This window comes from Rhinoderma darwinii, chromosome 9, assembly GCF_050947455.1.
Source record: "Rhinoderma darwinii isolate aRhiDar2 chromosome 9, aRhiDar2.hap1, whole genome shotgun sequence".
NCBI classification, from domain to species: domain Eukaryota; kingdom Metazoa; phylum Chordata; class Amphibia; order Anura; family Rhinodermatidae; genus Rhinoderma; species Rhinoderma darwinii.
This window is the reverse complement of record NC_134695.1, coordinates 34,561,394-34,633,482: the sequence shown is the minus strand read 5'-3', so window position 1 is coordinate 34,633,482 and position 72,089 is coordinate 34,561,394.

The following is a 72,089-nucleotide window of genomic DNA, read 5'->3' as shown; positions in this document are numbered from 1 at the left end:
GAATGCAATACCGAGCGCCACATCCAAGTGGTTTTGGAGGGAGGGCGCTCCCTCTCACACCCCATCGGCACCCTGCAATTGCAATTGTGTGTGCCAATGGCTTCTATGGCAGCAGGGGGCCTAACAAAGTCCCCATGGTCTGCCTGTGGTGGATGCCTGCTAAGCCACGCCTGAGGCATGACCTAGCAGGTGCCTGTCAGTTTTACACTGACAGGGAATAATATCCTGCAATACAGAAGTATTACCCCTTGAAAAAGCTGACGGCGAAACGCGCGTCGGGGCTCTGTGGTGGTAGTCTGGTGTTATTAGGGGCACATTATGCAGCACAGTGGTTGGTATTTAGCCTTAGTACTATCTATGTTGTAATATCTCTCTACTTTTGAGACAGCACTGATATGCAGTAATTTACTGAAGTGTATATTTCCTTTGTCTCTTGATGCAGTATTTACAGTTATTGCATGTGATATTCTGTGTTCTCTGATCAATACTGATTGTGATATGCTGTTCTGCACATTGTGGTCCCCTCACCACCACCATGTTGTTTTAACCTTTTTGTCATTTTAGGTCTTGATGGCCATTGTCTTTTACTTTTTGATGAAATATAATTAAAAAAAATCTTTTGTATGGTACCAATGGTGTGCTATTATGTTATTTTAGTATTTACATGGTAGTATCTACATATATGTCTATAGGTATTGTGTTTATGAATTGATATACGTAGATCATAATATGGATTGTTTGGCCTGGGTTAGTATAGGTATTGATATCATATTATAATATGTTATATCCCATAGATTTGGAAATAAAGAAAAATGCCTACAAGCCCAACATACTTTTGCAGAATTCTGGGGAAACGCTTGACTTTCTTTCTTAAATGTGCCTCCTGTCCAAAATATAGAACAGTATAATTAGGGCGCAACAATACATAAATAAATATACACTTTTCAAATTAGACAATGAAGCAAGGAATACCAAAAGGATAGTCCAAAATCTTGCTAAGTAAATAAAAAATAAAAAGACCACTGCTACCCCGTTGTCTTTCAAAAAAAAAGTCAGACCCAAACTAGTTGAGTATCTTAAAAGAGGACATATAACAAGAAATACTTTGATAATCCTATTGCATTACACTCACGGACCGGAGATAGGTTTCTGTCTTTTTGCACCAGGATTCCTCAAAGCCTATATCGCAGGGGCGTCGCTAGCACCGGGCTTCCGGTGCCCAAGCCCCGGATCTCTGGCCCGGTGTCCCGAACCCCCGGGCAACTGCCGCTACAGGGGTCACAGCGGTCGCAATTGCGATCGGTCCTCGGCCTCCTCACCATGTGTCATGATCCAGGGGCATGTGGACCCACTAGGCCACTGCGCTGTAGCAAAGAGGCAGCTGGCCAACTCATAGTCTATGTAAAGTCTTATGGTAGAGGTTTGTAGCACAAGGGTACCTGAGATAGTCCAGACGGCGGCAGCACTCTGGCACAGATGGGGCTAGATGTGGCAGGTTGGCGCCAGACATGGCGGATGGCACCAGGAGTAGCAGATGACACCAGACGTGGTGTATTCCAGCAGGCATGGCGGGTTGCGCCAGACGTGGCGGATGGTACCAGGGGTGGCAGATTGCACCAGACATGGTGTATACAGCAGGCGGCACAACATGACTCCGATACTAGGCAGGCTCAGGAACGAAACACAGCACGGGATACAGGAGATAGGAAGCAGGGTACGGGAACACTGGGAGCAGGAAAACACTAAGGGACTATTTTGCAATACAGACATGGGAAAACTACAATAATGCTCAGGCAAGGAGTGAAAAAGCGGAGCCCTTTTTATAGTCCAGGGTGCACTGTGGATAGGATGAAGACATTTTAGGGAGTGCGCGCGCTGGCCCTTTAAGGCCGGGGACGAGAGCGTGCTCGCACCCTATCACACAGTCCAGAAAGGGGAGGCCGCGCTAGCCGGTGTCTCCGGGGAGGAGGACGCTGGCATACGGCCAGGAAGTTGCGGTCGCGGACGTTCGGAGAGGGTGAGCGGCAGCTGTCCGTGACCACAGCCATAACACCGGGTCTAAAAATTTTTACTATAGTAACTGGTGCCTATGTCATAAAACACCACTATACTTATACCACTATACTTACCCTCCTTCCCGAGCCCAGTGAAGTCCTGACGTCTGCTCGCGTCATAACGTCACGATGCTGTGCGCCGCGCATGATTTCACACAACGTTGTTGGGACATCCGCTGCATCCGCAGCAGAAGAGGTGGGTAAGTGTAACAACATTACTGCCTGCTGAGGTCCTGTATCTAAGCCTTGTGGTAGGTTTAGATACAGGGTATAACAGAAAGTATCACACATGGACACTGTATTTAAGCCTACCACATGGTGGGCTTAGATACATGACCATGTATGATACTGTCTGATGGGCCTTGTATCTAAGCCTACCATATTGTAGGGTCCTGTATCTATGCCTAACATGTGGTAGGCTTAGATACAGGGCCCAACAGACAGTATCACACATGGGCCCTGTATCTAAGCCTACCACATAGTAGGTTTTGATACATGGCCATATAGGATATGTAGCGTCCATGGCTGCGGGCTCTCGGGTTTACTCACCTCCCGACGCCCGCAGCCATGGATCTGTGAGCGCTGGTCCCCGTCTCCTTCCTAGGAGACACCAGCGCTCACTTACGCTCTGGTCTGCTGTGTCCCGTAGGGTGCACGCGCACGCTCGTGCCCGCTCTTAAACGGCCAGCGCGCGCACATGAAAACAATCATCATTATCAACTAACATGGTTTCCTGGACTATAAGAAGGCCCCAGTCCTTCTGATCCTTGCCTGAGCGTTGTTAGTATATCCCAAGTCTGTCTTGCAAATGGTCCCTTAGTGTTTCCTGCTCCAGTTGTTACTCGGGCCCTGTTACCTGTTCCTGTATCCGGTGCTGTGTTCTTGTTCCTGTGCCTACTGGTATTGGAGTCGTGTCCTACTGCACCTGTTGTCATTTGCCACGTCCAGTGGCTTCTGACACGTCCTGTGTCTTTGGCCACGTCCAGTGTTTTCTGCCACGTCCAGTATCTTCTGCCACATCTTGTACTGTCCGATATATTAATTTGTAGAATATTGTTTTTAATTTCTGTCTTTTACTTTCCTCTATGTCCTTCAGAAGTGACAACCATCCTGCCGGCCAACCACATTTACACACAAGATCTGCCTGTAAGAGGTCGCAGGCAGGGGGAGGGGGACACTAGTCCTTTCTGACTGATTTCACTAAATCACAACTGTTCTAGTGACGGTGATCAAAGAAATGGTCGTGGTTTTTGGTCAATCATATCTTGGATCGGGGATATAGAACTGAATCTCCTAATGAACAAGGATGGCTTGACTCTAAAGCTTCTCTTTTGTAATCTACTGGTAGATTATATATATTTATGTACATAGTCAGTAATTGATTAAAGTTGTAAATCACTAACTTTTCATTGGTACCACTTTAGTTGTATAATAATAGTCACACAAATTATTAATTTATACCTATGTAAGGAAAAAAAATTATGTTTATTATTGTATATCTTAGTTATTGTCACAATCCCGGGGTATGTGGACCCACTAGGCCGCTCCACTGTAGCGGAGTGGCAGCTGGCCAAACAACAGTCTATGCAAAAGTCTTATCACAAGGGTACCTGTAAGAGTCCAGACAGACACGAGGTGTAGCAGACACTTTGGCAGGGATGATTTGTGGCACAGATGATGTTTGGAGTAGCAGATGATGCTTGACATGGCAGATGACAATTGGTGTGGCAGATGACACTGGATGTGGCAGATGACACCGGACGTGGCAGATGACACTGGATGTGGCGGATAGAACAAAACGACTCCAACGCGAGACTTCAGCTCAGGAACAAACACAGTTACAGGATACGGGAAGCAGGATACGGGAACACTGGGAACAGTATGCAATTAAGGGACCATTTGCAATATGACCATGGGTAGACAACAACAATTCTCAAGCAAGGAGGGGAAGGGCAGAGTCCTTTTAGTCCAGGGTGATCTGGGGAAGGGGTAGGGAACACAATATTGGTGCGTGTGCTGGCCCTTTAAGGCTAGGGACGAACGCGCATGCACCCTAGCAGAAACAGAAGCAGAGAGCGACTGCGAGTGATAGAATCTCCTGGGAGGGAGGCGCCGGAAAGTTCCTTGTGTCCTACGGTCACGGCTGCTGGTAAGTACAATGTGCTGGTGATCAACGACCACGGGCACGACAGTGATGTATTTGCTGATAAATGCTTAATTTATACTAACGCCCAGAAAGAACATTACAAAACTATCAGCTTCCTTTTTAATACATGGGGTTCAAAAATGGGAGAATGTCAAATCCCAACTATGGAGATATGGTCTTGGATATATTGTCAACAAATTGGTGTATTTAAGGTTAAAACTTTGTACACTCTTGCAATTAAAGGACTATTTATTAGAACTCTGTTCCTTCTATAAATGTAAATTGCAATTTAGAAATTGATATCAAGGAATACCTCTATAGGCACAGGTGTTTGGGCAGAAGCCTGCATCTTTGGATAAACCTCTTAGGGGGAGTTCACACTGAGTTTTTTTTTTACACATTTTTTGACGTGGAAACCGTGCCGCAAAACGCGCCAAAAAACGGCCGAAAATTCCTCCCATTGGTTTCAATGGGAGGCGGAGACGTTTTTTCCCGCGAGCCGAAAATCCGGCTCGCCGGAAAAAGAAGGGACATGCCCTATCTTCGGGCGTTTACGCCTCTGACCTCCCATTGACACCAATGGGAGGCAGAGAAAGTGTATTTCGTTGTGTTTTATGGCCGTGGGTGAAAAAGGCCGTGAAAATCGGCGTGTAGGCAGAGGAAAATCTGCCTCAATATTCCAAATGGAATTTTGAGGCAGATTTTCCTCCTGCAAAAAGCTCAGTGTGAACCCAGTCTTAGAATGATGGGATAGATATGTAAGAGCAGTGAGCATTCTAATGGTTGAACAAAGGGATCAGTGGTAGTAGCTGCAGATTGCACTTTAGACACACACCTGCAAACAGGAGCCTCAATCCGCTCCTCTCGTATACGCAGTTCAGCAATCAATTATAGCAGGACATGCACAAAGAAACAACTTATTCTGGACTTTAGGAATTGAAATAACGTACTCACAATGCAAGTCGTTTCCCTTTGACGAGTTTTGTTCCTTTTATTTTCTTTCTTTTTCCTCTTTGTTTTAGAGTCAAAAACACTGAGTTCTCCTCATGACTTCTCTCCTCGCCACAATGTTTTGGGAAACGTCGCCCCTTTAGACATGTGTGCAAGTGCAAAAACAGATTATAAAATGACATAATATATGCATGAGTCAACTCACAACAACATTTAGCTACAAATACAAATCTGATATTGTATAAATTATGTAAAAAAAATAAAAAAAGTTATACTCTTTTAGTCACAGGAGCACTTTTGCAGCCTTCCTTTAACTTTTGGGTGGCAATGTTTTAAGCTTAGTAAATCAAAACACCTCTTTTTGTAATAATAATCTCCTATTTTCTTCATCATTGTCTTTTTCCTCCACTGATGATTTATTTATTTTTTTAAATGCCTAGCTACTGATGTTTCATGAAACTTACGTCTTGTTTCTTTTTTCTCCATTTCTTTTTTTATTATTTCCTTTTCCTTTTTTTGCTCCACTTTCTCTTGTTTCAATTCTTTATATTTTTTTTATATTTTATTTCTGCTCATTCACTAGTAATTTTACCTGTTGTGCTGTTTGTCCAACATAGGCTTTTCCACATGGGCATTTTAGTAAATAAATACATTTTTTAGTCTCGCAGGTAAAAAAAAAAATTCACCCCAATCTAATGCCTTTTTGTAGGGTGATAAATATACTCTCCTTTAATTATAGTATGACAGTGCTGAAAATTCAACAGCAAATGTTCCCTTAATCTGAGTAGCAGAAATTGTCTGTTTTTTTTTCTTTTTTGACCCAATGTCAGTCCAAATTAATGTTTTATTAAAGGGGTAGTCTGGGCATGGAGCAGTTTTTCATACTAATGACCTATCCACAGAATAGGTCATTAGTATATGATCGGTGGGGGGCTGACACCTGGAACCCACACCGATTAGCTATTCTGACTGCCTCCGGCACCAGAAGTTGTGCAGCGGTCAGTGCCAGAACAGGTGGCTCCGACCACTGTATAGTGGCCATGCTGCAGTACTGCATCTCTGCTCCTATTCAAGTGATGGAGAAATCAAGAAAGTGGTACAAGTGGTATTGCATGTTTTAAGTGGTATATACAAAAGTAAATATGTATTATACCATCCAAATTGGCATGGTTCAGAGATTAGGATATGTCTTCAGTATAGTCAATTTGGAAATCTTATTGTAGTCAATGCATATGGGCAAAACTCAGGAATACTTTTGCAAGCCACACAACTGGAGGTCATGAGCCACATGTGGCTCCCATGCACTGGTTTGGGACCACTGTTCTATAGTATACAGCAGCTGGTCATCTCACTACCTGCCTACAGTAGAGTTGTACTTGCATTTCAACAACTCATCTAGGTAAGCATACCTCTAATAAGGTTTTGATCCTATATTATTTTTCTCTTAGTTTGTGCAGTAATACCATGGGGAGCACTCCCTTTTCCCTCTCATTTGAGTTTACATCCAAAATCGACCATCGGTACTCCGAAGTATGGCTGATGATGCATGGCCTTTCAGCTGAAAGTTGTGTGACTAGCTCACAATATTTTTCAAGCAGGACTTCAAGGACTATATATGAGGGTACAGTCAGGTAACATGGCTACAGAATTTTAATTTCACAAACAATGGTAACCAAAAGAAGAAGTAGATCTGGTGTTAAGAAAAAGAGCATACTCACCTCGCAACTCGTTCACACTTTTTTTTTTTTTTTTTTTACCAATTTTTAAGTAAATTTGTATTTTACATTGTCACGGACTGTGTCACATGTAAATAGGAATATAGTTAGAGGTATATTTGTGTTGTTTAAAATTTTATTCGTTTTACTTTACTATTGTTGTGAGTGCAGGATGGTGGCTCAGTGGTTAGAGAACAGGGGTCCTCGGAGTTTGTATGTTCTCCTTGAGTTTGTGTGAGTTTCCTCAGAGAATTCTGTTTTTTACCAACACCCTAAAAACACATATTAATGGGTTAATTGGCTTTCTATTAATTTGGTGATAGTGTGAGAATCTTTGGGAACAGGGACTGATTTTAGTGCAGACAATGTCAGCATTGCCGGCCTTAGGTACGTGTGACCAGTGCGGTCGCACAGGGCGCCGCCCGACGCACTGTAAGGGGTGTGCCACCGGGAATCCATGCCCCGCGCCAGGGCCACTACTCTGGACGCCAGCGGGTCAGGTGCCACTCACTGCACCGACCTCATACTGGCTGCCCAGTGCCCCGGCCACCACTCGTCCGCTCACCCTGTCCTGCGTCCTGAATGACGAGACAGGCATGATGACATCATTCAGGATGCAAGACAGGGAGGAGACACTGCGCTTCCTGTGCGTTTCCAGGGCTGGTGGGGACACCGAGGGACCGTTTTTTCCAGGGCGGCTCCAGCTCCAGCAGGAATCATTTGCCGGAAGCCCAGCAGGTAAGTCTCTGACTGGACTTTGTTTAAATGTGGGAACTGATGGGGTTCTAAAAAGGACAATAATGGCAAATGGACAGAGGATTCAGTGCCACCTTGGTGCCCATTTGCCACTTATTGCCCCTTTAGTGTCCTTCTATTCAGTGCCCCCTTGATGCCCATTTGACATATTGTTGCCCCTTTATTGTTCTTCTGTGACAAAAGATGCTAAAGGCTACAGGGGCAGTAAATGGCCATCAAGGGGCCATCAAACAGAAGGACGCCAAAGGAGCAATATGTGGCAAATGGGCACCATGGTGGCACTGAAAGGCACCAAAATGTGTTAATAAATGTCAAATGGGCACAGAATTCAGTGCCTTAATAGTGCACATTTACCATTTGTTGCCCTTTTAAACCCTGTTCAGATTACGTGAAAAGCTATGTATACCTTTGAATTTTTATATATTTTTTCTATAAAAATCAGTGTGTTTGGTGCAACTTTGTAATTACATTTAAGGCTTCATTCCCATCTGCGTCAGGGCTCCATTCAGGCGTTCCATCTGAGCTTTCCGTCAAAACAGAGCCCTGACTACGGTTTCCGTTTGCATCACCATTGATTTCAATGGTGACGGATCCGGTGCAAATGGATTGCTTGAACGGAGCCCTGACGCACATGTGAACGGAGCCTTACTAAACAATTTTTACTTTTTGAGATACAGCTGTTTTCTATTCTGTATACAGTGCAGCCCTATCTAGCGCTGAGACCTGAGTCTTTCAGGTCAGAGGGACTGACGGGTTCAGTGTCAGCGGGTCCTGCATGTCAGAGATACAGGACCTGCTGACACTGAACCCGTCAGTCCCACTGGTCTGACGGATTCAGGTCTCAGTGCTAGATACGGCTGCTCTGTATACAGAATACAAAGCAGCTGTATCTCAAAAAGTAAAAATTGTTTTTAATAAAAAGTATTTATTTAGAAAATTGCAGAAAACACACTGATTATTTAAAAAAGAAAAAAAAGAAGCTATTTCAAAGGTGGGCATAGCCTTTAAAATGGTTCTCCGGAATACAAATTAAATATTTTGTTGAAGCAGCAGGAGGAGTTAAAATAAAAAAAATAACTAATACTTACTGCTCTCCTCCCAGACCTTCCTGCTCTGGGGCTTCTGTCATCTCTTTTCTGTGTGTACACAGAGTGACTGCGGCGGTGACATCATGTTGACTGTACACCATCGCTGCAGCCTATTAATAGCCTCAGCAGCATTTGGCTGAGACCAGTAATTAGCTGCGGTGGTGATGTACTGTCGACGTGATGTCACCGCTGCAGTCACTCTGTGTAAACACAGAACAGAGATGACAGAAGCCCCCAGCACAGGAAAGTCTGGGAGGAGAGCAGTAAGTAACAGGGCCGGCTCCAGGTTTATGTGGACCCTTGGGCGACACAAGAATTAGTAGGCCCCTTTGTGGGGGAACTCACGGCTGCAGTAAAATGGCAGAAAATGTCACTTTGTGCCCCCATATAGACGTTAGGCCCTGTTTATGCCCCCATATAGAAGATAGGCCCCCAGTTTGTACCCCCATAAGTTTAGCACCCTCCGTAGATAGTGCCACACAGCCCCCCTCCCAGGTAGTGCCACGCAGTGCCCCTCCCAGGTAGTGCCACACAGCCCCCTCTCCCTGGTAGTGCCACACAGCCCCCTCTCCCAGGTAGTGCCACACAGCTCCCTCTCCCAGGTAGTGCCACACACAGCCCCCTCTTTCTAGTAGTGCCACACAGCCCCCTCCTCCCTGGTAGTGCCACACAGTCCCCTCCTCCCTGGTAGTGTCACAGCCTCCCTCCCTGGTAGTGTCACACAGCCCTCCTCCCTGGTAGTTCCACCCAGCCCCCCTCCCTCATAGTTGCACCTTTGGGGGTTACCTCTAGGAGTGGAATCCCCAGCCAGAGCATTACCGACACTCTGGGTGGGGATTTCACTTCAGGAGCAGCCCCTCACGTCACTGTCCATATATGGACAGTGTTTTCCGAGGAAGCCCCAGAGCCATAGTCCCGGGCAGAGCACTACTAGCACTCTGTCCCGGTTCTCCTGCTCTGCTCCTGACATCACTGTCCATATATGGACAGTGACGCCATGACGACGGCAGCATCCGCACCCGACAGCCGAGTGGGCCCCCCAAGGATAGTGGGCCCCGGCACTCGCCTGGGTTCGCCGGGTGCTGACGCCGGCCCTGGTAAGTATGGGCTGCTTTTTTATTTGAAGCGCTCCTCTCCTGCTGTCACATAAAAAGTTTAAACCCGGACTATCCCATTAACCTCTTAACACTATCCGTGTATGTATGGTGGATGTGCATTCCAACAATATTGCATGTGCCACTGTGTGTTATCTGTGGTGTTACGTAGGACTGCAGGTAACACTAATACATTATCTGTAATAAGAAAGTTATCACTGTGTATTCTGTGATGTTACATAGGACTGCAGGTAACATCTACTACATTATCTGTACTCAGAGAATTATCACTGTGTTATCTGTGGTGTTACGTAGGACTGCAGGTAACTATCTGTTCTGTATATATATGTGCCTACGTGGGTATATTTGGGCCTGTATGTCCATATATTTACCTATATGTATTTGCATAAGACCCATTATGTGTGTATACATGCCTCGTGTGTGTGTGTGTGTATATATATATATATATATATATATATATATATATATATATATATATATAACAAAGACAGAGCACAAGTAACAGCACCAGGACTTCAGCATTAGGGAGATGTTGGTTTATTCCCCACCAGGTGGAAGAATGAGCAACGTTTCGGTTCACACCAACTTGAGAAAGGTTCTGGTGTGAACCGAAACGTTGCTCATTCTTCCACCTGGTGGTGAATAAACCAACATCTCCCTAATGCTGAAGTCCTGGTGCTGTTACTTGTTCTCTGTCTTTGGTATTCCATTCTAAGGAGTTGATTCGTCCTTCTACTGGTGCACATGGCCTGATGTTCAGTTTGCATTGAGTGCTGTGTTTTCCTCTACTTTATATATATATATATATATATATATATATATATATATATATATATATATATATATAAAATGTATGTATATTTGCCTGTATGTCTAAATACGTGCCTCTATGTACAGTATGCATGTATAGTATATATGTTCCAGTATGTGCGTGTCCTTTTATATATATATATATATATATATATATATATATATATATATATAGTTAATTTTTTTGTTTTGTGGGTGGCAGCAATAGAGAATCCCGCACAGGGCGCCATCCAACCTAGGGCCGGCCCTGAATGTCAGTACAGCGCTGTAGAATAAGTTGGTGTTAAATGAGCTTTCAGTAATGTCATTCAGAATTTTCCAATATACTTCAAAGCCAATATTACATTTCCATGATTAGAATAAAATAGGCAATTACTTGCAGTGTTATGTGTCATTTCCCCGGGGAAGCATTAATAAATTTCCACACAATATTTGTCACAATTTCTACAATTTTTACTATTGTGTATTATTCCAAAAAGTATATAATATCATATCATATTATAATTCCATCACTGCTAATATAAAAGAATGAAAAGGAAATCTAACAATAATCAATTAGTAAAAGTAATCAGACTTTTCACGGTTTTAAAAACACGGTCCATGATGGTGCGGAGTTAACACGGAGTGACAGTTTTCAGCATGCATCTTAAACATGTTTATTGATTACTTGCAAAAATCTGAGAAAAGCCCTGCACTTGGGAATTAGAGAACACAGAGAGAGGAAGCAGCAAGTATCAAGGAAAGAAACTCCTAAGGACAAAGTGTGACAGACGCTGTCCAACTTAGAAAGCAACCAGAGCAGTCAGCCTGAGAGCTTTGCCTCCTCCTTAATCAATACTGTCAAACATAAAATGCCTGCTCCTGCTCTTAAGCGAAATGTGTCTAACGTCTTTAAAAGCATTGATTTGAGATGGATCAATGCATATCCAGGCACATTTTGGCATGTAGAAAAAAGACTAATAACGTTTTGTAGTTAAGAGTGGAACAGGAAGGTTTTTAGTGGCAGGTTAAAATGAACACTTCTGTATAACAGTAATGGTACAGTAAAGGTAATACATAGTGGGTCAAGGAGTTTTCTTTTGTATGTGCTAACAAATTAAGAATATTGGATATCTGATCTATAGGATGCAATGTTTTACCAACTTGGCATAAAAGATAATAACATGGATTCTATATACAGTTCGGTCCAAAATTATTTGGACAGTGACACAATCTTCATGATTTGGGGTCTGCATGCCACTACATTGGATTTTAAATGAAACAACTGAGATGTAATTGAAGTGTAGACTTTCAGGTTTAATTCAAGGGGTTGAACAAATACATCCTGTGAAACGTTTAGGAATTGCAACCATTTTTCTACACAGCCTCCTCATTCCAGGGGCTCAAAAGTGATTGGACAAATTAACATTACCATAAATAAAATGTTTTGTTTTTTTAATACTTTGTAGAGAATCCTTTGCAGGCAATGACTGCCTGAAGTCTGGAACCCATGGACATCACCAGATGCTGGGTTCCCTCCTTTGTGATGCTTTCCCAGGCCTTTACTGCAGCTCGATCGGGTTGAGATCTGGTGATTGACTCGGCCATTGCAGAATATTCCACTTCTTTGCCATAAAAAACTCGTGGGTTGCTTTCGCAGTATGTTTTGGGTCATTGTCCATCTGTACTGTGAAGCGACGTCCGATCAACCTTGCTGCATTTGCTTGAATCTGAGCAGAAAGTAAATCCCTGAACACTTCACAATTCATCCGACTGCTTCTGTCTTTAGTCACATCATCAATAAGCACTAGTGACCCAGTGCCTTTGGCGCCATGCATGCCCATGCCATCACACTGCCTGTTTTACAGAGGATGTGGTGTGCTTTGGATCATGAGCCGTTCCAAGCCTTCTCCATACTTTCTTCCTCCCATCATTCTGGTACAGGTTGATCTTAGTTTCATGCTGTTCCAGAACTGGGCAGCTTCTTTAGATGTTGTTTGGCAAAGTCTTATCTGGCCTTTCTATTTTTGAGGCTGATTAATGGTTTGCACCTTGTGGTGAACCCTCTGTATTTGCTCTCATGAAGTCTTCTCTTTATAGTAGGCTTCGATACTGATATATCTACTTCCAAGAGAGTATTCTCCACTTAGTTAGATGTTGTTGTGAAGGGGTCTTTCTTCACCATGGAAAGGATTCTGCGATCATCCACCACTGTTGTCTACCGTGGACGTCCAGGCCTTTTGGAGTTCACGAGATCACCAGTGCACTTTTTTCAAAAATTTACCAAACTGTTGATTTGGCCGCTCCTAACATTTGTGCTATCTATCTGATGGATTTCTTACTTTTTTTCAGCCTGTTTCACTTGCATTGAGAGCTCCTTTGACCTCATGTTGTGGGTTCACAGCAACAGCTTCCAAATGAAAATGCCACACCTGGAATCAACTCCAGACCTTTTACCTGCTTAATTGATGATGGATTAACGAGGGAATAGCCCATGCAGCCCATTAAATAACTTTTGAGATAATTGTCCAATTACCTTTGGTCCCTTGAAAAAGAGGCAGCTACATATTAAAGAGGCTCTGTCACCACATTATAAGTGCCGTGTCTTCTACATAAGGAGATCGGCGCTATAATGTAGGTGACAGCAGAGCTTTTTATTTAGAAAAACTATCTATTTTCACCACGTTAGGAGCGATTTTAGCTTTATGCTAATTAGTTTCTTACCAAACAAACATTAACGAAGTGCTGGGATTGTGAATAGACATCCCGTCCTGTCTGGAAGGAATGTCTAGTCACTGTCTAAACACTTCAGTAACGTTAATATGTCAGTATAAGACAGCACATAGTGAATAACGTATTTTTAACATAACATTTTTTTAAAATGAAAATATACCTGCACGTACTAGTCTTTTAACGTCTTTCTGACAGCCAAACACGTCTGTGGTATGATGTGTCCTAACAACTGGACAGAGATATCGGTGGTGAACCGTAGATCCTCAAGTGATCGACCAGTTACCAGTATACGAAGGGTAGCAATTAAACATTGCTCTGCTGTTATTGATTTTCTCATCCATGTATCTTGTTTGACAATGTATGGAGAAATTTTAGATGTAATTGAAAAGTTCCCTCAGACATCCGTAAATAATTCATATAGTCATGAGGTGATGAAACGCAGAGCTCCTTCAGCAGTGCATAATGAGACAAAAGATCTCTCTTCAGAAGCCTATCTTTTTCTGTATCCTTCTTTTCTTTTGCCTCCATTCTTTTCTGTCTTTCACAAATAAAACACAATTGCCGCAAAAGCTACTGCTCTATTTTCTTATTGGAAAAATGAGGCATGCTTGTAGTTGCACTCTGTGCGAATGTTTTTTGTTAAATGGCACTGGCCACGATAGTTTGCTAACCAACCCATAGGTGGGCGTGGAAGTTCAACTCATTTTTATAACGTAATTTCTGCCAATATATCGGCCATGTTTGGCCTGGTGTAATTCAACATGTATGGAACTTTGAATAACTGTAACGGACAATATCATGTAAAATGTGTATGTCGGCGTTGTCTTAATGATCATTTTCTAGGTGAACGTTCCCTCACCCACCAACCAACTCTATATAATATGTGTGGCCACCTTAAGGCTATCTTCACAATCTCTGAACTCACTAAAAAACCACGATAACAATGAGGCATGTCACCTGAGCTTCTCACTGAAAGATCCTTTTACACAGAGTAGAGTGACAGTGTGAGGGATGGTGGAGGAGGACAAAAGAGAGAAGAAGGCTGTCTGTATACATACATGAATACTGGGGTTTTCCTGCTGCACAAATCATTCTCTAGTAAGTATTAGGCTAGGTTGTCATGTTCCGAATGCACCGCGGTTATGCAGCGAAACGGCAGTTTACCGCACGGTCATCCACAATGAAAGAGCTTTTACCTGCAGTCAGTTTGAAAACTGCACACATCTACATGTCAGCGCAGTTTGGGCCGCAGTGCGTCTCTAATGTGAAAACCCTATGCAGACTATCACACACGAGAGCTTGCTTGAGAGCAACATTGCTTAGACTTTTCAGGATATAATCTTAGTTACAATTTCATAAACACTCTGCTTTTGCTGTGTCTGTGAGGCAAGGGGGAGTCTGCAAGATTTCGTGTCTCATGCAGGAACAGATGATTGATCATAGTATTATGGCTGGTAAAACATTGGAAGTTCATCCAGGATACTGAACTGAACCCTCTGCTATTTCATTAGACACAGGCACAGAACTAAGTGGTGGGAGACAGGGTGCACTGTTCTTAAATTGACTTTAAGTTTTAAACAAACTTCACATAAATCACTTGTACAAGCAAAGTACAGGGTGGGCCATTTATATGGATACACCTAAATAAAATGGGAATGGTTGGTGATATTAACTTCCTGTTTGTGGCACATTAGTATATGGGAGGGGGGAAACTTTTCAAGCTGGGTGTTGACCATGGTGGCCATTTTGAAGTCGGCCATTTTGTATCCAACTTTAGTTTTTTCAATAGGAAGAGGGTCATGTGACACATCAAACTTATCGAGAATTTCACAAGAAAAACAATGGTGTGCTTGGTTTTAACGTTACTTTACTCTTTCATGAGTTATTTACAAGTTTCTCACCACTTATAAAATGTGTTCAAAGTGCTGCCCATTGTGTTGGATTGTCAATGCAACCCTCTTCTCCCACTCTTCACACACTGATAGCAACACCGCAGAAGAAATGCTAGCACAGGCTTCCAGTATCCGTAGTTTCAGTTGCTGCACATCTCGTATCTTCACAGCATAGACAATTGCCTTCAGATGACCCCAAAGATAAAAGTCTAAGGAGGTCAGACCGGGAGGCATTTCTTCTGCGGTGTTGCTATCAGTGTGAAATTCTCGATAAGTTTGTTGTGTCACATGACCCTCTTCCCATTGAAAAAACTAAAGTTGGATACAAAATGGCCAACTTCAAAATGGCCACCATGGTCAATACCCAGCTTGAAAAGTTTCCCCCCTCCCATATACTAATGTGCCACAAACAGGAAGTTAATATCACCAACCATACCCATTTTATTTAGGTGTATCCATATAAATGGCCCACCCTGTACAAACGAATAAAAGAAACTTTGTAATATCTTGCCTCTTTCTCCACTTTTCAGACTCCTTCACCCCTTCCTAACTATATATATATTCTCCCCTTCCCTGCATGTAGTGTATAGAACACATGAGAGCACTTAGGCTACACCCACTAGTTCAGAGAAAACTGAGAATGAGAGATAGAGCCCGCAAAGGCAAAAACTGATGAAAAATGCCACATGCAAGCATATAATGGCCAAAAATATTGTTATTCCTCATGTCCGAACATATGACAGCTTATTCTGAAAAGTCCCCCGAAAGGTTAGGTAGTGGCATTCTATAAGTTTGCGAGAACATTGAAGCAGATAGTGGCCACCCTTGGGGAGCTGAGTTCAAGAAAAACTGACAATTAGATATAAAGATTGCAGAGGGTAATGTTTTATTGGCCAAGATTTGGATCTTGAATTAAGTACAGTAGCATCTTGTTGTGTCTGCAAACAGGTAAAGCTTTACAATACCGCAGCAATTTACCCATCCAAGCTTTTTTAGCAAGGTAAGACACTACAAAAAGCCTGGAAAGTGCTGGCATGGCTCCAGAGAAGTTACAATGACTTTAACTTGATGTAGCTGTTTTCCCAGCCATTAAGTTTTGATCTAATAGAGTATCAGCAAAATTCATTGAACAAGATATTCTATGTCAAGAATTCTCAACAACTGATTTGCGCCCAATTATAGACAAATTGGAGTCTACGTCAGCCAGCATGAAAGTCTTTGGATTTCAGCACCTTATCAAGTATAACCATGAGCAATGCTCTGCTGGGGAAATATGGGGGTTTCCAAAAAAAATTTATTTTAGGGTAAAATAAATGTTACTAAAAATATTATACTAAAATATTTGATGTGTAGATAGATGGATAGATAGATAGATAGATAGATAGACTATAACCTTATTAAAATGTTGTATTAGAAGTTCAATGAGCCTTGAAGTTTATATGTTGCATCATTAAAACACATCTATACTATAAGCAGTGTTTATGTTGGAAGAACATAGACTCAGAGGAAGAAAATATTGTATGAGATGGTCCCCTCTCCAAGACATTTAAAAAAAATCACTTGGCTTCTATATAGTCAGCGCTGTCTACAAATTTCACTTTTCATTAAATGAATTGTAACAGATGCAAAACCCACAGATTATCCTGAGAATTAAAGTATGAAAAGCATGTTGGATCAGTAAACTCCAATTAAGAAAATTAAATTGTGTACCATTATCTACCTGTAGCTGAACTGAAAGCTGGAATTAGCACTCTGCTCATAGCTTAATAGAATTTGAGAAATACAGTAACACTTTAATTAAATTGCTCTTAAAAGGATGTGGCAGCCAAATGGGATTGTATTGGAGCAGTAATGCATACTTTTTCTTTTCTTTCTTTTGAGCAATCATTAAATCCAATGAAATAAGAGGTCAACAGATCTAGACAGGTTTCTTGTAGAAAAAAGGATGATCAATTTACAGAACATTCGTTATCAGCAATTGAAGAGCAAAATCCTTAAAACAGATGATAAACCTCAATCAACTAAATTATGAGGACACCGAGATATTTTATTCCAGGAGCTTGTGATATTAAAGTTTATGTTATCACAGTCAGCAGAAGGAAGTTTGAATGCTGATTGACAGTGTATGTGTATTGCAACAATGGCTGAATACCGTCTATGATCTAGTGCAGGGGTTGGCAATATATGGCATGTGTGCCACAGCTGGTACATGGCGCATAAAAGCCTGGCTCGCTGATTGGTCAGAATAAAATAAAAAAACGGACCCCTCCATACAGTGTATGAATAGTTTACTGCTGTAAGTAATTTGGCTCTCCTGCCTAAACCTGGCCCAATGCCGCACCCGCTTGTCTTGGATGACGGCTCTAGTTTCTTCCGAGCCTGAGTTTGCACTAGCTCCTATAAAGTAAGTTAGCTAGCCTAGGAGTGTCTGGAGGAAACAGCCTCATGCTGATAGGTCAAGGTCAGAGGCTCTCTGCTAGCTCCGCCCATTGAGGATCGCTGGCGGCCAAACCCACTTGGCTAGCCAGCGATTCATTTATATATTGTTTAATAAATAAAGAGGGGGGAATATCTCAGCAGAGGGGGGACACAGAAGTAAGGAACAAACACCGCTGGACTCACAGACAGAGCGGAAATTACGTGAGTATAACTCACTTTGTAGGAGATATCGTCAGGTCTGCTTTAAGTGAAGAAACCAATGGCGTCAGTCTTTAGTTCGAAATATCTGTGTGACCAGATCTTCCCACACATGAATTCCATCTTCGTTCCCTCACAATGCAGGCTTACAGTAGACCCCAATGTGTTTAGCTCAAAGTCACCCCTTATGCACCACAGATGGATCATCTTTGCAGAAAAACTCACTGACAAGGGTCACACTGAAATGTAAGTTTTAATAACTGAGTAATTGGTATATGTCACATACATGGTAACAGTTTGTCTTATATGACTTTCATGTATTGCATGGCACACTGAGTACTTCATCTTTGATATTTTTTTAAAAATCGTCACTCCGTATAAAATGTCTGCCTTCCCCTTAGCTAGTTGGAGCCATATATTACTTATTTTTGCCACTTTATTGTCAACTTCAGTATGTATTAAGGGATCACCAACATTTCTTATACCATGTACTGACTAAAGTAACAGCCTATTATAGTGCATATAAGGTCTGCAAGACTTCTCTTATCCTGCACCAATTCTGTAGTACTCACTGCCCCGAAACATTAGATTGCTACCAGTTATAAACATGCCTTGTAACAGTATTTCTTCAATGAGGCTTATGTCACATAACCAGTCCATGGCCCATATATATGATATGGCCCATGACTCCTTCTACGGAGTGCTGCCTGAATTTGTGTTCATAGATATACGGGACATTGGTCTGTTCCCCAGGGCTGCTGGACTTTGGATTTGCTATATATATATATATATATATATATATATATATATATATATATAGATAGATATATATTTACCCTGATCAGGTCCCAAATATCTCAACTATGTAATTTGACAGTGGTCAGTTTGGGTACTCTGACTGGGCTGCGATGCAATGTGTGTTCTGACACCTTTCTGTATCAGTTATTTGTGCTATAGTAGCTGTTCTGTGGGATCAGATTAGACAGGCTAGCCATGAACCTGTTGATGGTCCATCAGTAGTCCTTCATTGGGCCACGTTTATTATGCACCAACGACTGCTTACCGTGAGCACCCCACAAAACATGCAGTTTTAGAGATGCTCTGACCCAGTCGTCTATGTGGCCCTTGTTAAAGTCCCTCAAATTCTTACGCTTGACCATTTTCCCTGGTTCCATAGATGACACTTACTCCGTAATGGATCCTTTGATGTGCCTGTCTTTAGTAGTGGCAAATATTTATACTTGATTGATGTGTAATGCTATATGATCTGTCAACAAAGATCCTCCATAATAGTTTTATATGCAGATTCTCGCGGAAATATTTATGTACAGACATTCTTAGGTTCGGCATAAGAGGATATAGGGTTGAGATAGGCTAGAAAGAATATGTGGGCATAGAATGAACATTAAATGTTTGGGATGACATTCTTTTTTTTTATCATCGATGCATTTTTATAAGGGAAATGTTTAAAGATGGATGGGCTATAGCTATTTATTTGTTTCCTCCACTCGACTTATGGTAGCAGGAGCCATATGGACTGTGTTCCAAATTTCTCCCCATATACAGATCACAGGTAACAGCGATGTCATGGAACTGCCTATTAGAATATTACCAGTCATGTGTATCCAGGGAAATGCTGAGAAGACGCAGATCTTCCAAACTTCCATTCTGTGATCCTTTGCCACAGGAAATCCCTTGTCTGCGGGCTAAATACCCAAATGTTAAAGCAACTGTTTCTGTACTCCAATTCTTTGCCAATGAATGGGTTCAATGAGTTATCATGAAAGGGGCCCTGTCTTTGTTCATTACAATAAAAGTACACAAAATGGCAACGTAAGACAATGACACAGTAATATTATAGCTATGAATGTAGAACATGTACAACTAGTATATTGGGAAAGTAACAGTTTCATGTTCTACTACACTTTTCTGGGAAAGCAAAAAATATTGCACATATTATCGTTTTGTACAGTGTGTTGTCCTAATTGAAAATTGTCTTTAAAAGTTTGAATTATTTGTTAATTTTAATACAGTTCTTGATTAGAGTTCCCACCTATTTCAAACAATATTTAGTAAACCTGGTTCGGTTTCTCTTGGAAGCGAGCCGCAGTGTCATGGTTAGCTTGTACTACAAAGTAAAACCAAAATATCAGCCCAACCAGAATAGACCTGAGACAGCAGGGAGCCTCAATGTCTACTTTTGGATCAGTGGTAGTAAGTAGCAGGTAACTCACAGTTTTTTCTCAGGGACATGAAACAGTGTTAATAATTGCTTTCTTTCTATAACCAGAATAAAATGGTTCTCAGCCAAACATATTATTATCTCCTTGTCCTTTTTTTGACCAAAGCCGGAAGCCATCACTGTGTTTATAGGAATAGTGTGGCAATATTTAGCACAGAAAAAACACAGCGGTTATATGTGGATAAACTAAGGTTAAACTGTGGATGCTGTGTGTCATACCTCATTTTAACTCTTAAATTCTATTACTTTTAAAGCGTACTTAACTTTTCAGGTGCCTTTTCAGAATAAGCTGTCATATGTGTGTACAAGAGAAATAAGACTATTTCTTACCATTATATGACTTTTATCCTGCATTTTTTTTTAGCAGTTTTCACCTCTACAGGCTCTATCTCTAATTCTCAGTTTTCTCTGAGCTAGTGGGCGGAGTCTAACGCTATCTGCTATCAAGTCTGCTATTAAGTCTGCTATCATGTCTTCTATAAACAGCACACAAAAAAGAGGAGAATCCTGCCCTCCTATCTCTATCTATCATATATATATAGAAGCTCTTGCAGCATCCATTAGGGGACATAATACAGCAGTAATGAGCATTGTAGCTGTGAATCCAGCACTGGGGTGAGATAAAACACTTACTAAAAGCTGCATCAGTGTCCCTGTGTCTCTGTCACGCTCATCTGATTTATAAGTGGAGAAAGAGGATTTTTTAGGTATTGGAATATATGAGAAAGTTTCTTATTTTTAACTTGTACCCTATTAATTTATGCAAAGTTTGTCAAAAGTTTAGTGACCATTTAAAAAAAACATCATCACAAGGAGGCCCATAAACGATATGCCACAATAAATAAATGAAAATCTATAGGTGCATATCTAATTGAATTAGTTTTAAGACTCTTAGACCAATCCATAGCTATAGATTGTCAGGCATCACAGAGGACATGAGACATTCTAAAAATGTCCATTTTAAATATGGGTAGATACGGTCACTAATTCCAAAGAGGGTGGTAGGTGTAAACCAGTGACACTAGTAATCATAATAAACATGGAAGGAGCCAGACAGTAGCATCAAATATCAATTTGGAAATCAGAGATGCCACTATCTTTAAAGTAGTCTTCAACAAAGTAGTAAATTCAAAGAGGAGGTGAAAACCATCTCAGTTTAACTTTCTGCGGACCTGTTGCACTGTTTGACAATGACAGTCAAAGGCATAGCAGATCTCTCTCTGACAATATTGTTGACAAAAATATTTTTCCCCTTGTTCTCATATATCCTAATCTGTATTTAGCAGATCTGTTAGTATAGAGGCAATAAAAAAAAAACTCATAGATCCTTCATAGCCCCTGATCAAAAATTTATTACCAACTTCTAATGCTGAGCAGTGACAAATACATTATGATAACTGGCCACAAATACACTTAATGTCCCAAAGCAGCAAGTACTGATTACTAAAAATCCTACTCAAGTGTAAATGACAGCTTACAGCGTGATCACACTTGCTGTCATTAAGTCCCACACAAACGTTACCGAAGTGTCGGGATTGTGAATAGACATCATGTCCTGGCTGGAAGCAATGTCTATTCACTCTCTAGACACTTCAGTAACGTTAATGAGTGAGTAAGTGACAGCACATAGTGAACAACACAGAATCACTATGTGCTGAGTACATGAATGGAGAGAAATGTATGACACTGATTGGTCAGCGTAATACACTTCTTTACAACGTCCACTTGGTCAAAAGCTTAAAAACGCCCAATTGGGCATTAAGAAAGTCATTAGCATAAATCTAAAATAGGTCATAACTCCGTCAAAAATTATCGTTTTTCTAAATAAAAAGCACTGCTGTAATCTACAGTAGAGTGCCAATCACATTATGTAGAAGATAGGGTACTTATAATGTGGTGACAGAGCCTCTTTAATATGCGATTATTTGTTTCTTGGTTTGTGAGTTTAATTAAACTTGGATTTTTACACTTTATGATGTCTGGGATGTGATACACTATGTTCTTCTGGTTCTATTCAATAGCTCATCGTTCGAATGCCGGAGCTAATGATTATTTGATCAGATTGGAAGGAGAATAGGCTGATATCACTTCTACGCTTTAGTATACACGTAGGGTGCACCAAATCTTAACATTTATTCATTTTGGAGTAGTGACCGTTTCTTTTTTGGTTGCTGCACCCGTTAAATATTTGTGTGTGTATATTTGTGTGCTCTTTTATTGCCTTAGTAATAATACCTAAGAGGTAGCTGATCCTTACCTTTTGGGTACTAGTGAAGCATAAAGTCATCTAAGATAAAACAGTGTAATTTAACTCTGTTTTAATAGATAGGAAACGAGTTTTAGCCAAAAAAGTGACTAAGAGTAAAAAAAAGTTTGGAAGAAAGTAGGTAAGTAGGAGGAATATATACGGCCTGTCTGCCACATGGTGCAGACCGAAATCTAATCTTGTGTAATCACAAATTGTGTCAGGGACAATAAGTATGTAGTGGTTCAGATCGCACTAGACTTGTCTGGTGCACGAATAGGGTTTCCAACCCAATCGTGATGAACAAAAGTATTCGGCACACAAAGTTGTAGTTAGAAGAAAATCTTGTTTTATTAGAAATATGCCATTAACTTAGTGCAACATTTTGGTCATTATGACCTTCATCAGGCACTGAGTCGTTCTGGCAGAGGGTTTATCCTGTAGTTGGTTCTTGAGGTTCTAGTTGCGGCTAGTAATGGCGCTGGAGCTAGCCGCTAGTAATGGCGCCATCACTACTTTCTGTTGAGTGATTTGGACCCACACAAGTTCTGAGACCTTTCAGAAAAATATACATTTTTATTTGTGAGATTATTTTGTATGAACTTTCTAGGCTTTGTACTTTCGGTTTATTTTAAGCAGCCAGTGAAGTCAAACTACACACCATTGTGTTTTCATTCATTAATGATTTATGGTTCAAATCTCCTGAGAAAAATGTTTACACTGTTATGTGATATACGAATTTATGAAGTCAAAAGAATTGGATGCATTGATCCATTCAAAGTTGAAAAGCATCCAAATTTCTTCATGTCCACTAAATGTTAAAACTTTACCTTTCTTTAGATGACATTCAGAAAATAAGAGCACATCACTTCCTATTACATGTAGGGATGTGTATTCGCTACACTGCCAGTGTTGGAAATGTCCTTTAAAGTAAATGTCCACCCTGAAAACCTCATTTTTTTCCCTAAATAGCTCCACAATTTAGTGCTGATTATTTTTATTAAATATCTATATAGTGGTCAAAGCTTTCTGCAGCCACCACTAGATGGAGATAAAAGCATCCTGCACACTATGTTGTAAGGGTATAAACATTATGCAATAAACTCCTTAGCTCCCCCTAGTGGCAACTGTAGGCAGACAGAATTTTATTATGTAATACTATTTCAATGAAGGGTATTTTTAGCTGTATAGCACTTTGCCATTAAGGACATCGGGCTGACACGGTGGTCATACGGACTCTACTGTGATGGCAGTGAGCTGAAATGATCAGCTTTCTGTTTCAAAAAGTACTAAACCCAGCTCACAAAGTGGGAACTGTGTTTAGTACTGGAACCTGAATGCAGGTGGTCTCCTTTCTGTGTTTAGGCCATTTCTATGGAAACTTGTGATGTCACAATGAAATAATGGGATTCCAACTGTTACATATGTAGAGGAGGATACTGGGACATTCCTCTGTGTGTGCAGATGACTGCAGATGGACAGCAGCCATCATATCACTATTAGGGTATGTTCACACGCACTATTTATGGACGTAATTCAGGCGTTTTATGCCTGGAATTACGGCCGAAAATTCAGCTTGAAAGTGTCGGAAAACATCTGCCCATTCATTTGAATGGGTTTTACGATGTACTATGCAGACGGTCATTTTTTTTACGCTTTGCTGTCAAAAGACGGCACATAAAAAAGATTCCCGCATCAAAGAAGTGCCTGTCACTTCTTGGGACGTAATTGGAGCCGTTTTCTATTGAATCCATAGAAAAACAGCTCCAATTACATCCGTAATGGACGCTGCGAAAAACGCTTGCACATGCCATTACGTCTGAAATTCAGGAGCTGTTTTCGCCTGAAAACAGCTCCGTAATTTCAGCCGTAATGGACGTGCACGTGTGAACATACCCTTATATGTGATCTGGATACAGAGCAATGCTTACTCCAGCCACAGGGCAATAAGTGCATTAAAAAGTTAAATAAACAAATAAATTAGTTTAAAAAGTATAAAAAAAAATATATAAATTAAAAATATATTCAAATAAATTAAAATAATAACTATTTCAAGATTAAAAATATTTAAAAAAATGTAAAATCCCTTTCCCCTAACCACCCTGTATTGTCAGGAGCACCCTCTATGACATGCACCTGCACCCATGTAATTATGTATTCATATCAAGCTAAATATTTTACCCCAAATGCACATAAATATTTTACCCCAAATCCACACAAATATTTAATCGGCACTATTTTCTGTCCCTTCAGTCCCACAATATCTGTTCTTAACCATCTAAAATAAAAACGCTTGTACACAGGTACTTTGCACTCATTTCCAGATTCCCATATACTAGCTAGCGGTTGGGGAAAAGCTACAATTATTTTTGGAGACCTCTGTTCTTGATTGTTCTAGGAACAATGTATATTTGGCAAAGTACAATACACATATTTGGTACCGCTACACACGGGTGACAGAGAACATTATATTATGCAATAATGTTTTTTGGTTAAAGTAAGAGTATGTGCACACACACTAATTACGTCCGTAATTGACGGACGTATTTCGGCTGCAAGTCCCGGACCGAACACACTGCAGGGAGCCGGGCTCCTAGCATCATACTTATGTACGATGCTAGAAGTCACTGCCTCTCTGCAGGACAAATGTCCCATACTGAAAACATGATTACAGTACGGGACAGTTGTCCTGCAGAGAGGCAGGGACTCCTAGCATCGTACATAACTATGATGCTAGGAGCCCGGCTCCCTCCACTGTGTTCGGCCCGGGACTTGCGGCCGAAATACGTCCGTCAATTACGGACGTAATTAGTGTGTGTGCACATACCCTAATATTATTAAATATTAAAAGGAAAACAAGAAGGAAATCAAGTATTTTTGCCTTATTTTTGCCTATTTTCCCCTATAAAAACATATAAAATTTACATGTTCTGTTTTGGTACCATATTAAAGTCCCACATGTGCAGCACAAATTTTTTTTTACCTAAAGTATAAAACATAAAAAAAATGATTCACACGTAACTGTGAATTGCTGTGGCTTGCCCACACGTAACGGAATTGCTGCATCTGGAATTGCGGACAGAAAATACGCAGCAGAATACAGTGGCAGCAAAGTGAGATTTACCAAATCCCATCCACAACGCTGCGTTTAATTTCCGTCCAGAAATTGACCTGCGGTGCGTATTTTTCGTACTGCAGCATGTCATTTCCTGCTGCGGAAAGTGGACTGAATTGCAAAGATCCGCACCATTTTCTGCAGTAAAAGGGCTTGTCCACATGTAACGGAATTGATGCAGCATTTCCATTGAAACTAGCAGACAATCCGCTGCGAAAAAACGGCACCATTTCCTGCGTTTTTTACTGCAGAAAATGGTGCAGATTTTTCTGCGTTTTTCTCAGTGCTAGGAGATGGTAACATCTCCTCTGAAAAACGCAGCAATTCAGAACACTTTCTGCTACTGTATTCTGCTGCGTATTTTGCATCCGCATTTCCGGACGAAAAATACGCAGCAATTCCGCTATGTCAGGACAAGCCCAAAAACGCAGGAAATGGTGCGGTTTTTCCGCAGCGGATTGTCTGCTAGTTTCAACGGAAATACTGCAAAAATTTTCTGCAGCAATTCCGTTATGTGTGGACAAGCCCTAAAATGTGACATTTTGGTGTGGGCATCCAGGCACCTAAAGGCCTTAGTCCTGAAAGGGTTAATGAGTGCAATTCTCTCTCTGTGGCTGTACTAAAGTATGTTATGGGATCAGCACAGCTAGTAAAACACTGAGGGGTACCTTAATACCTTAGTACAAGTCAACTGTATGACTGTGAGTCCCAGAAAGCTCCTCTATAAGCAGACTCCTCTCTGTATAACGTCAGCTCGCAATCTTTGTTATTAAAAATGACAAACTAATTCAATTAAAAAAAAATCACACCTACTTTGTCCAGCCTCTAATGGGAAGATTATTCCTAATATAAGCGATTTATGAACTAATTTTATAAACGTATTGAGCTAAAAGTTTGACGTTCTATGTATGTTTTCAGTGAATTCATCTGGAAATAAAGAAATGATTTGCCTCTATATTCTGTGTGTGTTCTCTCAAGACTCCCGATACTCTTTTCACTTTGTGGACGACCATGTTATTCGGGCCTATTACAAACGTATTTCCCTTTTCATATATATAACGGCAGGGTGGCAGCACAAATTATGTAGTGGCGTTGCAGCAGAGACTCTGTACTAATTTTGGGATCCTAGGACTTATAGTAAAAGTGAATCTGCCCGGTCTCCTATGTTACCCTATCTGAGTGAGGGGAGTATAGCACAGAAGGGGAGATGCTGAGCTTGGCCATGTACAGTTTTCTATGATTTCATTCATGCATGTCCTCTTGAAAGAATCACTAGAAGGACATGCATGGACCCACATGAAGAAACAGCAGGGGGCACCAATCAAAGATTGTAAGTTCAATAACTCGGAATACATACATATTTTTTAAATGCTTCCAATGGAGAAAAGTATTAGCTTCAAATAAGCAGTATTTTTAGCTGCCCTTTTATTTCTGTGACAACCCCTTTAGCCCCTTGACGCATTATCACGTACATGTACGTAATAAGTGTCATAGGGAAGTATGGAGGGCGCTGACAAGCTGCGAGTGTCAGCTGTGTTTTACAGCTGACCCCGGGGACTAATGGGTGGGAACTGCGATCGTGCTGTTCCTGGCCATCTAACCCTTCAAATGGGGGGCGGCCACGTCCGAAAGCTCATCGGCGCCCCGACACCATGGTTGTCATGGCAGCCCAGGGGCCTAATGAAGGCACCAGCGCTGCCTTTTGTTTGCATCTGTTAAGCCGTATCTCTGGCACAGCTTAACAGAAGCCTGTGAAAATGACGATATACTGCAATACATTAAAAAATATATATATATTAAAAGTACAAAAAAAAAAACTTTTCCCAATTTTACTCTAAAGTAATGTAAAAAAATAAAAATAAACAAAATTGGAATCGCTGCATCCGTAAAATAACTATTACAATATACCATTATTTAACTCGCACGGTGAACGCCGTAAAAAAATAAAAATTTAAAACGCCAAAATCGCTGTTTTTTTGGTCACCCTACTTCGCAAAATTTTTTTTATAAAAGGTGATCAAAAAGTTGTACGTCCCAAAATATAGTACCAATAAAAACTACAACTCATCCCGCAAAAAAATAAGCCCTCACACCACTCAATCCACGGAAAAATAAAAAAGTTATGGCTCTCAGAATGTGGTGAAACAAAATAGTTTTATTTTAACAAAAAGGTTTTTTTTTTTAAAAGTAATAAAATATTTTAAAAAACTATAAAAATTTGGTATCACCGTATTGAGCCACAGAATAAAGTTAAGTTGTCTTTTTTACCGCACGGTGAAAGCCGTAAAAACGAAAACCAAAAGACAATGGAGGAATTCAATTTTTTTCCAATTTCAGCCCACAAATAATTTTTTTCAGTTTCCCAGTACATTATATGGTACTTTAAATGATGCCATTCGAAACTACAACTCCTCCCGCAAACAATCAGCCCTCACACCGCTCTATTGACGAAAAAATTAGATTCTAAATTATAACATTTCCATGTGCTGGTCACTGGAGGAAGCAATTCCCGAAATTGCAGCATTGGCAATGTGGTAAAGCAACCTCATTGCTTTATGCTGCAAATTTGGGGTAGACACACTCGCTCTAGTATCCTCACACAATCCCCCCTCCCTTATCATGGCTAGTGCCAGGAGAAGGAGGGGGTTGAATCTTCAAGCCTCCTACACTGTGTGCTGCCATTTTCTGAGCGACTGCACAGTGTAGGAGGATTAGATACAGTTGTAATCAGGCAGTATAACACAAACATACACGAACATAATACACACATCACATACACAAACATAATGTAAAGGATCTGCCAGGCACAGCTTCGGGGTTAACGCCCATAGATAATCAGTCTGCACCTGCTTCTATGTCTGTGAGACTAACTCCATCTTCCACCACTCAGGGTGGCAGGCTTAGGAGTGGGAGAACCTATCACAGCTTGGCCAGACGGAGCTAGCTCCCGCCCTCTGTCTATTTATACCTGCCTTTCCTGTTCCTCCTTTGCTTGTGATTCTTCTCGTTTGGTTTCCTGGCCCTGCTGCAGCTTCTTGTACCATTGTCCTTGCTTCATATTGACCCCAGCTTGCTGACTACTCTCCTGCTCTGCGTTTGGTACCTCGGACACTCCTGGTTTGACTCGGCTTGTTTACTACTCTTCTGCTCTGCGTTTGGCACCTCGTACTTTCCTGGTTTGACTCGGCTTGTTCACTTCTCTTGTTGCTCACGGTGTTGCCGTGGGCAACTGCCCCTTTCTCCCCCTAACTCTGTGTACCCTTGTCTGTTTGTCTGTCGTGCACTTATTGAGCGTAGGGACCGTCGCCCAGTTGTACCCCGTCGCCTAGGGCGGGTCGTTGCAAGTAGGCAGGGACTGAGTGGTGGGTAGATTAGGGCTCACTTGTCAGTCTCCCCACCCCCGTCATTACATAATCACAAGCCCATACCTAGTCTACCCTGGTCCCTGACACCACTATGGACCCCCTTGAGACCCTGGCTCAGCAAATGCAGGGTCTCTCCCTACAGGTCCAGGCCCTGGCTCAGAGGGTCAACCAGCCTGATGCTACCATGGTAGTCCCCCTCACCTCACCTCTTGAACCCCACCTCAAGTTGCCCGACCGGTTCTCAGGGGCCCGGAAGACTTTTCTCTCCTTTCGGGAGAGTTGTAGGCTCTATTTTCGTTTAAAGCCCCACACCTCAGGTTCTGAGAGCCAGCGGGTGGGTATAATTATGTCCCGGCTCCAGGAAGGGCCCCAAGAATGGGCCTTCTCCTTGGCTCCTGACGCCCCTGAACTTTCCTCCGTTGATCTTTTCTTTTTTGCTATCGGACTCATCTATGACGAGACTGACAAGACTGCTTTTGCCGAGAGTCAACTGGTGACCTTACGTCAGGGTAAGAGACCTGTTGAGGAGTATTGCTCTGACTTTAGGAAGTGGTGCGTAGCTTCTCGGTGGAATGACCCTGCCTTAAGGTGCCAGTTTAGGTTGGGTCTGTCGAACGCCCTGAAAGATCTGCTAGTTAGTTATCCCTCTTCTGACTCCCTAGACCAGGTTATGGCTTTAGCGGTATGACTTGACCGACGTCTCAGGGAACGACAACTTGAACGTCTTGATGTTTTCTCCTCTGACTCTCCCATGATGCCTCCCGAGGTTCCGTTGCTTCGTTCCTCCCCGGAACACTCGGAGGTACCTATGCAACTCGGGGCCTCCGTGTCCCCCCAGCAACGTAGAGATTTCCGCAGGAAGAATGGTCTCTGCTTCTACTGTGGGGTTGACAAGCATCAAGTGAACAACTGTCCTAAGCGTAAGAATGCAGCCGGAGAACTTCCGCGTCTAAGTGATCATCGGGGAGGTCACTTGGGCGCACAGGTATTTCCCGTAAATATGAAACTTAATAAAATCTTGCTTCCCTTTCAGGTCTCTTTTGGTGGTAGGTCTGCTACCGGCAGTGCCTTCGTGGATTCAGGGTCTTCTGCTAATATCATGTCTGTGGAATTTGCTATGTCTCTAGCTATGCATTTGATTGATTTGCCTAAACTTGTCCCGGTAGTGTGTATCGACTCCACTCCTCTTGCTAATGGTTATTTTACACAGCATACCCCTGTTTTTGAACTCCTTGTTGGCTCCATGCATTTGGAGCAGTGCTCTGTACTGTTAATGCAGGGATTATCGTCCGATTTGGTTTTAGGCCTTCCATGGTTGCAGTTGCATAATCCCACGTTTGACTGGAATTCTGGGGACCTTACCAAGTGGGGTAATGAATGCTTGACGTCATGTTTTTCTGTTAATTCTATTTTTCCCCTTGAGGTGGTGAACACGCTACCTGAGTTTGTTCAGGACTTCGCCGATGTTTTCTCTAAGGAGGCCTCCGAAGTGTTACCTCCTCATAGAGAATATGATTGCGCAATCAATTTGGTACCAGGAGCTAAGCTCCCTAAGGGTAGGATATTTAATCTCTCTTGTCCCGAACGTGAAGCCATGAGAGAGTATATCCAGGAATGCCTGGCCAAGGGTTACATTCGCCCCTCTACTTCTCCGGTAGGTGCTGGCTTCTTCTTCGTAGGGAAGAAGGATGGTGGTCTTAGGCCATGCATTGACTACCGAAGCTTGAATAAGGTCACTGTAAGGAACCAGTATCCCCTTCCTCTGATTCCTGATCTCTTTAATCAGGTTCAGGGGGCCCAATGGTTCTCTAAGTTTGATCTACGGGGGGCGTATAACCTTATCCGCATCAAAGAGGGGGATGAGTGGAAGACTGCGTTTAACACGCCCGAAGGTCATTTCGAATACCTCGTCATGCCCTTTGGGTTGTGTAATGCTCCCGCGGTCTTCCAGAATTTCATAAATGAGATTTTAAGAGACTACCTGGGGTTATTTCTTGTAGTGTACCTTGATGACATACTTGTGTTTTCCAAGGACTGGTCCTCCCACATTGAGCATGTCAGGAAGGTGCTCCAGGTCCTTCGAGAAAATAAACTGTTTGCAAAGACCGAAAAATGTGTGTTTGAGGTGCAGGAGATACAATTTTTGGGCCAAATCCTCACTCCTCATGAATTCCGCATGGACCCCGCCAAGGTCCAGGCTGAGGCGGAATGGGTCCAACCTGCCTCCCTGAAGGCGTTACAGTGCTTCCTGGGGTTCGCTAATTATTACAGGAGGTTTATTGCTAACTTCTCGGTCATCGCTAAGCCTCTTACGGATCTCACTCGCAAAGGTGCTGATCTCCTCCACTGGCCTCCTGAGGCTGTCCAGGCTTTTGAGGTCCTTAAGAAGTGCTTTATCTCGGCCCCGGTGCTGGTTCAGCCCAACCAAATGGAGCCATTTATCGTGGAGGTTGACGCGTCCGAGGTGGGAGTGGGGGCTGTCTTGTCCCAGGGTACCAGGTCCCTCACCCATCTCCGCCCCTGTGCCTACTTCTACAGGAAGTTTTCACCCACTGAGAGTAACTATGATATTGGCAACCGCGAACTCTTAGCCATTAAATGGGCATTTGAAGAGTGGCACCACTTCCTGGAGGGGGCTAGGCACCAGGTAACGGTCCTTACCGACCACAAGAATCTGGTTTTCCTAGAATCTGCCTGGAGGCTAAACCCGAGACAAGCTCGTTGGGCGTTATTTTTTACCAGATTCAACTTTGTGGTTACCTATAGGGCTGGGTCTAAAAATGTTAAGGCTTATGCACTGTCACGTAGCTTCATGGCCAGCCCTCCTTCGGAGGAAGATCCTGCTTGTATTTTGCCTCTAGGTATAATCATTTCCGCTATTGATTCTGATTTAGTCTCTGAAATTGCGGCTGATCAAGGTTCAGCTCCCGGGAGCCTTCCAGAGAACAAGCTGTTTGTTCCCCTGCAATTCCGGCTAAGGGTACTTAGGGAAAATCATGACTCTGCACTATCTGGCCATCCAGGCATCCTGGGTACCAAGCACCTCATTGCCAGAAACTATTGGTGGCCTGCGTTGCCTAAAGACGTTAAGGCCTACGTCGCCGCTTGTGAAGTTTGTGCTAGGTCCAAGACTCCCAGGTCCCGACCAGCGGGCTTACTATGTTCTTTGCCCATTCCCCAGAGACCTTGGACCCATATCTCCATGGATTTTATCACCGATTTGCCTCCATCTCAAGGCAAGTCGGTGGTGTGGGTTGTAGTAGACCGCTTCAGTAAGATGTGCCACTTTGTGCCCCTCAAAAAACTACCCAATGCTAAGACGTTAGCTACCTTGTTTGTCAAACACATCCTGCGTCTCCATGGGGTCCCTGTCAATATTGTTTCTGATAGAGGGGTACAATTTGTTTCATTGTTTTGGAGAGCCTTCTGTAAAAAGTTGGAGATTGATCTGTCCTTCTCCTCTGCCTTCCATCCTGAAACTAATGGCCAAACTGAGAGGACTAATCAGTCTCTAGAACAATATTTAAGGTGTTTTATCTCTGACTGTCAATATGATTGGGTCTCATTCATTCCCCTCGCCGAATTTTCCCTTAATAACCGGGTCAGTAACTCGTCAGGGGTCTCCCCCTTTTTCTGTAATTTTGGGTTTAATCCACGGTTCTCTTCCGTTTCACCTGGTAGTTCCAAAATTTGCGCCTGAAGGTCCCGTCCAAGAAGTTTGCTCCCCGGTTTATAGGGCCGTACAAGGTCATTGAAGTCCTCAATCCTGTCTCCTTCCGACTGGAGTTGCCCCCATCTTTTCGAGTACACGACGTGTTCCATGCCTCCCTCCTTAAACGCTGCTCCCCGTCCTTGGCTCCCTGGAGGAAACCTCCGGTCCCTGTTCTCACCCCTGAGGGGGCAGAATTCGAGGTGGCCAAGATTGTGGACAGCAGGATGGTCCAAGGCTCCCTCCAGTACCTGGTCCATTGGAGAGGATACGGGCCTGAGGAGAGGACTTGGGTACCCGCTTGGGATGTTCACGCTGGGATATTGGTCAGGAGGTTTCACCTTCGTTTCCCCAGTAAAACAGGTCCACTTAGAAAGGGTCCGGTGGCCCCTCATAAAAGGGGGGGTACTGTAAAGGATCTGCCAGGCACAGCTTCGGGGTTAACGGCCATAGATAATCAGTCTGCACCTGCTTCTATGTCTGTGAGACTGACATCATCTTCCACCACTCAGGGTGGCAGGCTTAGGAGTGGGAGAACCTATCACAGCCTGGCCAGACGGAGCTAGCTCCCGCCCTCTGTCTATTTATACCTGCCTTTCCTGTTCCTCCTTTGCTTGTGATTCTTCTAGTTTGGTTTCCTGGCCCTGCTGTAGCTTCTTGTACCATTGTCCTTGCTTCATATTGACCCCGGCTTGCTGACTACTCTCCTGCTCTGCGTTTGGTACCTCGTACACTCCTGGTTTGACTCGGCTTGTTTACTACTCTTCTGCTCTGCGTTTGGCACCTCATACTCTCCTGGTTTGACTCGGCTTGTTCACTTCTCTTGTTGCTCACGGTGTTGCCGTGGGCAACTGCCCCTTTCTCCCCCTAGCTCTGTGTACCCTTGTCTGTTTGTCTGTGGTGCACTTATTGAGCGTAGGGACCGTCGCCCAGTTGTACCCCGTCGCCTAGGGCGGGTCGTTGCAAGTAGGCAGGGACTGAGTGGTGGGTAGATTAGGGCTCACTTGTCTGTCACCCCACCCCCGTCATTACACATAACTTACCTGCTCCTGCCGCCTCCGCTCCTATACCTTGCGTCATCGCTGCCTTGAACATATGGCCGGAAGCCGCGACCAGAAGTCGTCATCTTACTGTCCGGCGGCAGCTTCCGGTCCACATGAAAATGGCGCCGGATTTCGCTCTACCAAAGACCTTCCTTTTGGTCTGCGTGGGAGCGGCGCATGCGCCGTTCCCACACAGACGGCGTACGCTATAGTGAATGGAACGGCTCCCGTTCGCATTCTCTATGGGGATGTATGTGCCGTATTCCATCTCTGTATGTGTCGTTAATCTACACATACAGAGATGAAAAAAAATGGCATCCCCCATAGAGAAGTAAAAATAAGAAAAAAGTAAAAAGTACAACACAAGAACACACTTAAATACAATTTATTTTAACCCCTTCCCGCTCCTTGACGTACTATTACGTCATGGCAGCTGTATCGTTCGCGCTCCATGCCGTAATAGTACGTCTCGGGAGTAACGGCCGTTTCGGCCGTCCTCCCGACACATACAGGAGCTGTGACGCTGCTGTCTTGTTCAGCAGCTGTCACAGCTCCTACAGCGGGGACCGATCGCTGTGTCCCCGCTGATTAACCCCTTAAAAGCCGCGTTCTATAGAGATCGCGGCTTTTTAGGGGTTAAGCTGCCATCGCCGGCCTGCTACGCGATAGCGGCCGGCGATGGTGACTATGGCAACCGGACACCAAACAATGGCGTCCGGCTATGCCATAGACGGAAGCCTAGTGGGTCCTGACAACGTCAGGACCCACTATGCTTGCTGTCAGTGAGTAGCTGACAGTTCTAATACACTGCACTACGCATGTAGTGCAGTGTATTAGAATAGCGATCAGAGCCTCCTGCCCTCATGTCCCCTAGTGGGACAAAGTAATAAAGTGAAAAAAAAGTTAAAAAAAGATGTGTAAAAATTAGAAAATAAAAGATTTAAAAGTAATAAAAGTAAAAATCCCCCCTTTCCCTTATCAGTCATTTATTATTAATAAAAATATATAAACAAACAAATAAACTATACATAATTGGTATCGCCGCGTCCGTAACGGCCTGAACTACAAAATTATTTCATTATTTATCCCGCACGGTGAACGCCGTAAAATAAAATAATAATAAACCGAACCACAATGACAATTCTTTTGTCACTTCACCTCCCAAAAAATGGAATAAAAAGAGATCAAAAAGTCGCATGTACCTAAAAATGGTACTGATCAAAACTACAGTTCGTTACGCAAAAAATAAGTCCTCGCACGGCTTTATTGATTGAAAAATAAAAACGTTATGGCTCTTAGAATAAGGTAACACAAAAAGTGAATGATTGTTTACAAAACGTATTTTATTGTGCAAACGCCATAAGACATAAAAAAAAAACTATAAACCTCTGGTATCGACGTAATCGTATCGCCCCGCAGAATAAAGTGAATATGTCATTTATAGCGCACGGTGAACGCTGTAAAAAAAAACGAAAAAAAAAACAATAGTAGAATTGCTGTTTTTTAGTCACCACGCCACCTAAAAATAGAATAAAAACTGATCAAAAAGCCGCATGCACCCCAAGAAAACTAAAATGGATTCCTCAAGGGGTCTAGTTTCCAAATTGGGGTCACTTTTGGGGGGTTCCCAATGTTTTGGCACCACAAGACCTCTTCAAACCGGACATGGTGCCTAATAAAAAAGAGGCCTCAAAATCCACTGGGTGCTCCTTTGCTTCGGAGGCCGGTGCTTCAGTCCATTACCGCCCAAGGGCCACATGTGGGATATTTCTCTAAACTGCAGAATCTGGGCAATACGTATTAAGTTGCGTTTCTGTGATAAATCCTTTTGTGTTATAAAAAAAATGGTATAAAGAGGATTTTCTGACAAAAAACAAATTTAAATTTCACCTCTACTTTGCTCTAAATTTTTGTGAAACACCTAAAGGGTTCATAAACTTTCTAAATGCTGTTGTGAATACTTTGAGGGGTCTAGTTTCTAAAATGGGGTATTTGATAGGGGTTTCTAATATATGGGCCCCTCAAAGCAACTTCAGAACTGAACTGGAACCTAAAAAAATAAATAAATGAGGCAATACTTCGCTTCTTACATTATACTGATAATGAGCCGTGCCCACCCCGAGATGACCCCAGTTTTGACCGTTTGTCTAAACGGAGACCCCTATTAGACCGTTCCAGTGCCCGGTTTTCCCAAGCATACACCCCCGAGAAGTGTATTTCTATTGATGAGTCCCTGGTACATTTTAAAGGGAGGGTTCAATTCCGCGAGTACCTGCCGGGTAAGAGGGCAAGGTATGGCGTGAAGATGTATAAGCTGTGAGAGTGCATCAGGGTATACCTACAGGTTTAGGATATATGAAGGAAAGGCCACCCCCAAACCAGACTGCATCCTGGACTACAATAGGTACATGGGAGTGATGGACTTGTAAGATCAAGCCCTGAAGCCCTACAGCGCCATGCGGTGTGGTATAAGAAGCTGGCCGGGAACATCATATAGATGGCTTTGTACAATGCGTACGTGCTACGTCGATGTGCAGGCCAGACGGGAACTTTCCTGGAATTTCAAGAGGTGATTATCAAGAACCTAATCTTTAGGGACCAAGAAGGGGGGGCACCCAGTACTTCTGGAAGCGAGCCCACACGCATCGTACCAGGGCAACACTTTCCAGGGGAAGTTCCCCAAACTGGCAAGAAGGGAAAAAGTCAAAAGAGGTGCAAAGTCTGCTATAAGAGGGGGATAAGGGAGGACACAATATATCAATGTGACACGTGTCCCGAATAACCAGAGCTCTGTATGAAAGTGTTTTAAAATTTATCATACATCCCTTGGTTTATAATTTACCCCAATTTTACTTACCCTGATGCACTCCACACAGCTTATCCCCCCTCGTCTTTCCCCTCTGGGCCCTGCTGTGTGTCCAGGCAGCTGATAACAGCCACATGTAGGGTATTGCCATACCCGGGAGAACCCACATTACAGTTTATGGGGTGTAGGTCTCCGGTCAAAATGGTCACTACACCTCTAGATGAATGCCTTAAGGGTGTAGTTTTTAAAACGGGGTCACTTCTTGCGGGTTTCAACTGTACTGGTACCTCAGGGGCTTCTGCATACATGACTTCACACCAGAAAATCCCCAGTAGGCCAAATGGTGGTCCTTTCCTTCTGAGCCCTCCCATGGGCCCAAACGGCAGTTTATCACAACAAATGGGGTATTGCGGCACTCAGAACAAATTGCGCAACAGAATGGGGTATTTTGTTTCTTGTGAAAATAAGAAATTTTCAGCCAAAACTACATATTATTTGACAAAAATAATTTTGTTTTCATTCCCAGCCCAATTCAAATAAGTTCTGTGAAGAAACTATGGGGTCTAAATGGTCACATTACCCATAAATGAATTCCTTGAGGGGTGTAGTTTCCAAAATGGGGTCACTTCTGGTGGGTTTCCATTGCTTTGATACCTCTGGGGCTCTGCAAATGCGACATGGCACACGAAAACCAAACCAGCAAAATCTGTACTCCAAAGAACACACAGCGCTCTTTCCCTTCTGAGGCCTCCCATGGGCCCAAACGGCAGTTTATTGCCACAAATGGGGTATTGATGCACTCAGGAGAAATTGGGCAACAAAATTGAGTATTTTGTTCCCTGTGAAAATAAGAAATTTTGGTAAAAAATTACATCTTATTGGAAAAAATGACATTTTTTTAATGTCACAGCCCAATTGAAATAGGTGCTGTGAAAAAACTGTGCGGTCAAAATGCTAACAACAACAATAAATGAATTCCTTGAGGGGTGTAGTTTCCAAAATGGGGTCACTTTTGGTGGGTTTCCATTGCTTTGATACCTCTGAGGCTCTGCAAATGCGACATGGCACCCGAAAACCAATCCAACAAAATCTGGACTCCAACAAACATATAGCGCTCCTTTCCTTCTGAGCCCTCCCATGGGCCCAAACGGCAGTTTATCACCACAAATGGGGTACTGCCACACTAAGGACAAATTGGGCAACAAAATGGGGTATTTTGTTCCCTGTGAAAATAAGAAATTTTGATCACAAATGACATTTTATTGGAAAAAATGACATTTTTTTCATTTCAGAGCCCAATTCAAATACGTGCTGTGAAAAAAATGTGCGGTCAAAATGGTAACAACAACCCTAAATGAATTCCTTGAGGGGTGTAGTTTACAAAATGGGGTCACTATTGGGGGATTCCTACTGTTTTGACACCTCAACACCTCTTCAAACCTGGCATGCTGCCTAAAATATATTCTAATAAAAAAGAGGACTCAAAATGCACTAGGTGCTTCTTTGCTTCTAGGGCTTGTCTTTTAGTCCACGAGCGCAGTAGGGCCACATGTGGGACATTTCTAAAAACTGCAGAATCTGGAAAATACATATTTAGTAGTGTTTCTCTGGTAAAACCTTCTGTGTTACAGAAAAAAAAATGAATAAAATTGAAATTCAGCAAGAAAAATGAAATTTGCAAATTTCACCTCCACTTTGCTTTAATTCCTGTGAAATGCCTGAAGGGTTAAAAAACTTTATAACTGCTGTTTTGAATACTTTGAGGGGTCTAGTTTTTAAAATGGGGTGTTTTATCAGGGTTTCTAATACATAGGCCCCACAAAGCCACTTCAGAACTCAAGAGGTACCTTAAAAAAAAGGCTTTTGAAATTTTCTTAAAAATATGAGAAATTGCTGTTTATGTTCTAAGCCTTGTAACGTCCAAGAAAAATAAAAGAATGTTCAAAAAACGATGCCAATCTAAAGTAGACATATGGGAAATGTGAACTAGTAACTATTTTGGGTGGTATAACCGTCTGTTTTACAAGCAGATGCATTTAAATTCTGAAAAATGCAATTTTTTCAAAATTTTCTCTAAATTTTGCAATTTTTCACCAATAAACACTGAATATATCGACCAAATTTTACCACGAACATGAAGCCCAATGTGTCACGAGAAAACAATCTCAGAATCGCTTGGGTAGGTTTAAGCATTCCGACGTTATTACCACATAAAGTGAAATATGTCAGATTTGAAAAATGGGCTCTGAGCCTTAAGGCCAAAACTAGGCTGCGTCCTTAAGGGGTTAATATCATATTAAAAGCAATATTATATTAAAAAATAAATTTGTGACACCTTCCCTTTAAGGGGTTAAATATCTACTGTAAAGTATTTCTAACCAGTTTTGGGCTATTTTCTTTGTTTTTGTAAGTTTAAGCAAGTATGGATATCATGAATTAATTTTATATCAGTTCTGACAAATTTTCTCTCAAATTTTCCTGAACAGGTAGTTTGATGTTGAGTATTGTCTTGCTTATTATTTTTACTATAACCAAGATTCTGGATACTGTATATAAACCATATTGGGTTCTATTTATTAGGCTTGTCTTCATTTTCCAATATAATGATTTTAATGGAGTGAATAGTTTCATCTGCTATACGTAAAAATATATTAGTTCTATATCCAACCTGCCAGCTATTGTGAAGAAATAATATCTTTCATTTCATTATACTGGTCTGCTGGCCCTTCTTTTCAATCACTTAACCCTCAAACCATTTTGCTTCTTTGAAAACGATTGTAGATGACAGCTTTATCTTTAATATTTAATATAGTGCTTAAATGAAGCTGAAGCATTTATTGCCATTTGCTAACAATGGAACATTTTAGGACTACATATTTTAGAGACAGACAGTATACTGAAGAAAAAAGTCCTTGGGGAAGGGACAAATCGTTTTATGTTAAGGTGCAATGTTGGGTGAGGTCAGTTAGGTTTAGGCAACCTGACTATACAGTTATCAGTAAACTACAATGCTAACCAATCAATATCTCTAGCTTTTTATAAGGATATTGGATTTTTAAAACATTATAGTTCAGTACAGCAAAATGTAAGTAGATCATTTTCTCCAAAGTGTAGTGCAAAATTTAGTAGATAGAACTTGGAGAAGGATGGGTATATTTCTGATAAGATTAAGACCCTCCTGATTTTCCTCTTTTATAGATTCAGTGTAACTGGTTTATATGGTAAACTCTGGTTGTTATAATAAGTGATGTATATTACAATGTCGTGGCAGGTGGGCTCATACAATTTGATCAAAATGTGCGTTAAGAACCTCCCTATTGTAAGTAGATTTAGCAGTAATGCACATTTATTTATATTTAGCGGCTTAGGTGGCATTAGTGTTCGCAGTTCCTACTCACCCCTCGGTGGCCGCGGCCATGGATCCGTGAGTGCTGGCCGGCATCTCCTTCCTAGGAGATGCCATCACTCACTTCTGCTCCGCTCGGCTGTGTCCCATAGGGTGCGCGCGCACGATAGTGCCTGGTCTTATAGGGCCAGTGCGCGCACATGAACTTTATTACAAATCAGCCCCAATCTCTCTGGACTATTAAAGGGGCCCTCCCCTTTCACTTCCTGCCTCAGGGTTGTTAGTAATTCCCATGTTAGTCTTTGCAAATGGTCCCTCTGTGTTATCCTGTTCCCAAGTGTTCCCGTGCCCTGCTACCTGTTCCTGTATCCTGTGCTGTGTTGGTTCCTGAGTCCTGCCTAGTGTTAGAGTCGTGTCCTGCTGCACCTGCTGTCGTCCGCCACGTCTGGTGCAACCTGCCACATCCAGTCCCATTTGTGCTAAGGCCTCTGCCACTGTCTGGACTATTCAGGTACCATTGTGCTAGACTTTGTATTGATTGGGTGCTCTATTGTTTGGCCAGCTGCCTCCCCGCTACGGCGGTGTGGCCTAGTGGGTCCACATACCCACAGACCATGACATATGGGCTGTCACCTTTTTTTGTGTGATATATATATATATATATATATATATATATATATATATATATATATATATATATATAAAATTAGTCAATAAATCTCATCCGATGGGCTGTTGAAGGATATTTTTTTCCTCTGAAATGAAGAAAATTGGCTGCTGATTCAAAGCAAAAAGGGTTTTTAGGGGGAGTTGTCTGTTACCTGGATAGCGCTTCACAAATGCTTGAAGAAGCCACACAGCCATAAAGTAAAATTATAGAATTATTTCTGCCTGTAGCCACCACTAGGGGGAGCCCCTCACTTACAGCTAGGTGTGAATTCAACTAGTGGTAGCAGCAGGCAGCCAGAATTTAATATTTTTTATTTTCTATTTTACAGATTTATTTTGAAAGAAATCTTCAACAAATTGTTAACCTAGCTACACTTTAACCCCTTTCTTATCATGACAGATAATTCAATTAATCGCTTCATCATGCTAGATAATATTAGATGTTAACCCTAGACCTCCAAGGATATGAACAAGGGTGCTAACACTTAAACCCCCTAGGCAACAATGGGTGTTGTTAACCCCTGCACCACCCTAGTTTTAATTTGTCAGTAAATACAGAAAACCTGATGTAACTTTTAGCACAAGTTGTGTGAATAATGGAATGTATATGCAATCGTGACATTTCCTCCAGATAATTTTTGCTACCCATCCCAATAGCCTTTATAAGAACACATTGGTAAACTATAGCAATGTGTGAATACTGTACTATTTATCTCTTTCTGGGAAAGTATGAATTAACATTATCTGATGAAAATAGGGCAATGTAGTATATTCTATGTATTTGGGCAATGTATGGCACTGACTGGACACTGTGCTATATGGGCACTGTATGCAACAAATGGGTATTGTATGGTGTTGTTAGGCACTGCATGGCTTCCTGGGCTTTCAACAAACACACCCTTTTTTAACCCCTTGCAGTTCACTCAACCTCCTCATATGTTTGCATGTTAGCACACAACTGATACAGCTGCATTTTTCAGTTTCTGGTTGTATAAGAAATGTACAACCACAGGACGAGAAATCCGGCTTTCAGATGCAGCTCAATTTCTCATACAGATGGCAGAGAAGACCCATATCAGCTCAAATGACAACCATTGGCACCCCAATATCGCATTGTGGGATGGTGATGAGGTAACAGAGCCCCCCTCCCCTCTGCCTAAAGGCTTAGATGCCGCCATCACTATTGACCATGGCATATTAGCGATTACACGGTCGGGATTTGAGCTGTAAGTGCAAGGTGTAAATTGTTATAAACAGCTGACACCCACGGCGTATAGTGTGAGTTCAGCCCTTGAGACCGCTTCATACTCCCCTCCTCTCTGATGTGGTGGCCACCTGACGTGTTGCCACAATCAATAGCGGATCATAATAGGTGTGTTTTTGATGGCCGCCTGGGGCCCTAGGCTTCCGGGGGCGAGGCATGGCCGCCAAAAGTCCCTTGCAGTTTTGTCGTGTTTTTGCTGCGAATCGCGGCAAAAACCGTGACAGAACTGCATTGTCTATATCCTGCAAAAGGATCTGCAGACATAAGGTCACACAACCTTATATCTGCAGTTCTTCTTACTGTTTGGAGACTTGCAGGTCACATGACCGCAGGTCCTAGAACTGCAGCAAGAGAGAAGAATGAACTGCTATGTGAGTATAAGGGGATGGATTATTTTAAGGGGTGTGCATTTATGGGGTCTGGTCTGGGGTCTGTATTTAGGGGGTCTGGTCTTGGGTCTGAATTTAGGCGGTCTGGTCTGGGGTGTGTATTTAGGGGGTCTGGGGGTCTGTATTTAGGGGGTCTGGTCTGGGGTCTGTATTTAGGGGGTCTGGTCTTGGGTCTGTATTTGGGTCTGTATTAGTTTAAGGGGTCTGGGGTCTGTATTAAGGAGTCTGGTCTGGGGTCTGTATTTAGGGGTCTGGTCTGGGGTCTGTATTAGCTTAAGGGGTCCGGGGACTGTATTTAGGGGGTCTGGTCTGGGGTTTATATTAGTTTAGGGAGTCAGGTCTGGGGTCATTATTAGTTTAGGGGGTCAGGTCTGGGGTTTGTATTACTTTAGGGAGTCAGGTCTGGGGTCATTATTAGTTTAGGGGCTCTGGCCTTGGGTCTGTATTTGGGTTTGGTCTGGGGTCTGTATTTAGGGGTCTGATCTGGGGTCTGTATTAGTTTAAGGGGTCTGGGCTTTGTATTTTGGGGGTCCGGTCTGGCCTTTGTATTAATTTAGGGAGTCAGGTCTAAGGTCATTATTAGTTTAGGGGATTAGGTCTCTGGTCTGTATTTAGGGGGTCTGTATTTAGGGAGTCTGAAGTCTGTATTAGTTTACAGGGTCTGGTCTTGGGTCTATATTTACGGGTCTGGGGTCTGTATTCATTTAGGGGTCAGGTCAGGGGTCTGTATATAGTGGTCTGCTCCTATTTCTGTATTTAGAGGGTATTGTCAAGGGTCTGTATTTATTTAGGTTGATTGTTCTGGGGTTTGTATTTGTTTAGGGCAGCTCTGGTCTGGGGACTGCAATAGTTTAGAAGGCCTGGGATCTGTATGTATTTTAGGGTCTGGTCTGGGGTCCACATTTATTATTCTGAGTAAAAGGGGTTGTCCAGGCACGGATCATTTTTTCATAGAATAAGTCATCAGTATATGATGGGTGGGGGTCTGACACCCAGATCCTGCACTGATCAGCTGCTCAAGCTGCCTCCGGACAAAAGATGTCCGTGCCGGAAGCAGATGGGTCCGGTCACAGTATAGCGGGTGTGCTGCAATACTGCAGCTCTGCTCCTATTCAAGTGAATAGAAGCAGAATTGAAGCTCTGCAGCACCGCCGCTATGCAGTGTATGGAGCCATCTGCTTCCAGCACTACGGGCATTGAACACTGCATAACATCCGGTGCCTGGAGGCAGCCGCAACATCTGATCACCCAAACCCGGACCCGCACCGATCATATAGTGATAAACTATCCTGTGGATAGGTCATCTGTATGAAAAAGTGGTCTGTGCCCGGACAACTCATTTAATGTATGGGCCTGGGCCTTGGTGTCTGAATTTTTGTGTTTCTATGGAGGCTGGAAATGGCTGCAGAAGCGAGGGGCACAGATTTCTCATAAGGAAACTCTGCAGTCAACAGGAAAAGTCACCATGGCGGTCTGTGTCAGATGGAGAAGAAAAGAGAATGACTCTCATTAGAGAAGACATCACTTGTAAGTCACTGGATTTATAGAGGAGTTTTCACCTCTCCTGACATGCCTGTTGTAGGAAATCCTTGTATTCCACATAAAGTCTTTGTGTAGTCCAGGACTAAAAGACAAATACGTTTTACCATTCCCATTGTCAAGAGGATCTGTCCCTACACAGCGTGATACTGTCAGCGATGGTTGGAGACTGTCAGTATGTAGGGACACAGCCCTTTGACAAGGAGAATCGTAACACCCATTTGTCAATGCTCGCACAGAAAAGTGGTGTTCACTATAGGCATGGCAGAGCAGTGGTGGGAAAGGGGGGCCCAAGTTTGGTAAACTGCCCAGGGCCAATGGTCCACTTAATCTGCCACTGGTCACAATAGACATCAGATTAGCAATGGGAGCAGGGAATTGGAGTAAACTCGGTAAGGTAAGAATAGTGTACTGTTTGATAAATTTACATGTTGAGCCCATATGCAGATATTTTAATATCATGGAAAAAAAACCTTTTAAAGACAGTCCATCAATATGTGATTAGTGTGGGTCTGACCACTGGGTCCACCATGATCATGAAAATAAATTTGCCTTTGTTGTAGGGTGTTGGTAACTTTGAGGTTTGCCAGACATACTTCTTCATGTCACTGTGTCTACTAAATCTTCAGAGAGGCCATGGCACTCATCCTGATGACTTATGTCAGCGAATTCCCATTAATCTTTAAATGTATGGAACCCCTTTAACTGAAGAATGGACTTGGCCATTTTCACAACAGAAAACAAAAGTTTAAAAAAAGTTCCAAAAGTTTTCTTTAAACCGGACTACCTGTGATTTTTTTTTTCTGTGTAGTCATTTAGTTTCAGTTTACAGAAAAATAAAAATAACCATTTCAGGGCTTGCAGGTAGAGACATAAGAAATAACCTGTGCTATTTATGTGAAACATTCATGCTCCATTAAGTATAATACTGTACTTTGACCTCTAACTTTAACCCAAATGAGGAACTGATCATAATAACATGTTTTTGTTGCCCTTTTTGGCTTGGCAACTGCCTAAAAGTGCATTTAAAATTAATTATACCCAGGACACTCAATGGTTACTGATGGTTTTCTGTGTTTTTTTACATCATCCTCAATTGTAGACTGGATTGGTGCTGCATGAATAAGCCTAATGTTATGCCTCAGAAAATGTGACCACAAATTGTAATTTTTGTGTAAGGAAACATAAAGTCTGATCTCATAATGATTGTCTAGGCGCTGTAATTCTTCAGTTTATAGCAGTGTATAATTTATCATACCAAAAGGAGATCATTACCAAGATTTTATGGAGGACAATAGAAAACAGTGCCAGTTTGTTTCAATTTTCGTTAACTAATGGTTCCAAAAAGAATCAAAGTGGGAGAGCGATGCCACAACAAACAGTGAGACAGCGTAGAATTATTTATTTATCCCTTGCTGAAATGGTACTACATTCTGTGATTCCTCATTTAAAGTGCTCGCTGAAATCTTACAACCCCTTCTCCATCAGAAAGACCATTACATTATTGACAAGTGTTGCTACATCTGAAAAGAACATATATTAAAAGAATATTTATTCAGAGAAAACATCCTAAAATAGAACCAAATAAAATGATGCCACAACTAGTCGGAGCAAACGGATTTATACATTGCATTGAAAAATCCATCTGTGGGTGGTAAGCTCATCCGGTCCACGTAGAGGTTACTGTAGCCAGCCTGTTATGGATTGCTTGTCTGCTTAAAAATGGCTTCCCCAGTCAGACTTTGCACGGGCTACTCTGGTTAGCAGAATCGAAGGGATTCCTAGGTCTTCACCTTTTAACCCTTATCTGAACTTCGCTGTTAGGAGTTCTCAGGTAGCAGCGTCTGATGAGTAGTTGCCGACTGTCAAAGCAAGAAGGAGCATGTCGTGGTCAGAGATTTAAGGCCCCATGCACACAAATGTGTTTTTGCGTCCGCAATTCCCCCGCAAATCCACAGGAGAATTGCGGACCCATTCATTTCTATGGGCCCATACACACTATCCGTGTTTTCACGGGTCTCCGCATGTCCACAAATCCGTGCTGCAGAAATTCAGGACATGTCTTATTACTACCCGCAAATTCGATGCGGACATGCCCATAGAAGTCAATGGGCCCGTGGAAAATGCGGGTACACCTCCGTGTGTCAACCACAGTTTGCGGATTTGCAGAAGTGTTGCTAGGCGACGACCGGGAATGAGTTCTGTCGTCATCCTGTTTTACCTAGGCTTTTTTTTTCATCCGCATTTTGCGGATTACATACGGATGAACTGCGGATTACATACGGATGAACTGCGGAGGACATTTCACGGAACACGGTCCTGGAATTTGCGGACCAGAAAAACACTACGGTCGTGTGCATGAGGCCTAACTGAAACAATAAAAGTGGACATGTAGGTGGACAACAAAACATGTAATGAGGATGAACTAGGTCAGGGGAAAGTCAGGAGAATGCCGTAGTTCAACAAGTCCCAGAACGGCAGGCAAAATGGTGGTCAAACAATCCAAAGCTCAGCAACAGGTATACAGGCAGATTAGCGAAGAATCGAGAACTAGGTCAGGTAACAAGTCAAGTTCAATATCCAGCATAGTTTTAACAAGTCCCAGAACAGCAGGCAAAAGGGTAGTCATACAGTCCAGAGGTCAGTAACAGGTATACAGACAGATTAGGAGAAAATTCAGGAGAATGGCATAAGTCAAGGTCAATATCCAGCAGCAATATAACACAAACTGTCTCAGAACACAACCAGGTAGCCTAAACTAATACCTCAAAACCTATAACTAGGAGTCTGACACACGAGAATTGGGTTAAAAAATATGAAAGTTTATTGAGACAAATTAAAATTCAAATAATCACATGTATAAAATTTGTAGAGATGTGAACCACAGAAAACAATGGACAGCCAGAACAAATATCTCACAGAACAACGCTGTGCAGACAGACTGAGCACACCTGTGTTAAATAACAGTCATAGTGGTGTACAAACAGCTAATCATGGGACACTTGGTAGGTGCTGGGAGACAAATGCAACAAAGGTATATAGATGTTAGTAATTAATCTGCACAGTATGTCTCAAGCAGTGATGAATCACAGTTACAAGAAGAACAAATGCAGCAAGTGACCGAAGATAAAAATGCATAATAATGAACTGTGCAAGATGTGCACATGTCTCTTACCCATGACAGGATGCAAATGCAAATGACTGGCGTCCACCCCGACGCGCGTTTCGGCCCGGAAGCCTTCGTCTGGGGGTGGTGTCATAGCCCCCTCTCCAGCCTTTTCGTTTCAATAGTTTTTATTGGAGTTTTTACATAAATCATGAAACATAAACATATTATGCATTGGTATATAAAGTTCTTTCACATATTTCTCATTAAAGCATATGATCTCAATATCAGTGCGAACTTAGTGAAAATATCAGCATAATAAACAGTAACAAGGAAAAAACCGGGAACACACAAAAACATTGCAGCAATACTTTATATTATAGACAATATCTATATACCATTGACTAGATATGCATTTGGGATCTTACCATAGTCACGGTCCGAAAAAAGCAGCGTATCTTTGCTCATTTTCTATACAGAGTATCATTCACTATTATTTATGGAATATACTGTTAAACCAGGGGTTCCATAATAGGCTAAATTTGGAGAATGAAGAATTACCCAAGGCTATTATTCTCTCATATGCATATGTCGTTTTGAGTGAGAGTATGAGTTCATCTATTGAGGGAGCATCTTATAAAGGGTATCAAAAATGTTTCCTCATTGTTTGTGAACAATCAATTGGTGAGCTTTGAACATCTCAAATCTGAATTTTCTCTATCCAACTCAGATTTTTTCAAGTATTTACAAATAAAACACTGCATTATGAGTAACAACAATCTAGATGCTTTATGTAACTTTAAACTATTTGGCCACTTCTCCAGACGAGTTAAGGGTTTAAAGCCCATATACAATACGATTAACTCTCATTATTCATTCACTAAATTCCATCTGCTGAGGTCGTGGGAAAGAGATTTAGAGATGACATTTGATGATACAGACTGGTTGGCCTCCTTTAAACTTATACATGTAGCCCTCCCATGTATTCAACATGTAGAAACAGCAATTAAAACCTCTTTGAGATGGTACTTCACTCCTGACCGATTGCATCAGATGTACCCTGAATCAACGTCTGCATGTTGGAGGGGCTGTGGCAAAAAAGGCACCCTTTTTCACATCATGTGGCAATGTCCCAAAATAACAGGATTTTGGACACAGGTATTTGAGCTTTTGGTTCAAATATTTCAATGCCCAATCACATGTGCTCCTCAACTAGCATTGTTATCTCTTGATCTAGATTCTTTCCCCTTTATCATGAGATGCTTGATCTGTAAAATTTTGGTACTGGCTAAGCTAGTGATTACACGACATTGGAAGAAGACAGATGCTCTCCAGCCTTTTAAGGTAGTCCCCCTCCAATCCCCAAGTTTGAAAAAACACGTCAAACCCATCAAAAACAGCTGTAGAAATCAGCTGTGAGCACAGCACCGCGGGCCGGCCTGATAACATCCAGGTCACGGACCCGGAAGCAGAAGGTGCAGACAACACCAATCCCACATCAGAGTCCGAGACAGGACGCCAAAGGCCGGGTCGCGGTGCCGCGCATGCGCACAGCATAGAGAAAAACCCATGTGAAGAATTCTGTAAACAGTGTGCACTGCCACCACCAGGGGCACATTAGACATTAAGCAGAAAAGGTACAAAGAGAATGCCCATAAGAAGATGAGGTATCTGTCCCTAACCTTTCCCTACATATTATGATGACACGACAGGGGCCCAACAATGAACAAAAGTAGGGTATATATGATGTTGTGTTTTAAGTAAATGAATAGGAAAAAAATTTTTCCTATTTTTTCCTATTCATTTACTTAAAACACAACATCATATATCGACATCGACTTACCTGCTAACGCCGATGCTGCTGCAGAATCAACTGAAGCCTCTGGTGCCGATGTGTCCTCGCTCGTCTGACACGATGCAGGACCTGTGAGTGATGTCACAGCGTGATCTGGCAGAAGCTGGGCGTTCTGAAGAGAAGTGGATGATACTTCTCATCAGAACGCCCAGCTAGTAAAAGTATTAAAAACGCCCCGATGTACGCACATAATACACGCCCACTTGGACTTTTACTTTTAAACACACCCACTTGGACTTTTGCAAGCCTCATTTGCATAACTACAAAAATGGTCATAACTTGGCCAAAAATGCTCGTTTTTTAAAAATAAAAACGTTACTGTAATCTACATTGCAGCGCCTATCTGCTGCAATAGCAGATAGGGGTTGCAAAATCTGGTGACAGAGCCTCTTTAACGAATAAATCTTAAACAGGAATTTCAGAAACAAATTCATACAAAATCCTTTGTAATGAACATGTTTTCTATTTTGCGCTTTGATTGATACACACACAGTATATAGCAAAAAAAAAAAGTTATATTCTGTTACAATTTATTAAAGTTCTTATATGTATTATTATTAATGACAACAATTTTATCTGTACTTAGTATATAAATATCGAGTAATACAGCTATACACAACAGAATGATAATTACCAACATTGGGGCAGATTTACTATTGGTGCTGCGCCAGAATTCTGGTTATTTTTGGTGCAAATCATTTTAGACAAATTTATCAATGAAATAAACAAAATGAACTGATGTGGGCAACTCGCCTAACAAGTGTCGTGGCTTAGTGGGTAAGGGGCGTGGCTTAAGATGCACAAAATTACGCCAAAATTGTTTAGCAAAAAAAAGTAGACTAAAGCAAGCCAACAAACAGGTGATACAAAGTTAAAACGAAGTCCAAAGGTGTGCCAAATTTATAATTTAGGATTAACCACTGTGATAAATTTAGTGCATCTGGTCTAATTCTAAACTGTCTGAAATTAAGCAATAATTAGTAAATCTGCCCCATTGTTTATAATCCACACATGTCCTCTTTGTTACTGCCTTTGTAGTACATTTCTCACTTTTGTACTTCCACTCCACAAAAAGTCGTGTAAACCAGGCATTAATTTTTTTATTTAATATGTAGTTAATATATATATATATATATATTCTGAATGTTTGAGTTTGAACCTCATTTACATTACTTTAGTTGATGAACAGACATCGGCACGCTGGAACAACAGTGGAAACAGTGACACCTACAGGTTAACCATAATTTTACAGTTTAAATGTTTGTAATTTGTATCAAATAATCACACAATAATATTAAAATTTTTTATCACTTTATTCTAAGTGATATTATATCTATATAAACCCTTCGGTGACCACAACATTGTTGGACCACAGACAGATGGCTTTCAAAATAACCGTGTAAAACTGCAGGTATATTATTAGCTACAGAGCGACAGAATAAAATTTTTATGAACCACTTGCAGAGCCCGAGTCACACAAGCGGCAAAAGTAACTTTTGTTAGAGGTGGAAACAGGAAGCGGTAAATAAGTTGTCTGCTACCCATCACTAAATGTCATTTCTTCTTCTTTCCCTGTTATTAAAGACTAGACAAATATAAACAGGCCGCTCTGTCTGCCGGCGCTGCTACTAATTGTGGTTTCTTTTATTACAGACTGCAGTTTGCCATTTTGAGGCAGTTTAAAGGTGCAGCTGGATTCATATATCCCGGCTATTCATTTAATTAACAGTCTTCACTTTTTCTTTCTAGGAAGCATGAAAGTAAATCCCTAATAAGAATCTTCAGAGCTGAACATCTTGTTTTTATTTTACTATATAGCAGCTCATAAAACATTTTCCTTAACAATAATCCTTGAAATTCATAATTTGTTCTTTTACAGTATCTGTAGACAATACAACCTTTACCCACTTCTATAGTACATTTGTAATTTGTACGCTCGCCACGGTTTTATTTTCCTGGGGCATATGAAAATGTTGCACCTGTATACTATTATTTTTGCTGTACAGCTTTTAATTCTAATGAAGAATATAATGTTGAATCCAAAAAAGTTACAATTTCAACTACCTGTATCTGTTGTGGTAAAAGATGCCATGCCCAGGTCCTTTATAAGACAATTATGGCCAATTGTGGATCATCATTTTGGCGGCCGCCCGGGGCCCGAGACTCCAGCGGGGCCTATGGCCGCCCAAAGTACAGTGCCGTTTTGTCGTGTTTTCTGCGAATCGTGACAAAAACCGCGACAAAACTGCATTGTGTATGCCCTGCAAAAGGACCTGCAGATATAAGGTTACATGACCTTATGTCTGCAGTTCTTGTTACTGTTTAGAGACCTGCTGGTCACATGACCGAAGGTCCTAGAACAGCAGCAAGACTCCAGAGAAAAGACTGTGAGGTGAGCTGCTAGGTAAGTATAAGGGGGTGGATTTGTTTAAGGGGTCTGGGGTCTGTATTTAGGGGTTCTTGTCTGGTGTCTGTATATTTAGGGGGTCTGGTCTGGGGTCTGTATTATACCTAAATGGAGGACACCAAACAGTTCCCTAGAAGATCACTGGTAAATAACCCTGCATAGTGATGTACGGGCTCTATCGGGAACCGGGCCACAGGCCCATAGTAAGCATGGTGGTAACGGTGAACCCGCTGAAAATGCAACACAACCTATAACTTGGAGTCTGACACACGAAAAGGTAAATTTAAAACAATGAAAGTTTATTGATCAAATTAAAATAAACACATATGTTAAAACATAGAGATGATGACCACAAAGGAAAAATGGACAAGCAGAACATGTGTCACAGAGCAGCACTGTGTGAACAGGCTGAGCACACCTATGTCAAGTAACAATACATAATACAGAGGTGATATGCAAACAGCCACTGTGTATAAATACAAAGTGCTGGGAGATTAATGCATCAAAGATGTGTACACTTTGTCGTTTCTCTTCTTAATATATCTAGGACAACAGTCCATGCACAGTTACAGAGAATAACAAGACATATATACACATCACAGTGTGTAAGAAAAACTCTTACCCATCTCCCGGTTAATGTGACTGGCGTCCACCCCATCTCCCGGTTAATGTGTCTGGTCTGGGGTCTGTATATTTAGGGGGTCTGGTCTGGGGTCTGCATATTTAGGGGGTGTGGTCTGGGGTCTGTGTTATTTTAAGGGGTCTGAGGTCTGTATTTAGGGTGTCTGGATTGGGGTCTGTATTTAGGGGTCTGGTCTGGGGTCTGGATTAGTTTATGGGGTCTGTTTTTAGGGGGCCTGGTCTGGGGTCTGTATTAGTTTAGAGGTCTTTATTTAGGGGTCTGTACTTAGGGGGTCTTTATTAGTTTAGGGAGTCTGGTCTGGGGTCTGCATTAGTTTAGAAAGTCAGGTCTCGGGTCATTATTAGTTTAGGGGTCAGGTCTGGGGTTTGTATTTAGGGGTCCGGTCCAAGGTCTATATTTATGGTGCATGTTCTAGGGTCTATATTTATTTAGTGTGCTTGTTCTGGGGTGTATGTACAATGCCGTTTTGTCCTGTTTTTGATGCAATTTTGCCGAGAATTGCGTTAAAAACCGTGTCAAAACTACATTGTGTATAATCTGCAAAAGGACCCTGCAGACATAAGGTTATATGACCTTATGTCTGCAGTTCTTGTTACTGTTTGGAGATCTGCTGGTCACATCACCGCAGGTCTTAAAACAGCAGCAAGACTACAAGGGAGAAGACTGTCAGGTGAACTTCTAGGTGAGTATAAGGGTATGAATTTGTTTAAGGTGTCTGGGATCTGTATTTAGGGGGTCTGGAGTCTGTATATTTAGAGGGTCTGGTCTGGGGGTCTGTATATTTAGGGGGTCTGTGTTAGTTTAAGGGGTCGGAGGTCTGTATTTAGGGTGTTTTGATTTGGGTTTGTATTTAGGGGTCTGCTCTGGAGTCTGGATTAGTTTATGGGATCTCTATTTAGGGTGCCTAGTCTGGGGTCTGCATTAATTTAGGGGTCTTTATTTATGGGGTCTGGGGTCATTATTACTTTAGAGTGCATGTTCTGCGGTCTGTATTTATTTAGTGTGCTTCTTCTGGGTTCTATGTACAATGCCGTTCTGTCACATTTTTGGTGCGATTTTGCCACGAATCTCGGCAAAAACCGTGACAAAACTGCATTGTGAATGTCCTGCAAAAGGACCTGCAGACATAAGGTTACATGACTTTATGTCTGCAGTTCTTGTTAAAGTTTAGAGACCTGATGGTCACATGACCGCAGGTCCAAGAACAGCAGCAAGACTCCAGAGAGAAGACTGTGAGGTGAGCTTCTAGGTAAGTATAAGCGGATGGATTTGTTTAAGGGGTCTGGGGTCTGTATTTGGGGGTCTAGTCTGTGGTCTGTATTAGTTTAAGAGGTCTGGGCTCTGTATTTAGGGAGTCTGGTCTGGGGTATGCGTTAGTTTAAGGGGTCTGAGGTCTGTGTTTAGTGGGTCTGGTTTGGGGTCTGTATTTATGGGTCTGGTCTGGGGTCTGGATTAGTTTATTAGGTCTGTATTTAAGGGGCCTGATCAGGGGTCTGTATTAGTTTAGGGGTCTTTATTTATTGGTCTATATTTAGGGGGTCTGGGGTCTACATTAGTTTATGGAGTCAGGTCTGGGGTCATTATTAGTTTAGGGGGTCAGGTCTGGGGTCTGTATTTAGGGGTCTGGTCCGAGGTCTGTATTTAGGGTTGCAAGATCTGGGGTCTGTGTTTATTTAGGGTGCTGGTTCTGGGGTCAGTATTTGTTTAGGGGTCCTAGTCTGGGGACTGCAATAGTTTAGAAGGTCTGGGGTCTGTATGTATTCTATCATCTTGTCTGTGGTCCGAATTTATGAGTCAAATGTATTAGTCTGAGTAAAAGGGGTTGTCGGGCACATCGATAGGTCATCAGCATGAAAAACCGATCCGTGCCCGGACAACCCTGTTAATATATGGGCCTGGGCCTTAGTGTCTGAATTTTTGTGTTTCTATAGAGGCTGGAAATGGCTGCAGAAGCAGGGAGCAAATATGTCTTATCAGGAGAAGTCGCCATAACGGTCTGTGCCAGATGGAGGAGAAAAGAGACTGACTCCCATTAGAGAAGATATCACTTGTGAGTCACTGGATCTATAGAGGAGCTGTCAACTCTCCTGACAAGTCTGTTGTAGGAAATCCTTGTATTCCACATAAAGTCTTTGTGTACTCAGGACTAATAGACAAATGTGTGTTACCATTCCCATTGTCAAGAGGATGTGTGCCTGTGCAGTGTGATGCTGTCAGTGATGTTTGGGGACTATCAGTATGTAGGGGCACAGCCATTGACAAGGGGAATCGTTACACCCATTTGTCAATGCTCGCATAGAAAGGTGGTTTTAACTATAGACACGGCAGCGTGGCGGTGGGGAAGGGGGGCCCAAGTTTGTGGAACAGCCCAGGGCCTATAGTCTACTTAATCCACCACTGATTATGGCCCTTGGTTTCCGTGCAGGACCCAGTGGTGCAGCTATTAGGGTTACAGAGGTAGCTATTGCAACTAGACACACAACAACTGCGGGGCCCATAGGTCTCACTGGTACATCAAAAGGGTTGCAACCTATTTAAACAGGACAGAGGTTTGATGAGATCTCATATTAACTGCACACTGATGTAATGACGCTTGATGGAGCTCTTACTACCCTTTATTTCATTCACAGTATACATAGACACTTTACAGAGAAATAAGTATTATGGCTTCATATCTTAAAATAAATTATGTAACGCTGTTTAGTGAGGATTACATAGCTACAGACGTAACAGAGATGAGTAGAGTTAATTTTGTCATTTGGTTTAGATCATTGTAGTTTCACAGTATCTTATCCAAATACGTACATATCATAAATTCTGGTATGGAAGCCCTTAGAAGCTAGGGCAACATGGACCTACATGGGTCCCCATGACCAGATTACCAGATATGCCACACCTTACTCCTACAAGGAATAGGAAGAGAATGAGTGACAGAAATAACTGTCTCTGACACAATAATTAACCGAACAGGAGACAAACCCATTTGGTGCTCACGCTGGAACCAACCACTTGTCAGTAGGGTCTGTTTCTTATGGGATGAGTAATAAATAACCTATTAGACCATATTGATCACATATCCTCACTGTGCAATTATAACAACAAAGATTACAATGTAATTAAAAGTGGATGTGCACATGTTATATATAGATGGATGAGGGTCTCGGGACCATCTCCTCTGGTGGGCCCAAGTAACCTTAGTCTTTCACTGTCCTTCATGACTTGACTGAACTGCAAGATTTTCTCTGAGACCTGAATTTGCCTGTTATCTCTGTCCGCAACTGGTCACTGCTGACTGGTACAGTAGAGGGGACCCTTTAAGTGGACAGCAGGAGACCAAGGCACAACTTGGACCCTCCTCTGCTGCACCCTACCTCCTGGCCTGTAATGTCATATGGACTGTTTGATGCCTATCCTTTAGGATGCTTACTTTGTGCCTACATTTTTATTTATTAATTTCAAATATGTGCATTGTTCCTTACATTTAAATCACCCATCTGCTGATAAACGGCTGCCGATTTGCTCCCCTTTCAAGTGACAGGGCTTGGTTCCTGTCATATTGCTATGAGCACTGTCTTTAGATCATTTTCCGTATGCAACCAGATCCCTGTCATTCCCAAACATTAAGCACTAGAGATGAGAAAATTTGCCAAAATTTGTTTTGGGTCTGATTCTATCAAAACCGTTCGTCAGATTCCATTCGGTCCGAATAAAGTCACTGCAAATGGAAAATGCCCCGATTGACCTGAAAAGTCATATATGACAATCTGAGGTCTTCTAGGACCGTATCCAATCCCTTTCAAACTCTTTAACAGAGAGACAGCATTAGTAATGTCAAAGTGACAGCAACATATATGGCTGTGAGTAAACGGATGATAACCGGTGGTAACAAACAGCCTGTTTAAAGACACCCTGCAAAGTCAGCTTTTTAAGATTACAAAATGGTCCAAAAATTATCCCTTTTGGGGGGCAGATGTCTACGGGTTTTTATACACACACAGTGGTATCGAAAGAAGCAATGACTTTTAAACAAGCAGTCCAAAAATCATCCCTTTTGGAGTAGTAGCAACAGGTTTGCTGTTAATTAAATTTTATATATATATATATATATATATATATATATATATATATATATACATATATATATATATATATATATATATAGTTAGGTCCCGTATTACTTGGACAGTGACAGAAGTTTAGGCATTTTGGGTGTTTACCAAAATATATTGAAAATACAGTTGTATAATCAATATGGGTTTAAAGTGCAGACTCTCAGCTTTAATTTGAGGGTATTCACATCCTAATTTGAGGAAGGGTTTAGGAATTACAGCTCTTTAATATGTAGCTGCCTCTTTGTCAAGGGAACAAAGGTAATTCAAAAGCTCAAACTCAAAAGCTATTTAATGGGGGGCTGCATGGGCTTTTTCCTCGTTAATCCATCATCAATTAAGCAGGTAAAAGGTCTGGAGTTGATACCAGGTGCAGCATTTATATTTGGAAGCTGTTGCTGTGAATCCACAACATGAGGTCAAAGGAGCTCTCAATGCAAGTGAAACAGACCATCGTTAGGCTGAAAAAAAAAAAAGAAATCCATCCATAGCACAAATGTTAGGAGCGGTGAAATCAACAGTTTAGTACATTCTTAAAAAAAAAAGAGCGCACTGGTGATCTCGTGAACGCCAAAAGGTCTGGACGTCCATGGAAGACAACAGTATTGAGGTTTACACTTTTTATTATATTTTTTATTTTTCATACTGATTATGATATTGGTGTGAACACATCTAATAGCACATTAGACACAGTATATTTTAATTTACTGATAATTATACAACATAAACTCTTACACTATATATCTATAATATTATTTTTCTTGGTTCGCGGGTGACTGTTTTGGCGATTGCTTGGCTTGTCCGGCGTGTGGTTTGGACCCGGTGTACGTTCCTGAGTGGAGGGCCCCTGCTCATGTAGTGCACCGGGTGTCCGGCCCTTGTTGGACTTTCACGTGCTCTGGCTCTGACATTCACTAGCTTATCATAGAATCTTTATATTTATTACTTTTGTATTGAGGATTTTTTTTTTTTCATTCCTCATTCTTACACATAATTAGTTAAATATATATATTTTTATTTCATACACTGCATAATGAATTTGTCTATATAGGTGTTTGAATATATGTAATCATTTATTAGAATAACTTTTTCTATTTATTTCACATGTGGTGTTTGTTTTGTTTTTTTCTGTGTACATATATGTATACGTATTTGAGAAAATATTGTTATTCTCTCTCTCTCTATATATATATAAAGGCTCAAGTGAACGGAGCTGAAACGTTGCACGGGCAATAAAAGTACCCACTTTTTTCACCCTTACCATTGGAGTTGCTGCTCATTTTTTGACTTCTATATATATGTATATATATATATATATATATATATATATATATATATATATATATATATATATATATATATATATATAAACTTTTGTATGGTGTATACATGACTTATATTTTGGGGTATATACGTGAGTACCATGGACAGCCTTATATATTCAGTGAGAGACACTGTTGGATGTTTATATATTTTTTTTTATTCTTATTGAATTATCCTCTTATAGGACATATGAGGGTATTTACGGATAACCGTATAGTTAGGTCTTATATTAGCACTTCTACGTTCGGGTTGGGTCCCTGTCGAATCTGTTTATGACACGGTAGTATCCAATCTAGTTGAACAATTTATCTCATTGATAAAATCTATATACAAATTGATTCCGGCGATAATACGTTTGGGCGCTGTGGTACTCACTGTTCTTGGGCTGGGATTGGTCTGGATAGTCACGTGCATTAATGGTAAGCTTGACACGCATTATTCGCATGGTTGACACGCATTATTCGCATGGTTGACACGCAGCGATGCGTGTCATGACTTTGACTACATGATGCTAATGGGAGTGAACGATACTCTTCACACCATTGGTCCTCAGCTTTTTTTGCACATAGTATTTAAACTCCAGTTTTTAGAGTAGTTAGCACACCTCCTGACGAAGGTTGCTAAACGCACGTCGAGGTGCTCGGTGTCCAGGTGTCCCATCTTATATTCATCATATCCTCTGCAGGTATAGTTTATCTCCATAACTATTGGTAGTTAACTTTTTCGTGATTATTTTTTTGCTCCATATTTTATCACTATTACCATACTCTTGTGATTGGAGTGACCTGTCAGTGTAGCGACATTTAACACCAGCTTTTAAGCGCCCTGATTTTGCTATTGCATGTATATACATGTTTTCTAATCTACCTTTAGGGTGCATGCTTTATTGTGTGAGGACTTATTATTGATAATTTCATATCTATGACCTTTGATATTGTATCATATGACACCTGGCATATATTTTTAATTATATTTTATATGTCTATAGTATATACTTGGGAGGGGGGTTATTTTTGTATTTTTTGTATTTTTTGTATTTATGTGTAATAAATTACTAATAAACATATTTTGATAAAACAATATTATATCAAGATTTTTCTTTTTGGTTTAATGAATATGGATTATGTGATATCTTGAGTATAATGAATTGGCAAAGAAAAATAAATAAATAAATAAATAAATATATATATATATATATATATATATATATAGGTTATAATTTGAGGAAGGGTTTAGGAATTACAGCTCTTTAATATGTATCTGCCTCTTTGTCAAGGGAACAAAGGTAATTCAAAAGCTCAAACTCAAAAGCTATTTAATGGGATGCATGGGCTTTTTCCTCGTTAATCCATCATCAATTAAGCAGGTAAAAGGTCTGGAGTTGATACCAGGTGCAGCATTTATATTTAAAAGCTGTTGCTGTGAACCCACAACATGAGGTCAAAGGAGCTCTCAATGCAAGTGAAACAGACCATCGTTAGGCTGAAAAAAAATTAAGAAATCCATCAGAGAGATAGCACAAATGTTAGGAACGGTGAAATCAACAGTTTGGTACATTCTTAAAAAAAAGAGCGCACTGGTGATCTCGTGAACTCCAAAAGGTCTGGACGTCCATGGAAGACAACAGTGGTGGATGATCGCAGAATCCTTTCCATGGTGAAGAAAAATCCCTTCACAACATCTACCCAAGTGAAGAATACTCTCCTGGAAGTAGATGTATCAGTATCTAAGTCCACCACAAGTACAGTTCACCACAAGGTGTAAACCATTAATAAGTCTTAAAAATAGAAAGGCCAGTTTAGACTTTGCCAAACAACATCTAAAGAAGCCAGCCCAGTTCTGGAACAGCATTCTTTTGACAGATTAAACTAAGATCAACCTGTACCATAATGATGGGAGGAAGAAAGTGTGGAGAAGGCTTGGAACGGCCCATGATCCAAAGCACACCACATCCTCTGTAAAACATGGTGGAGGCAGTGTGATGGCATTCCAGCTTAAAAATGTGACAAACAGCAATATATTAGTATTCACGATCACTGGTTCAAATCCACTAGAGAGATAAATAAAAAGTGTTAAAACTAGTTAAATAAAGTTTTCAGTTGTGTACAAAAAATAAAAAATAAATATTAAAAGTTTAAAAAGAAACCTTTTCCCATTTTTCCTCTAAAGCAATGAAAAAGATTAAAAAAGCAAACACAATTAGTTTTGCTGTTTCCGTAAAATTACAATATAAATTTATTTAGCCTGTACGGTGAAGGCCATAAAAAAAATGTAACATTTTCAGTCGTATGTACCAAAATATGGTACCAGTAAAAACTACAGCTTGTCCCACAATAAAGAAGTACTCACACCGCTCAAATGATGGAAAAAAAATTTCCGGCTCTCAGAATATGGTGACACAATTTTTTTTTTAAGGAATTGTTTTTTCTTTGTAAAAGTAGTAAAACATTAAAAAACATATATAAATTTGGTATCACCATAATCATATTGACCAGCAGAATAAAGTTAAGTTGTGGTTTTTACCGCACGGTGAAATCTGTAATAACAAATTCCAAAAAACAATGGAGGAAACATAGTTTTTCCTATTTCATCCAAAAAAAAAAAAAAGATATTTTTTTTCAGTTTCCCATTACATTATATGGTACTTTAAATAGTGCCAATAGAAACTACAACTCCTCCCGCAAAAAAATACATTTGGGAACTTTACAGGGCCCTTTTTTTCCATGAACAACTTAGGAAAGGAATATCTGCTTTCCAGCCAATAAAAATTGATGGCCTATCCTCAGGATAGGCCATCAATAGCTGATGGGTCAGGGTCCGACTCCCGGGACCCCGCCGATCAGGTGTTTTGAAGGGGCCGCAGCGCTCGTCCGAGCACTGCTTCCCCTTCATTTCTTCTTGCTCACTGTGAGGGTATGTGCACACGGTAGCAGGCTTTTACGTCTGAAATGACAGACTGTTTTCAGGAGAAAAGCTGACCTCCCGGTTCCCGGTGCACTCTGTCGCCGACAGTGTGCACCGGGAAAAACTCAGTAACTGTACGTCCTTGTGCGCTAAGACACTGGCAGCAGGGACGTACAGTTGCGTCCTGGTGCGCCTAGGGGTTAAAGGCACCATTTAATCTTATATATATTTTTGAAAGTTTGTTTGAAGCCCGATTTTTCATTGGTTTAAAATCAGGGGATTGCACTGACAGTATCTTCCCCTATTGATGACGTGGCAGCCCATAATTGGCTGCAAAGTACATAATTCCTCGCTGAATTGCCTAACACAGCAGCACTGCGATGTTGGCCACAGCGGGTTTACACAGAGGCAGGACAGTTGTCCTGTCTCGTATAATTGAGGGACTAAAATGCATGGAGAAGCAATGAGCGATTGAGGGACTAACATGCATGGAGAAGCAAAGAGCGATGGAGGGACTAATGGTAAAGATGAGGAGCGAAGGAAAAATTATGCCAAATGGGCATGAATCAGAAGTCCCCGCCCTTCATCCACCACTTCGTAGTTTAGTCTAGGAGCACTGGCTTAAGACTTTTATTAACTAAAGGGAATACATTTTTTTTTATTATGTGATCATAGTGTTAAAGGAACAGTTTCACCACCCAAAAATTTTTCATGTCAGTTTAATGTTAGTGTTTTATTAAAAACGTTTTTATTTATTTGTGTGTTTGTGTGTTACTTTTTTCTATTTTTTCACTTTTTCTTCCCTATGGGGGCTGCCATTTTTTTTTCCATTTCTGTATGTGTCGATTAACGACACATACAGACATGGAATACGGCAGCCACAGTCCCATAGGGACTGCGAACGGGGCCCGTCCCATCCACTTCTGTGTACGCCGTCTGTGTGGGAACTGCGCATGCGCCGCTCCCACACGTCCGGCGCCATTTTCCTGTGGACCGGAAGTCGCGGCCGGACAGTAAGATTACTACTTCCGGTCTTCCGGACTTGTGCACTTGGACCAGCGGCAGCAGACGGAGCGGACGGGCCGGAGGGAGCCGCGGCGGCAGGAGCAGGTAAGAGATTTCTATGTATGTTCGTGTTTGTGTGTGTTTACTACTGTATGTAAACCTACTACACTGTGTGTTAGCTCAAAAAATGGCGACACACAGTGTAGGAGGTTAGACCGTTCAATCCCCTCGTTTATCCCGGCACTAGCCAGGATAAAGGAGGGGGGGATTCTCAGAGCTCACTAGAGCGAGTGCTTTTTTCCCAATTTTGCAGCAAAAAGCAATGTGGTTGCTTTACCACATGCAATGCTGCAATTTTGGGAATAGCTCCATCTAGTGACCAGCAATGGGAAATATTATAAATTAGAATCTAATTTATAATATTTCCTGACTCGTGAAAAAAATAAAAAAAATGTGAACAATGTTTAATCACCTACACACTAAATGTTTAATTAAAAAAAAAAAAACATGTTTTGCTGGCAACACATTCACTTTAAGGATATTTAATGGTACTTCCAATAACATTGGGTCCGGTGTCACCAGTATTCCACCCGTACTTATGGACCCATTTTCTCTGCACTAATCGGCAGCCCCTTCTCTCTATCAGTGCTGGAAAGAGAGAAGGGGCAGCCCTTTCGGGCAGAGTTTCCGCAGCGATTGAAAGTAAAAGAAGTTCATACGAACCGTTGTCTTGGTGATGCTTCCCTCTTGACATCCAGTTCAACCTCCCTGGATGACGCGGCAGTCCATGTGACCGCTGCAGCCTGTGATTGGCCTGTGATTGGCTGCAGCGGTCACATGGGATGAAACGTCATCCCGGGACGCCGGACTGGAGGAAGAAGCAGGTAAGTTAACTTTTAATACTCTCTAATTATTATGCGGGTCGTGCTCCCATATAAAGTATGGAAGCACGGTCCGTAAAAAGCAAAAAGAGGACATGTTATATCTTTTGCGGAGCCTTTCTACGGCACGGACACCTTCCTGTAAATATACAGGAAGGTGTCCATGGGCAATAGAAGTGAATGGGTCCGTAATTATGGACGAATTCTATGGTCGTTTGCATGGGGCCTTACAACACATAATTGGGTATTTAAATAGTGAGCTTTTACTCTATCTATACCATAAGTCAACCTCCCGAGCAACGCCGGGTATAAAAGCTAGTGTACCATATACTGGGACACTTTTAAAAATTATTTTTTGGGCTTCATTTTTAAGGCATTCACCCTAAGGTAAAAATGACATGTTTAAATGTTTATTTTGCGGATCAATACAATTACGGTGATACCAATTTTAAATAGTTTTTTATTATGCTTTACTACTTTTACAAGGAGCTGCTTGATGGAGGGCTTGATTTTTATGGAGTGAGTTGTAGTTTTTATTAATATGTGATCAAATAACAGCAATTCTGCCATTTTTTTATTATTATTTACGATTGTGTTATTGCATTATTCACTGTGTCGGATAAATAACGTTGTATTGTAATAGTTCTGACTTTTACAGAGGTGATACCAATTATGTTTATATTTTTAATTGTTTACATTACTTTAGGGATAAAATGGTAAAAGTTTTTTTTTTTTTAATTTGTTTTACTTTTTTTTTCATTCCTAAAAACTTTAATAAATGATGTTGTTTCTTTTGTCCCACTAGGCGACCTGAGCATGCAGTGTATTGTGCTTTTTGCTGTCACCAACATGGCAGACCACGGACCTCCATTATGACACTGGCTGCCATGACAACCCATCTGCCTCCCTCAATCAAGATAGAGGATGCTATTGACCGCGGCATCTAAGCATTTAAATGGCCTGGATCAGAGTTATCTCCGATCCTGGCAGTTAGTGCTATGTGTCAGCTGTAATATATAATATACAGCTGACACCCAAGGCATATGAAGTGGGCTTAGCCTGTGAGCCCATTCCATACTCCTCCCCTCCCAACTAGGATGTAGATGTACCTCAAATGTCGCAAAGAGGTTAAGTAAGTATCTATTAAAGATACAGATAAAAAACCTGAATTTTAAAAAATATGATGCAAAAGATCAAATAAAAAAGAAAACTCATTCGTGTTGGTAGGTTATTGACCTGGTTGGAAAGATATCATAACAGAAGATATTATAACAAAAATATCACAAAAATATTCTGTACTTTTTTCTACTGATTTGTTGTCATTGGTCAGTAATGTTAATTGTACGGATTTCTTTTTTGTTAAAGATACATTTCAATTTTGATCCTTTTTTAACCTCTTTTTTTCTTGAACATTTTGTATCTTTATAAAAACCATAACAAGACACATAGATATGAAAAAAATAATATAATATTATAAGTAAACCTCACCCTCTTTGAGAGACAGCCAAGTACCTTATTACTGTATACATAGGTTACATTAAAGACATGGAATGGTGTACCATCTATAGATTGTTTGTGGTATTAGTAAACATCATGGTCTTGTTAGGGCACCTTTATGAATAACCATGTAGGCATTTACTAAGAGCCAGGCAATTAGCCTAGGGCTATAAGGCAATATCACAAAATGCTAAAAACATGTTCATCACGACATACCAATATGAAATAAAGAGGTATATTAACTATGGAATAACACAGTTAACGAGATCTGTACCAGACTTAGTTGAGTATCAATCCAAGCCTGACCAAGTAAGTTGAGAGTATCAGTTCATCTTTCCCATATGGATTCAATGTCACGGTATGAGGTGTGAACCCACTGGGCCGTACCGCGTAGCGGGATGGCAGCTGGCCAAACCGGTAAGTACACAGTTCGATAGTTCAGCGAGAGCACCTGAGGCAATCGTAGGCAGTGACGAGACGGGCACGTCCAGGACCAGGCGGCGGGAAGTCGTCCGGTGAGGCGTAGCAGGGCAGCGTAGGCTGTAGCATGGCAGGTAGCACAGCACGGCAATAACACTAGGTAGCACGGAAACAGGATACGGGATACAGGAGCAAGGTACACTGGGAGACCATAAGCAAGACAAGCAACGGGAAAACTAACCGCTCTGGCAAAGGGCAAGAGGGCAGAGCCCTTTTAATAGCCCAGGGCATCCTGGGCCAGATTGCAGGTTACTGCAAAAATGCGCGCACTGGCCCTTTAAGGCCGTGCACGCGCGGACGCGCGCCCCTGCCGGAGACACACAGAATCTGGAAGTGAGTGCCGACGCCTGCCTGGGGGACGACGCTGCATGTCCATGGCCACGGCCGCCGGGGTTAACGACCGAACGACGGGCCGTGGCCATAGACGTTACAGTATCCCCCCTCTTACGCCCCCTCTTCTTGAGACCAGAGCGAGAGAGAAATTTCCTCACGACGAGGACAGGAGCATCAATGTTCTCCTCTGGCTCCCAAGACCTCTCTTCTGGACCGAACCCCCTCCAGTCCACCAAATAAAATCGAAAGTCCCTGATGAGCCGCCAGGGACCACTGTGGAACTAGGAGTCCTGGAGTAGCGGTTCAGGACCACAGGTTTTAGCAGGGAGACGTGAAAGGAGTTAGGAATCCTGAGGGTAGGGGGGAGCCGCAGCTTGTAGGATACCGGGTTGATCTGTAGCAGGATTTCGAAGGGACCAAGGAACCTCGGAGCAAATTTGCACGACGGCACCTTCAGCCGGATATTCCTAGAAGACAGCCAGACTTTAGTCCCTGGAAGGAACTGCGGGGGCACCAGTCTTCTTGTATCTGCCTTTCTCTTCATGCGGTCCACCGCCAAAAGGATAGAAGATCGGGTCTGTTGCCATATCTGTAGGAAGTCCCTGAAGGTGGAATCGGCTGCAGTCACCTGGGACATTGTAGAAACAGGAAGAGGTATACGAGGATGTTGGCCGTAGACGATGAAGAATGGGCTGGAGGTGGTCGACTCACTGGTGTGGTTGTTATAGGAGAACTCTGCCCACGGGAGCAACTGCACCCAATTATCATGGCGCCTGGACACAAAGTGGCGTAGATAGTTCTCCATAATCTGGTTAACCTTCTCGACTTGCCCATTGGACTGGGGATGATAGGCCGAAGAGAAGTCCAATTTCACACCAAGGAGCCCGCAGAGTGCTCTCCAAAACTTCGAGGTGAACTGGACACCTCTGTCCGAGACAATATGCAGGGGCAAGCCGTGCAGACGGAATATGTGCTGTATGAAGGGGTCAGCCAATCGCGTAGCAGACGGCAGAGCGGTCAACGGAATGAAGTGAGCCATCTTGGAAAATCGATCCACCACCACCCAGATCACACTGCAACTCGCAGAAGAAGGAAGATCCGTGACAAAGTCCATAGCGACATGTTGCCACGGGGCAACGGGCACAGGCAGCAGGTCTGGAGTGAGCAACTTTATTTGCTGCACAGTCTGTGCAAGAGGAGACAAAGTCCATGACATCTTTGGGGAGCGTGGGCCACCAGAACTGACGGGTGATTAGATTGTGGGTCTCACGAGCACCCGCGTGACCTGCCAGCTTAGAACTGTGACCCCCAACGGAGAATTCTTCCTCGGTCAACCAGACGCACAAAAGTCCTACCCGGAGGAATGTCTCTAACTTGCAGGGGATTCACAGAGAAGATGCAGGATGGGTCAATGATATTCTGTGGAGATTCCATGGCGTCTTCGGTCTCAAAAGATCTAGACAAGGCATCGGCCCTCACATTCTTGTCGGCGGGACGGTAGTGGAGTTCGAACCGGAACCGAGTAAAGAACAATGACCACCTGGCTTGACGAGGATTCAACCGCTGGGCCGTCTGTAGGTAGGTCAAATTCTTGTGATCCGTGAAGATCAGGATAGGATGAACCGCGCCTTCCAGTAGGTGTCTCCACTCCTGCAGAGCCAGTTTGATGGCCAGTAACTCCCGGTCCCCAATCGAGTAGTTACGCTCTGCGGAAGAAAACAGCTTGGAATAGTAGCCACATACCACAGCCTTGCCTTTTGATCCTCTCTGGAACAACAGTGCACCAGCACCCACCGAGGAAGCGTCCACCTCTATCGAAAACTGTAAGGATACATCCGGATGGTGCAGAATGGAGGCAGATGTGAAGGCTTTCTTTAAGGATTCAAATGCGGCTTCAGCCTCCGGAGTCCACATCTTGGCATTCATACTTTTCTTAGTGAGGGCGGAGATAGGGGCTGTCAGAGAAGAGAAGTTGGGGATGAAGAGTCGGTAGAAGTTGGCGAATCCTAAGAAGCGTTGTATGGCCCTTAAGCCTTGGGGGCGTAGCCACTCCAGGACGGCCTTTACTTTCTGGGGGTCCATCTTGAGGCCCTGATCTGAGATAATATAGCCCAAGAAGGATAGAGACCTCTTCTCAAACACACACTTCTCCAACTTGGCGTAAAGGCGATTCTCTCTTAGACGGAGCAATACCTGGCGGACATGACCTTGATGAGTTATTGGATCTGGGGAAAAAATCAGAATGTCATCGAGATACACCACAACACAAACATAAAGGAGATCACGAAAAATGTAATTGACAAATTCTTGAAATACTGCGGGAGCGTTACACAGGCCAAAGGGCATAACTAAGTATTCGTAATGCCCATCACGAGTATTAAAGGCAGTCTTCCATTCATCACCTCGACGAATCCGAATCAGATTATAGGCCCCCCGCAGGTCCAGTTTAGAAAAATTTTTCGCCCCCCCGTATGCAATCAAACAGTTCAGAAATTAAAGGCAGAGGGTACCTGTTCTTCACCGTGATCTGGTTTAGGTCTCGGTAGTCAATGCAGGGTCGTAACGATCCGTCTTTCTTTTTAACAAAGAAGAACCCTGCTCCGGCTGGGGAAGAAGATTTACGAAAGAAACCCCTCTCCAGGTTCTCCTTAATGTAAGCCGACATGGACTGGGTCTCTGGCAAGCAGAGAGGGTACACTCTACCACGAGGGGGGGATGATTCCGGAACCAGGTCGATCGGGCAGTCATATGCCCGGTGTGGCGGCAAGGTCTCGGCCTCCTTTTTATTGAAGACATCGCCGAACATGGAGAAACAGGGAGGCAAACCTGCCAACGACTGAAGAGGAGCAAGCTGTGGCGACTGGATGTGACTCAGACAGCAGTCAAGACACTTCGGACCCCACTGGGGAACCTCTCCAGAGTTCCAATCCAGGACGGGGGGGGGGGGGGCAGACGAAGCCAAGGCAAACCCAGCAGCACGGGGTTGACGGCTTTGGAAAGGACGAACAGTGAGATGAGTTCAGCATGAAGGACTCCCACTTCGAGTCTCAACGGTTTGGTTACGGACACAACTGGGTCCGGTAATGGCGGTCCATCCACCGAGGCAACGATCAGCGGCCTTTCAAGCGGGGGCCTTTCAAGCGGGATAGTGGGCAACTGTAGGAGATCCACAAGATCCTGGCAGATGAAGTTGGCTGCAGAGCCGGAGTCCAGATATGCGGAGACCTGATGGGGCCTCTCGCCAGCAATGATGGTTACAGGAATGAATAGTTTGGAGGAGAGTTCTTGCTTCAGTGTGTTAACGCCCAGTGTTGTCTCTCCAACCAAACCTAGGCGCTGGGGTTTTTTGGCTTGTGAGGGCACAGACGCACAACATGGCCAGCGAGGCCGCAATATAAGCAAAGTCCAGAGGTGCGCCTGCGCTGTTTCTCCTGAACCGATAATTTTAGTCGGTCAACTTGCATCTGAACCTCGGGCAAAGCAATAGAAGCAGGCAAGAGGGGTTGCTGAAAGTTGGGCGCCAGTCTAGGACGCCGGCGCTCCTGACGAACCTCGTGAGATCTCTCCCTCAGCCTTATGTAAACCCGAGTGGCAAGCAGAATCAAGTTGTCCAAAGCGGAAGGCAGGTCTCGAGCAGCCAGTTCGTCCATGATCTGGGGTGACAGGCCATGCCAATAGGATGCCACGAATGCCTCATTGTTCCAGGATAGCTCTCCTGCCAGAGTTCGGAACTGAATCGTATACTCGCCCACAGAGGTGTCCTCTTGGCGAAGGTTGAAGATGGTGGTGGCAGCTGATGAGACTCGCCCCGGCTCCTCAAAAACGGTTCGAAATATTCGTGCAAACTCCTGGAAGTCTCAGGTCTCGGGTCCCTGACGTTCCCAGATAGGATTAGCCCATGCCAGGGCCTTGCCGGTCAGGAGGGAGATGATGAATTCGATCTTGGCTCCATCTGACGGAAATGCCCGAGAGTGCAGAGTAAAATGAATGTGGCATTGGTTCAGAAACCCCCGACAAGCACTGGCGTCTCCATCGAACCGAGAGGGCAATGGCAGCGAGAACCGAGGATCCGTACAGGAATTGCCAGGAGGAGTAACAGGAGGGTCGGCTTGAGGAACTTGCATAGAAGCAGGAATAGAAGCAACTAGCGTCCCAAGCTGCTGCGCCATAGAGTCCACGGCCACGAGGAGATCCGCCTGCATGGCTTGGGAGGGTGTCAAGCCCTTGAATTGGCCAGCGGGGTCCATGGCCAGAGCGTACTGTCATGGTATGAGGTGTGAACCCACTGGGCCGTACCGCGTAGCTGTACCTGAGGCAATCGTAGGCAGTGGCGAGACGGGCACGTCCAGGACCAGGCGGCGGGAAGTCGTCCGGTAAGGCGTAGCAGGGCAGCGTAGGCTGTAGCACAGCACGGCAGGTAGCACAACACGGCAATAGCACAAGGTAGCACGGAAACAGGATACAGGATACGGGATACAGGAGCAAGGTACACTGGGAGGCTGGAAGACACTGGGAGACCATAAGCAAGACGAACAATGGGAAAACTAACAACGCTCTGGCAAAGGGCAAGAGGGCAGAGCCCTTTTTATAGCCCAGGGCATCCTGGGCCAGATTGCAGGTTACTGCAAAAATGTGCGCACTGGCCCTTTAAGGCCGTGCACGCGCAGGCGCGCGCCCCCGCCGGAGACACACAGAATCTGGAAGTGAGTGCCGGCGCCTGCCTGGGGGGGGGACGCTGCAGGGAGGTAAGCTGTCCATGGCCACGGCCGTCGGGGGTTAACGACCGAACGACGGGCCGTGGCCATAGACGTTACATTCAAATTTTTATGTGAAATTCATTTTCAAGTCTGCCCGCATTCCCGTTCATTTCAGAAATAAATTCCTGTACCACGGGAGGACTAGACTGAACTCAGTTATTTTCTGCAATTATTTTCCGCACCAGATAAAGAAATCCTTAGGTTCCTCGGGCATGTTTCTCTTTAATATCTCGAAAATCAATTATCTATAATCAATTTCCTCCATCGATCTCTGAAGTTTAAGGTCCCTTTTCATGGAGTGACCTTTCAAACCACCAATAAATGATTGGTAGTTTAAAAAGTAATTTACAAGGATCTGAAAGACATTTCCATCAGGTTCACTCTCCCCTGACGGCCGCAGCCATGGGTCAGCGAGCGCTGGCCCCAGTCTCCTCCTCAGGAGACGCAAGCGCTCACTTCCACTCAGCTCGGCCGGATCCCGTTGGGTGCACGCACTATTAGCCCATGAGTGCCCTGGACTATAAGAGGGGTTCAGCTCCTTGCTTCTATGCCTGAGTGTTGTTGTCGTACCTTAAGTTTATCTATGCGATGTGCCGTGCTGAGCCAGAGTCGTGATGTGCTGTATACCACGCCTGTCCTGCTTCACCACGCCTGACGTCTGCCTGCTGCCTAGTCCCAGCCAAGCCTGCCTTGCTACTGTCCGAGCTGCCACAGGTACACTATACGAACTATAGACTTTAACCTGCGCCCTGTTGGCCAGCTGCCATACCGCCAAGGCAGTACGGCCCAGTGGGTCCACGAACCCTACGTGACAGTACCTATATATAGGACTAACCTTGAGGCGGGGCAAGCAGAGTCCACGCTCCGATCCCTGCACGTTCTGGGCCCTGCATCACATCTGTTCACAATTGCTTTAGTAAATTAGGCCCATGTAGTAAACTACATGAGCTCCTGTTACTACAGTAACATCACCATATACTTACTCTCCACACTGCTGAGTCAGGTCCTTTTCGGTGCGGCGCACATAACGGCGTCAGGACCCAGCGCGGCACACAGAGGTGAAGAGGACCAAACTTAGGAGCGGGGAAGGTAAGTATATGGATGGACACTGTCTGCTGGGGTCCGTCCCTGTATCTAAGCCTATGTTGTGTGATACTGTCTGCTGAAGCCTTGTATCTAAGCCTATTATGTGTAATAATGTCTGCTGGGGCCCTGTATCTTAGCCTATGTTGTGTGATACTGTCTGCTGAAGCCTTGTATCTAAGCCTATTATGTGTAATACTGTCTGATGAGCAATTTATCTAATTCTATCATGTGTGATACTGTCTGCTGAGCTTCTGTATCTAATCCTATCAGGTGTGATACTGTCTGCTGGGGCCCTGTATCTAGGCATATCATGTGTTCATAAAATTAATAAATCTAGAAGACAGCATGGAGTCACCCCCACAAAATCCTCAACTAGTACCTTGCTGGGCAACCTGGTGGCTGGTTTTCCCTAAAACAACCTGACCTCACACTATTGGTCCACCTGTTCTATTGGAAATCAGTCTGGGCTGTGTTTTGCTGGGACTGATTGAGTAATTGGGGGCACCACACACTGTTCATTTGATTGTTTATTTACTGGTTTATTCCTTAACAGAGCACAGTGAATGGTAAACATTTTGTGCCATTCATATATTTCTTTTTTTGCCTTTTCTGTACTGTAGAATTCACACAACATTTGTGATTTTTTTGTTAAATGCAGGGCATAAGGGGCCCACCATTAACCCTTGCCCTGGGCCCCAAAAAGGTTAAGGATGGCCCTGCTTATACAATGCAACATGAATAATCAATTGATTAGTGCTAAAACTTATAACCTTATAACCATTACTTTGTAAGCAGTGAGATAAGACTCTTCTGGGAACAAATGTACACTAATGAATTCAGTACTTCAATCTAATGACAATTGACTTACAAAGATAAAAAAGCAACCTGGTAATATAAAATGAAAAGTTAAAAGTCCCACTTAAAAAACATATTGCAGGCATCTTATACTCTGATGCTTTATTAATCAGTGAAATAATGCAAAAATCCACTTTCTTCCCAAGCGTCTTTGAAATTGACAACAAGTTTTGCATTATTTTTTTCTATAGGCAGTACTTCATATTCCAGCTTGGCAATATTGTAATGACCAGAAATGATTAGCAAGTGATGCTCCTATCACTTATTATCTTTCTTGTTTGCTTATTTGTTCCTAAATGCCCAATTAGATTGGCCAATTATATTTCAGAGAGATCATAAAGATAATTGCCCAGTGTCTAAAGATAAAGATGAACGATAAATTTGTACATTTATCCTGGATATTTATAGTACAGCTGTAAAAATTATATTGGCGGGACGTGATCTTTAAATTCCACTCATTGTGAGAGTTGTTTCCACTCCCCCGACAGCGAGAATCATCCTGAGGAGGTTCTCTTCTCCTTGTGTCCGCCTTCCCCTTCATGCGGTCGACCGCCAGCAGGATGGAGGATCGAGTCTGCTGCCAGATCTGCAGAAAGTCCCAAAAAGCCGTGTCAGTAGCTGACACCTTGGACGTAACAGGGACTGGGAGAGGAATTTGTGGGTGTTGACCATAGACGATAAAGAACAGTGTTTTCTGTGTGGACTCGCTGGTGTGATTATTGTAAGAGAACTCCGCCCACGGAAGCAACTGCACCCAGTCATCATGCTGCTTGGAGATGAAGTGGCGTATGTAGTTCTCCAAGATCTGATTGATCCTCTCGACCTGACCATTGGACTGTGGATGGTAGGCTGAGGAAAAGTCCAACTTTACAGCTAGGAGTCTGCAGAGGGCTCTCCAGAACTTCGAGGTGAACGGAACCCCCCGATCAGACACTATATGCTGCGGCAAGCCGTGCAGGCGGAAAATGTGTTGGATGAATAGTTTGGCCAGCAGAGAAGCCGGTGAAAGGCCGGTCAGAGGAACGAAGTGGGCCATCTTTGAAAATCGATCCACCACCACCCAGACAGTACTGCATCCGGCAGAGAGAGGCAGGTCAGTGTTAAAGTCCGTAGCTATATGCTACCAGGCAGCATTGGGCACAGGCAATGGCTGCAGCAGACCAGCAGGTCTGTAGTGAGAAACCTTGTTGGCTGCACATATTGAACAGGAAGAAACAAAGTCCATAATGTCCTTGGGCAG